The sequence below is a fragment of the Bombina bombina genome, chromosome 4 (assembly GCF_027579735.1).
Source record: "Bombina bombina isolate aBomBom1 chromosome 4, aBomBom1.pri, whole genome shotgun sequence".
In the NCBI taxonomy this organism is placed as follows: domain Eukaryota; kingdom Metazoa; phylum Chordata; class Amphibia; order Anura; family Bombinatoridae; genus Bombina; species Bombina bombina.
The window spans coordinates 626,485,757-626,557,845 of record NC_069502.1 but is presented as its reverse complement, the minus strand read 5'-3'; the positions used below and the strand labels follow the sequence as shown (position 1 = coordinate 626,557,845).

General features: G+C 39.6%; 2 protein-coding genes across 3 annotated transcripts in view; both read right to left on the bottom strand.

Annotated features, from left to right (window-relative positions):
* The window catches only part of LRP11 (LDL receptor related protein 11), a 130,505-nt gene extending 120,267 nt beyond the window's left edge, over positions 1–10,238 (bottom strand). The window contains exons 1-2 of one of the 2 annotated variants that reach the window (XM_053710655.1): positions 9,072–10,238; positions 3,987–4,144 (exon numbers count right to left, since the gene is read on the bottom strand). In XM_053710655.1, the coding sequence (XP_053566630.1) occupies positions 3,987–4,144; positions 9,072–9,825 (912 nt within the window). In that variant the 5' untranslated portion in view covers positions 9,826–10,238. The remainder of the gene's footprint in view (positions 1–3,986; positions 4,145–9,071) is intronic. The other variant, XM_053710654.1, reaches the window with a different exon arrangement.
* Positions 10,239–45,676: 35,438 nt separating this feature from the next.
* On the bottom strand, positions 45,677–68,128 carry DYNLT1 (dynein light chain Tctex-type 1). The gene is made up of 5 exons (XM_053709122.1): positions 68,012–68,128; positions 62,324–62,365; positions 59,502–59,625; positions 58,007–58,084; positions 45,677–46,152 (listed from the first exon to the last, which is right to left on the bottom strand). The coding sequence occupies exons 1-5, from the start codon at positions 68,036–68,038 to the stop codon at positions 46,082–46,084; spliced, it is 342 nt and encodes a 113-aa protein (XP_053565097.1). The 5' UTR covers positions 68,039–68,128; the 3' UTR covers positions 45,677–46,081.
* Positions 68,129–72,089: the final 3,961 nt, after the last annotated feature.

Sequence of the window (72,089 nt, the reverse complement as noted above, 5' to 3'; positions counted from 1 at the left end):
GCTCTGAAGTCACACTAACCTGACGCGCGTTAAATTCGATTGTGTTTACTTTCAATTCATAATACTTGTACTATTTCCGTTGCGTGCAAAGAGCCGCAAAATATACTATAGCACTCCCGGTCATTAGAATCTTTTTGTGCGTGTGGGTTAGTACATGTTGAAAGTAAAAGTTTTGCATGCTAGCGAAACTCAATGTGTGCAAGCTTCAGGATCTCAGATATTGTGACTGCGCTAACGCATTCGCCCCATAAACTTCAACGGAGAGCGAAGAAGGAAAAAACCTAACACAATGCTCGCATGCTAACCCGACAGGAGTTATAAATATTAATTTGTATAGAGGTAAAACAGAAGAGGGCGCCACAATAGTGCACAATCAGTGTTACTTGGTCTCAATACACGCAATACAAATTATACTTACAAAGTATAAAGCACTTGATAAGTGCCACAAATGCCTGCTGGACCTTTATTAGCTGTCCAGAAAGCTATCCTCTTGATGTTGTTGTGCAGTAACCCAATCAAAGTAGTGCTCTCATAGGATCTGTAGAAGACACCCATAGGACAAATACTCCAGGTTCTGTTAGATTCAGTAAGGAATTCTCCTCAATGCGCTGAGAAAAGGTTTTAAACAGCAGGTGTAAGCCAAACATTGTTAGCTATAGCAGATTCCAGAAAGTGATTATTATTTTTGGTACACGTCTTTTTGGGACTTTTCATGGACACTGGTACTCCCAAGTATAGTGAATTACATGATTTTTGTATATCTGTTTTGATTATATGTTATGTTATTGACTGTATATGAAAGCTTTAAGAGCACACTTTTACAATCAACACATTTAAACTTATATTTACTGCAGTTCACTGTTCCACTAACTAGAGAACAGGTGTATGTTTTGCAATATACACTTGTTGACATTAGCATATATCACAACAACACACATTGTCTATCATTTGTTTAGTAGACATATAATCACATGCAATAGGCGCATCTAACATCTACTAGTATTTTTATAAATATGAATTTGTTTTTCTCTCCTCCTATTCTTATAGATATATAGGTATAGATATATTTTATATTAATATTATCATATATATATATAGAAATATATATTTAATAATAAAAATTAAAAAAAAATTCTATGTGATGACAAGAAGTTTATGTAACCACCAATCAGCAGCTAGCTCCCAGTAGTGTATCACTGCTCCTGAGCCTGCCTATTAGGGCTGGGTGATATGGGCAAAAATGAAAATCGCGATTTTGGATCAAAAAATCCAAATTCCCAAGATTCCACTTTAAAAGAAAGACAACTGACATAAAGAATAAAGGGAGGGGTTCAGTGTTTAAAAGTCAACACTTCTTTTACTCAGGAAGTGCTCCGCAATCACTCCCCATAATCCCAGTCAATACTGGCTCCTGTAATGCCGTTGTGTGCGCTGTTGCGTAGAGGGGCTCCGTGTCTTGAGACGGTATGTGGTTCACAATCCACTGGCCCTCCTCTCGCCTGTTAGCTTCTCATGCGGTACACACGGACGCTTCCAATGACGTCAGCGTTGGGGGAGGAGGAGTAAAGTTAGGTGACCGGGTGGTGCTATGGAACTCTGCAGGAAGGTAAGGATCAACTGGCTAATAATACTGTAGAAAGCAACGATCCACTCCTTCAATGGGTAAAAAAAACACTTTATTCAAAACTTGTTTAAAAGCATAAACAGAAGCTCCAAGGATAGAACCCTCTATGTTCTATCCTTGGCGTTTCCGTTTATGCTTTTAAACAAGTTTTGAATAAAGTGTTTTTTTTTACCCATTGAATGAGTGGATCGTTGCTTTCTACAGGCAAATGACATAGCCTATTCTTTGCGGGGAGAGCTTGGGGCCAGCTCAGTGCCATTACTGAGACCATTGAGCGCTCCACAAGGTTCTGGTTCCGATGTCAGGGTTAGGCTTTCCCCTGTTAGCGCAGCAGATCAAGCAGAAGGTGGTCCAGGAGTCCAGACTTAGAAGCTTGAGTTCAGACAGCTATAGTGAGAGGGGAGAGAAGGTGCTTGCACAGGGAGAGACATACCCGGTTTACTCGGCAGCGGAGGGCTAGCCTATATGAAGCCCCCTTCTGTACGTCATAGGGGGCGGGGCTAAAAATAGCATACTCTCGCGGTTTTTCAATCGCGGCAATTAGTTGCGGTTTTAAACCGTATATGCGATTAATCGTGCAGCCCTACTACCTATGTATCCTTTTCAACAAAGGATACTGAGAAAACAAGGTAAATGTGATAACAGAAGATCATATAACAGTCTCTTGCTATTATTTTCCAGATGTGTCCAGCTAGCTCCCAGTAGCGTATTTCTGCTCTGGAGCTGATTTTAACTGTTTATTTTAACCCTTTTGTAGGAGTTATATACATGGGAAAGCACCAGACAATAACAACATTTTCTAACAAATTAGGACATTTTCTTTTTGCATGTTAATGTCTCTTTAAATGCATAACAATACATAAGCAGTGTGGATAGCTGAAGGGAGAGAAAAAAAGAGCTTGTTATGAAGTGGTGCTGCCCTAAGCATTGAGAATTTTACAACATTTGCATTTTATCAATGGGAATGAAAATGTGATTTCCCTGCCTGACCTAAATCCGCTTTGATAAAGTGTAATACACAAGATGACAGATTGTTCTTGGTGTTCAGCCAATCAGAAACAGTTCCACCCACCTCATATACTCTAGCAGACATCTGGTCAGACATTGCACCTGTTTTACAAACAAACAAAAAAGCCTTAGACTGAGGGGTAGACAGGTGGCTAATAAGTAGGCACCGGAGCAATTGCTAAAAGCTATTTTCCTGTAATATTTAAAAAGCAAGCAACCTTTCCATAGAATAGGGAATACAGGTACAAATCCCCAAATCCGGAATTCATAAATCCAAACTTATTCTGAAATCTGTATAATAAATATATATTTTATTTTTTTAAATGGATCAAAAATTACTATTTTCCCCTCCAGTAATTCACAATCTTCTCTCCCTGTGTCTTTGGTTTGGTTTTTAATGCTAGTCAATATTAATTTAACACAATAACTATTACCTTTCTGATACTGTACTATCTTTACAGAAGTATTAAAAATGATATACAACTACCTTTATGTTGTATGTATAAGCTGTATTATCACATGTAAATATTACCTAAATGACATAAGATTTTGTGGTTTACAGTTGTCCCATTTTAAAGATACAAATATACAAATATTACAAAACCTATACTATTCTGAAATCCAAACCTAATGCGGTCCAATGCAGTTTGGATAAAGGGTTTTTACTTGTACTATTTAACAGTGTATTCATTTTTAACATTTACCTTCCCTTTACGTAACACAAAAATAATAATACACATAAGAGAAGACATTGAAGAGTGTTATGATTGTGAAAATGGCATATGGTGATAATCTACACAAATAGATTTTATGTCAAGTTTTCCACAACACAGTCTTATCTACAAGTGATAATGTCCGTTTGGCTCACCTGACACCTCATTAATTATATCCTATACTGAAAATTGTATCTCCTTAGAGTAATGCTAGGGTATTTTCTCTAATGTAAAATTAAAAACAGTTTAGATTTACTATATAAAAAATACCGGTCTCACAGTAGGAACTCCATTCAACAAAAGTCAGTACACTTTTCATTACCGAGATTAAAATCTTTTATTTTTTTCAATACTTTGTATGCCCCCCTTTTGTTTTTGATGACAGACTCAATCCTCCATGGCCTCCTCATTTTGACTTTCATTTACCTTTAAATCGTTTTATTTTGTATACAGAGAGTCTACAATGCAACTATTAATTGCTGATATATGGTACATATATAAATAATAATTAAACACACCTTTAACTTCCTAAGCTCAAATATTATTATCTCAACAAATACGATATTTATTCCTTAACGCAATTTAAATATATTTAGAATGGTTTCCACATACATTTGTATTAATTACATTATTCCAAGTACCTCCATATCAACTAATGGATCCCCCCGGAGTAACGTCCACTTGTATTGTGTGATACCGTAATCATCTGTACTTTCTCGTCCATCAAGTATCACCCAGTCAATAGGTAGCTGAAGCACAACGTCTTGCCCTGCATTGCTATGAGGTGGCTTGTCATTTTCTAGAATGGAAATACTTTAGTCATTCATCACATATTGAAAAGGATCATCATTTTACTCATATTTAACCGACTGACCATCAGAGACTGTAGCAAAACCAATTAGATTACCAAAGAAAGTATTTTTTATTTTCTGCCAACATGACGTTCAAATATATTTATGTTCTTGTGGTTACTTTAAAGCAGACATTCTCAACCTTGGCCCTTCAGAGATTTTGGAACTACATTTCCCATGATGCTCAGCCAGCTGATATACTTGCTGAGCATCATCGGAAATGTAGTTCCAAAACCTCTTGAGGGCCAAGTTTGAGAATGTCTGCTTTTAAAGGGACCGAAAGTTCAAAATTGAAATGTGTGCATGGATGCAGTAATTACTGTTTCAGCTGCAAATGATACATACGACTACAGGATCAGGATTTGCTTGCTGAAAGAGATGATGGTGTTGTGTATTGCATCAGCAAAGACTTAACTTGTGCAATAGAAGCCTCTGCTCACTCTCTGAGAAGGTGTGATATTTGAATACTGGTGCACGGGCCCTCACAGCATATGTGCGTATGCCCCTGAAAAACAGTAATAACTTACTAGATGCATTTTTGCTGATGGAAGTATATTGCAAAAATGTTTATTTTCAAAATTAAAATGCACCCGTGCACATTTCAGTTTTGAACTTTCTTTCCCTTTAACAATGCAACATTTGAGTAAAGGTAAAAATTGAAATGTGTATGGGTTAAGGCATGGTGTCTCTAAGCAAGCATGGTGAATCAGTCACACATAGCATATGTGTGTATGCTGCTGAAACAGTAATAGCTTTTACTTGAAGCATATAAAGTATAGTATAGTAATAAAAACAACAACAAAACGTCTGCCTTTATGTGTCTAAATCTATTCTAAAATGCTGAACTCTTCTGCCTTACTTCCTGCTTGGACCTCACTGCTCATTTAGCACCTACTTTAAAGTGTCTGTAAGCACGGTCAAGCATATTTATGGGACACTGTACTATAAAATTTGTTTCCCATTATTGTGTTCCCTAATTACTTGTTATGCCTACTGCAGAGTATTAAATGTATGGGAAATTGTTGCTTCATGTTTATTTTTGTATTTGAAGTAGCTAGTTTTGTTCATTAAACCCATCACATATTGTTCTAAATTACATGACCAATACGATGGGCTGAATTTTCAGGTAAAGCATGTATAAGCATAGTTAGGTATAAAAATATTAATTATGGCTGGGTACAACCAGCTATTTCAGATATAAAAATATATTTCTCTCTCTTGCCCCCACTAGTGTTTCCTCTAAGGCCACATTTTGTGAGTGACCCAGCAGTGAAACCGTTAATAAGGGAGCAGTACCTTGCGGTCTGCATGGTGTAGTGCTTGCTTACTGCAGGGTGTGGTTCCCTAATTAAGTGTTTCACTGCTGGGCCGCTCACAAAATGTGGCCTTAGAGAGAACAATGCCCCCCACTGGGACCTTAATCAGTGTATTGGCTCCTGTTTACATAGCTTTTCTACAGAGAATATGTTTGTTATTCATATTTTAAGTGAAGATGTTAGTTTCTACAAGAAAAAACAGTTATTTCAAATAAAAATAAAGATAAAAGATGTTTGCAGGTAAAATTGACCATTGGGAACACATTAATGGACCACTAAATACAGTAGAATTGAATATTTGACAATAAAAAGACAATGCAATAGCTGTAACTTTGAATTTGAAATGAGCAGTAGAATATTTATAGGCAATTTTCTATAGTAATCCAATTTTCCCTCCCCTGTATCATGTGACAGCCATCAGCCAATCACAAAATGCATATACGTATCTACTATGTAATTTTACACATGCTCAGTAGGAGCTGAAGCCTCAGAAGGTGTGCACATGTTAAAGGGACAGTCTACACCATAATTTGTATTGATTTAAAAGATAGATAATCCCTTTATTAGCCATTCCCTAAATTTGCATTGCCAACACTGTTATTATAATGCACGTTTTACCTCTGTGATTATCTTGTATCTATGCCTCTGTAAACTGCTCCCTTACTTCAGCTCTTTTGACAGACTTGCATTTTAGCCAATCAGTGCTGGATCCTAGATAACTCCATATGCGTGAGCACAGTGTTATCTATATGACACACATGAACTAACACCCTCTAGTGGTGAAAAACTGTCAAAATGCATTCATATAAGAGGTGGACTTCAAGGTCTAAGAAATTAGCATATGAACCTCCTAGGTTTAGCATTCAACTAAGAATACCAAGAGAACAAAGCAAAATTGGTGATAAAAGTAAATTGAAAAGGTGTTTAAAATTACATGCCCTATCTGAATCATGAAAGTTTATTTTGGACTAGACTGTCCCTATAACGCTAATGTGGGAAAGTCATTAATGTTAACATTCCCTAGTTATTGTTAACATTAACTGAATCGCTTGTTAAAGGATTAAAAAAATATTATTTCTCACTTTAATACTTAATGTTCACATTAACGGGTATAGTATATGTCTGAAAAAATAAATAATAATAAAATATTTTATATTAATAAAATAAGATGCCCGCGCTAAGTCTGGCTTAGAGATACAGGCTAAAAAATACATGAAATATGTGTCTGATTCACTTAAAAGCAGAAGGATGTACGGTGACAGACAGTCGTTCCGTTTTAGCAGTTGTAATTCATGAAACGGATGAGGGGTTTTACAAATCTGGGGCAAAAATGGTTTTCTAAAGCAATTACAAAGCCAATCACAGTTCACTCTATGCAAAGAAAAATGTATTATGAGAATAGGGTATGTACTCATTAGGTAATCAAATTCAAACTTTAAGGATGTTTAGTTAATATACACATTTACTTATTAGTTTTCACTTTAGTTAAAATGCAGAACGCTTTTTATTAACTGAGAGATACAGGTAATGTTCATATTACCTAGGGAATCTGCAGATTAATAGAAATGTGCACATTAAACAGATAAAAAGAATGTGCACATTTTTAAATTCTTTTACATTTTTTTCACAACTAGAGGGTGTAAGTTCATGTATGCCATATAGATAACATTGTGCTCATGCACGTGGAGTTACCTAGAAGTCAGAACTGATTGGCTAAAATGCAAGTCTGTCAAAATAACTGAAATAAGGGGTCAGTCTGCAGAGGCTTAGATACAAGGCAATCACAGAGGTAAAAGGTTTAGTAATATAACTGTGTTGGTTATGCAAAACTGGGGAATGTGTAATAAAGGCATTATCTATCTTTTTAAACAATAACAATTCTGGTATAGACTGTCCCTTTAAACATTGTGAGATTGTAGTATAAATTGTTTAATTATGTGTAGTTAAAAAAAGTTGCAATACACTTTCATTGTTTATTTTCCTGTAATTTAACTATGAAAATTGTTGGTTTTCTAAATTCCACTGAGTCTCTATAAAGTATTAAAGGGACACTGAACCCAATTTTTTTCTTTCGTGATTCAGATAGAGCATGCAATTTTAAGAAATGTTCTAATTTACTATTATCAATTCTTATTTGTTCTCTTGCTATCTTTATTTGAAAAAGAATTCATCTAAGCTAAGGAGCCAGATAATTTTTGGTTCAGACCATGGACAGCACTTTTTTATTGGTGGGTGAATTTATCTACCAATCAGCAAGAACAACCCAGGTTGTTCACAAAAAATGGGCTGGCATCTAAACTTACATTCTTGCTTTTCAAATAAAGATACCAAGAGAATGAAGAAAAATTGATAATAGGAGTAAATTAGAAAGTTGCTTAAAATTGCGTGCTCTGAATCATGAAAGAAAAAAAAAATGTGGGTTCAGTGTCCCTTTAAGTTTTCCCCATATCTATCATTCCTACTTATGACAATTAGTGACAGATAAAAAACAGACAATACAAGAGTATGTCCAAACAAGGCTTTGTGAAACATGGGATTATCTAAAAAGGTTTCCAATCCACAGTCTTGTTTGCTCAGAGATAAATAGAAAACTACTTCAAATATGGCAGCGCCTGTGGCTTTATAGAAACTAAAGGACTTTATAGAAAATAAACATTGACACTTATATTTTCAATATTTAAAAAATAATATAAATGTAAAACACATAACTACATTTTATTCTAAGGCTAATAATTGCCTTGACTACATCATTATGTCTAGCGTATATTTACTGTTTAAAATGTTTTCCCCTTTAAAGGCGAAAACATTTTAGAGTCCAATGCCTCTATTTCCTCAAAAAAAATGTAGGCATTGTGCCTGGGACTGGGTGTAAGTAGGTACAGTGGTGTTACAGGAAATGTTTAGACTTTTCCATATAGAAATTGGGATATAAACAGAGAGAGGGATGACACATGACTGGCCACCTAATTTGAGAATTTTCTGCAAATTGCTTGAAGATTATGAAGTGTACATTTTGGTTTGTATTCCATGTAAACAGTGTATGCACTGTTAGGTGCTGCTTTGTAAAAGTTAGTAGTCCTTGTGAGATTCCTTCCTTAATAGTTCAAGAGAGAGTCCAACTTACATTATATGCATTATTTTATTAGGAATTACTGTGTCAGTTATGTGGTGTATGTATTGTAGTGTCTGTGGTGTATATATTGTAGTGTCTGTATGTAAGAGGAGACCCAACTTTAAAATGTATTTTAGTATAGTGACTAGTTTGCTTATCAATAATGGGCAAGTGCACAATAATGAGCATTAAAGGCAAGAGGCATGCAGCATATTTATAACATGGGGTGAAGTGCAGCAGGGTCTGGCAATTTGGGGGTTAATCACATTTAGGGTTAATTCGCAATATCTTTAAATGGCACAACTATCACCCATCTCCCTCCTTAATCTATTGTTATATTTAGATTGTAGTATTTATTTCTAAAGCAGAAACAACATTTTCTTACCAATAAACACAAATGAGCACAACTGGTCTTGTGCAAAGGAGCCCTGCAACAAAATCTCTTACCAACATCCCCTACCAGCAGGTTGCTTCCCCCAGTCCTAGCGATGGATGAATTGTACTTGGACAAGGTGTAGCTGCTATAGCCCCTGTGAACGGAGAACTGACACACGCTACTGCCCCGGTAAGTGCAGTCAAACAGATAACAGCTCATCCCTCTCCCAGATCTCTCCGCCACTGCTGCGGAGCAGTCGGGCTCAGAGCAGCACATCTCCAGGCACTGCTTCCTGCTGTATACCTCCGGCGGGGCCTTGAGGAAGACGGCACCAGCCTCCAGAGAGTCTTTCGTGCGAATGATGTAGTCCTCCATTAAGTTAAAGTCGCACTCATCCTCTCCAACATCCCCTGCAGGCTTCACCCCTACTCCTTGGAGTTGCTCTTGTATTGTATCTTCTTTTACTGTAGCAACTTGTGGCCTATTCTGCACAGCATCCCTTTGCTCCGCACTACCCTGCTTGTTCGCCCACTCCTGCTCAGCTGTCGCTTGCTCGGGGTGCTGATGCGGGGCTTGCTCCTCTTTCTCCTCTATGTCCTGTTGATGCCTTTGCTGTTGCAGCTGTTTGCGGAACTCCTCCAGCAGCTCCTCCACCCCAGATATTTGTGACCTTAAATCTGTCAGCTGAGGGGCTGGGGAACCAACCGAGACCCTCCTGCAACTCCCCATAGTACAGCACAGCAGCAGGGTGAATAGACTGAGGCATGAGATCAAAGGCCTAACTCCCCATACGGGGTTATGGTGAGCTGGAAATGGGTAGATCATATTGACCACAATGAACCAAACACTGCAGGCAAAATATTAGTATATGCTAATACTAGTTTATGGATATTCTAACCAGCATTTTAAGATTATTGTGCCCTGGAAACCATATGAAAGAAGAGGATCATAGGAGTAAAACAGATTAGAGAATGATATAGAGCCAGAGAGCAGAAATATCCAGTCCAAGGCCAGAGCATAGCTTGCACAATTTTGTCCACTCCCTCTCTTCATACAGAAGCTCCCTCTTCAGCCATCAACCTGCGTGATTCCTTCTTCAATTCCCAAGATATCAGCATTGTTTATTCATTTAGCTTTAGCAGGGTGGGGGCAGAGCGTTTTTAGCTGCTGCAGGTGTAGGTCAAAGCTCCTAACAAATCAGCACCATGTAGGAGTGACAGCCCCCTGCACACCCCTCCCTCTAAAGCATCAGCTGCCCCCCTCTAGCCTTCTTGCGGCACTGACATCACGAAATCCCTGTCATCTGTTTGGGAGGGGACAGATCATATCACGGTTGCTGGATTTATGATATTTACTAATCTATTCCGCCTCATCATGGCTCTTACTCAATGCTTTATAAGACAACATCATATATATTTACTTTATGAGCAGTTCTATGCAATCATACAGCAATTTATAAAATGGGTATTATTAATTGATGGTATATGGATATAGTATTGAAAATATTCCGCTCTTTTAAAAATTACTCTAAAGACATAAAGTGAACACATTCTATAGTGTCATGGCTGCATATTTTCTATTATTTGTTTAGTAACTTATATTCGTATCTATATAAAGTAACAAATAGTCTTATTGTAAAGTGTTTTGAATTTTCTTATCCCCAAAATTATTATTGATACCAGGAAAGGCTGGGGTTTTTTTGGATGTTTTTTTAATACATTTATTTATTTTCATATGACATCTTAACATTTTCATTGTTGTTGTTGTTGTTGTTTAGGACAGGAAACCCCAACAATGTATTTTGTATTTCAGAAAGAGCATACAATTTTAATCCACTTTCCAAATTACTTCTATTATCAAATTTGTTTCATTCTCTTGTTATTCTTTGCTGAAGGAACATTGCCAGCTAGCTGAACCCATCTAGTTAGCCAATCACAAGAGACAAATGTGTACAGCAGTTAGCTCCCACTAGTGTAGTATATGTGAGTATTCTTTTTCAACAAGGGATACCAAGAGAACAACGCACATTTGAAAATAGAATTGAATTTAAAGCGACACTCAAGTCAAAATAAACTTTTATTCAGATAGAGCATGCATTTTTAAAGCACTCTCCGATTTCCTTCCATTATAACATTTTGCCCAGTCTTTTTATATGCACACTTTCTGGGGAACAAGATCCTACAGAGCATGTGCACAAGCTCACAGGGTATACGTATACTAGTCTGTGATTGGATGATGTCTATCACATGATACAGGGGGCCGGAAAATGGGAGAAAAAATAAATTTGTCAGAAAAAAAATCTACTGAAATTCAGAGTAGGTGTTAAATAATTGACTTTTTATTATGCACTTGTTAATTATGCAATTCTACTGCACTGAGTAGTCATTTAAGTGTCTTAAAATGACATGCTCTATCTGAATCATGCCAATTTAAAGTGAAGGTAAAGTCAAACGCTTTAGTACAAACAATTACAGATATGAAGGAAAATAAATATAAGTTTCATTCATCAATTGTTTCAAAAACATATATTACCTGAGTTATCTAATTTTTTTGTCATCTAATCAGCTTTCCGAAAAACAACCCATAGACTTTTTTTTTTTCTAAAGAACGATCACGTGCTTGAGCCATCCAATTGATTGTTTGGCCGTTAGGCGGCCGTCAAATTTCGTCATCAACATATGGGTCTACATGCGCATGCGTTACATTTTCTCCTCCTCAATTTCCAAGCGCGCACGTACTCGTTTCACGCATGCGCAGTATAAACAGTATCAACTCACAAAAAAACACACAACTATTCTCTGTGTGGTCCAATATAGTATTGAATGAATCTCGCAACTCATTCAATACTATGTTGCAAAGTTGTTTCGCCTGCGCTAAGATCACTGTCCTTAAATTATACGCATGCGCGGTTAATCCATGCTCGATGTGCACGAGCTTACTAGACACGTATAGAGCGGGTGGGACCGCTCTATACGTCACAGTATCTTAAACCCGGAAATGGAGGATGGGAGGAGAATCTGCAGGGAACGGTAGGAAAAGTAAATGTATAAATAGAACAAAATAAACAAAAATTTATTAAAAACAAACCTAGCGACTGGATTTGGGTTAGTAAAAGGGACATAAAAACGATTGCTGGTTAACAAAACTTTACCTTCACTTTAATTTTGACTTTCCTTTCCCTTTAAAAACAAAGTTAATATTAAGCAAACAGATTGGGCAACATTGTGGTTAATTATCCCCTCTCCATTCTTACTACAAGCCCCAGACACAAACTGTAAAATAAATTATATTAGTCTCTTATTTTGGAATCGCTAGCTCGAACATGCATATCAGAAAAGGGTAGTACTGTATGACCCGTGGCTGTATCCCTCAGATTAGATCTTTTATCTCTAAATGTGAAAGATGAAGCTATAAATATATATATATATATCCGATAAAGAAATGTTCAATATGACAATATTGTTTTTATTTTTTAAGCAAACAAATGCCAAAATAGGCAGCAGTCTGCAACACACAATTATGTGTGTAAATCCAGATATTTGTGTGGTTATTCTAATAAACGAGGCACCAAAATAAGCTGGATGTTGCAGACCACAGACATTTTTAGCATTTGTATTACTAAAGAATGCTGAAATTAGAAATTTTGCACATCCCTAATAGTATGGATTTAGATACCAATCATCAGCTTAAAAGGACATTGTACACTAGATTTTTCTTTGCATAAATGTTTTGTAGATGATCCATTTATATAACTCATCTGGTAGTGTTTTTATAAAAAATGTATAGCTTTGCTTATTTTTTTTTAAAAAACATTGTGCTGATTTTCAAACTCCTAACCAAGCCCCACAGTGCCAGATGTATACATGCGTTTACAGACTCCTGCAGGCTCCTGTTTATGTTATCTGTCTTTTCATAGGCAGGGAAGGGGGAGGTGGGCCGTGTCTGCTCTTTTTGTTTACCCAGACCCTTTCAGTGGGTGTCCCAGACTACCTCATTAACAATGCTAAACTGGGGGCTTCTAAGTAAGTTTTTAAAAGGTTTTATGTCGGATTTTTAGATCAGTGTCTGTGCATATTCTTCTTTATAGTAGTGTCTATTACATGCAGTTATATGAAAATTGGTGTATACTGTCCTTTAAATAAAAAAAAATCTGACATTTTCCTCTTTTTGCGACATATGCACTACAATTTGCACAGATCTTAGTGTGTAGCACCTTCACAAGAAGAAATCCTGCTCCAAAAATAGCAGAATGGTGGTTGTTTCATAACAAAGGTTGAAAAGAATAAAGTCCCAACTAATCCTTTGGAAGAGGTTTGCCCCACTAAGGTTTTAACCGGACAATTTGCTTATACAAATACCCTCAGGAATACTTCAAAGTCTTTAAGGGGCCTCAATAATCAAATAGACAGAATTTATCTGAATAGTAGTATTGAATAAACCAGTGCCTGTCGGTGTGCTCAGCATATAACAAACAGTTCTTAAATTTTGAGAGTACACTCTATAACTCATATGTACAGCCTCTAGTTAGGTCTTCATTAGTACTGACGCTGACTTGAATAAGTAGACATACAGGTATCCCAAATATGCTCGATAATAATACAGGTTGTTCAAATAGAGTTTCTCACCCGCTGTAGGTATCCTGCTCTCCCAGGCTACTGCCTGTCCACCAGCGCGGAACGAGCGCACCTCTAGCCGGACTTCTCCTTCGATAGTGTGTCCTGTATCAAGTAACGTCCTGTTAGCCAATAGGAACAAGGTGGTGACGTATCCAACGTGTCACTTACGCCACTCCGCCAATGGTAATCCAGTTAGTTGACGTTTCCCACCTGTCATCCGTCGGCAGCCAATCAATGCGCGTTGAGGGAATCCAATGACCATCCAGGGGTCGGCCTCAACTTGCGATGTCCGTTACCAAACAAACAGGGAGCAATCAATGGTACTTGCCGTAATGAGTCGAATGCATGATATGAGGCTTCACTGTACACACGCAGGCATAGGTATTACAAGCGGCCCCTATATGAGAATTGAAGAGGGTAACCATTTACTTCCTCCTCACTGAGGGTAACTCCGGTGGGCTTGGCAGATGGTGCTGGCTTGTGGTAAAAAATACACAATCGGAAAAAAGCAGAAAAGCATGCCAGGCACCAAAAATAAATAAAAATCTTATTTTATTGGTATTCCATTAAAAATATAGTATTACAACAAGAGAAATGTGGGGGGACCCCCAGACAGAACAGACTAACGCGTTTCGGCTAGGAGAGCCGTACTCATAGTCCATAAAAACTACTAAGAATACACTGATTTAAATACCCAGTGTTCTATTACTATTGGTTGGCCAACTAATTGAAATTTAAAGGTACAGTGCCCCAAACATCTAAAGCACCTCAATGCATAGTTTACATAGTTTATATTTAGATACTTTGGTAATTTCATTAAATGGCCAAATGGGGGTGAGAGATATTTAATAACTTATATATACGATAAATGACATAATATTATCACAGGACCGGCACAACTGTAAATGTATATAAGGAGTACATGTAACAATGCATAATTCAAGGTTATAGCCAAGTTAGAAATAATTAGTCTAAAAAGAGAAAATATTAATATATAGTTCTTCAGTTCCATTATACACATTAGTAGGTACGGGGTATATTACCATGTTCAACTTGTAAAGGTGAAAAAGTGACAAAAAGTTGCAATGAGCCCATGACTAGAGGCGCTGATCAAGTACTCATACCCCTAGATGGTATAAAAATGATGATGATAGTAATGGTATAGACCATTTGGGTATATAGTGACCCTACACAGTTCTATAATATATCATTTAGAGGGGAGTAACACCAAGCAAGTCCAATAGAAAGTGTAAATGAGCCTATAACTAGAGGACAGGTTATCTATCTAAAATAAATGGCTACAATTAAGTACACATAAATTAACCTCTAAAAAACCTTAGGACCTATAGACTAGATCCCTAAAGTAAAAGTAGTTGACTTCAATATATATAGTGTGATGAGCCTATGACAAGAAGCCAGTATGAAAAGCTAGATATGGTTAATTAGTTGTACTAATTAGTAGGACTAATATCTATTGCCAAGGTCCCTATGTACTAGATTTATCTTAGTGTTTATGATGAGCCTATGACTAGAGGATAATTTGAGAACTTGATGAAATTAGTTAAATATATATAGTCAGGTAGAACTAATACCTATTTACTAGGTCCCTACAGGCTAGAATAATGTATGTTTACAGAGGGAAACCAAAATGCTATATCATTTGCTAGGCTATGAGTAAGTTTAGGGCCCATGGGTAAAATGTGGGACTGAATTAGTCCCTCACTTCCAATAATTAATGAAATCGTATTCTGAGTTTAGGCCCCAGGGTCTCTTAGTTTGGAGCCTAAATATCCAATACATCTCTTGCCTTGACAGGACGTCAAAGCGGTTGCCTCCTCTCTTCTGATGTTGTACCTTTTCAATAATCATCCATTTGAGGGAATGACAATCTTTGTCATGCTTTTGTACAAAGTGAGTTACCAATGTAGTACTGCTCTTACCTATTCTAATCGTGGACAAATGTTCGCGTATTCTGGAGCGGACGTCCCTAGTGGTCAAACCTACATATTGCAGATTGCACAATGTGCACCACAGAAGGTAGATGCAATACGTAGATCTGCAGTTGACACAAGAGGAAATATCGAAGGTTTCCCCAGTCACTGCTGAAGTGAAAGAGGTACCAACCTGTACGTGCTCACATGTCTTGCATTGTGAGTATCCGCACCTGTATGTTCCTCTATGGGTTAACCAGGAGGAAGCAGCTCCCATCTCCGGTCTAGAACTTTTTAATTGAGAAGGGGACACAAGGTTACCTATAGATTTATTCCTTCTATAGGAAAACCTACACCCTCTTTTAGCCGTTTCTGTGAGAGCATCATCAGCCACTAGTAATTTAAAGTGGTTGCGGATAATACCACAAATCTGTGTGTACTGGGCTGAGTAATCTGTCACGAAAGTTAATGTGTTATCTGTACTTTTTTTTGGAGTGGGTTTATCCCTTAAAAGGGTTTCCCGTGGCATATTATTTACTTCATTTCTGGCTCTTTTAATGATTTTTCTACTGTATCCTCTTTGTTGCAGGCGTTTTTCCAAATCATCTGCATGAGTGGCATAGGTTTGGGGTAAAGTACAGTTGCGTTTAATACGCACAAATTGGCCCTTTGCTACAGAGTACGGCATGTGTTTCGGATGGCAACTTCTTGCGTGTAATAGGCTATTCCCTGAGATAGGCTTCCTATACACTTGTGAGGAAACCTTGCCCAGAGAGCAACCCCTCAATTCAAGGTCCAGATAATGTACCTGGTCTTTGTGGAACTCAAATGTGAATTTTAGGTTCACTTCGTTGTGTCCCAAATATTCCACAAATTCACATGCTTGCTCCATGTTTCCCCTCCATATAAATAGAAGGTCATCTATGTAACGAATGTACAATCTAATTTTCGGTCTGAAGGGGTTACCAGCTTGAGGGGGAGTTCTACCTGCAGAGACGTGGGACCGCTATGGGAGCAAAGTTTGCTCCCACTTACGCCAACCTATTTATGGGTTGGTGGGAGCGGTGCCACGTCTATGCAGCTGGTAACCCCTTCAGACCGAAAATTAGATTGTACATTCGTTACATAGATGACCTTCTATTTATATGGAGGGGAAACATGGAGCAAGCATGTGAATTTGTGGAATACTTGGGACACAACGAAGTGAACCTAAAATTCACATTTGAGTTCCACAAAGACCAGGTACATTATCTGGACCTTGAATTGAGGGGTTGCTCTCTGGGCAAGGTTTCCTCACAAGTGTATAGGAAGCCTATCTCAGGGAATAGCCTATTACACGCAAGAAGTTGCCATCCGAAACACATGCCGTACTCTGTAGCAAAGGGCCAATTTGTGCGTATTAAACGCAACTGTACTTTACCCCAAACCTATGCCACTCATGCAGATGATTTGGAAAAACGCCTGCAACAAAGAGGATACAGTAGAAAAATCATTAAAAGAGCCAGAAATGAAGTAAATAATATGCCACGGGAAACCCTTTTAAGGGATAAACCCACTCCAAAAAAAAGTACAGATAACACATTAACTTCCGTGACAGATTACTCAGCCCAGTACACACAGATTTGTGGTATTATCCGCAACCACTTTAAATTACTAGTGGCTGATGATGCTCTCACAGAAACGGCTAAAAGAGGGTGTAGGTTTTCCTATAGAAGGAATAAATCTATAGGTAACCTTGTGTCCCCTTCTCAATTAAAAAGTTCTAGACCGGAGATGGGAGCTGCTTCCTCCTGGTTAACCCATAGAGGAACATACAGGTGCGGATACTCACAATGCAAGGCATGTGAGCACGTACAGGTTGGTACCTCTTTCACTTCAGCAGTGACTGGGGAAACCTTCGATATTTCCTCTTGTGTCAACTGCAGATCTACGTATTGCATCTACCTTCTGTGGTGCACATTGTGCAATCTGCAATATGTAGGTTTGACCACTAGGGACGTCCGCTCCAGAATACGCGAACATTTGTCCACGATTAGAATAGGTAAGAGCAGTACTACATTGGTAACTCACTTTGTACAAAAGCATGACAAAGATTGTCATTCCCTCAAATGGATGATTATTGAAAAGGTACAACATCAGAAGAGAGGAGGCAACCGCTTTGACGTCCTGTCAAGGCAAGAGATGTATTGGATATTTAGGCTCCAAACTAAGAGACCCTGGGGCCTAAACTCAGAATACGATTTCATTAATTATTGGAAGTGAGGGACTAATTCAGTCCCACATTTTACCCATGGGCCCTAAACTTACTCATAGCCTAGCAAATGATATAGCATTTTGGTTTCCCTCTGTAAACATACATTATTCTAGCCTGTAGGGACCTAGTAAATAGGTATTAGTTCTACCTGACTATATATATTTAACTAATTTCATCAAGTTCTCAAATTATCCTCTAGTCATAGGCTCATCATAAACACTAAGATAAATCTAGTACATAGGGACCTTGGCAATAGATATTAGTCCTACTAATTAGTACAACTAATTAACCATATCTAGCTTTTCATACTGGCTTCTTGTCATAGGCTCATCACACTATATATATTGAAGTCAACTACTTTTACTTTAGGGATCTAGTCTATAGGTCCTAAGGTTTTTTAGAGGTTAATTTATGTGTACTTAATTGTAGCCATTTATTTTAGATAGATAGCCTGTCCTCTAGTTATAGGCTCATTTACACTTTCTATTGGACTTGCTTGGTGTTACTCCCCTCTAAATGATATATTATAGAACTGTGTAGGGTCACTATATACCCAAATGGTCTATACCATTACTATCATCATCATTTTTATACCATCTAGGGGTATGAGTACTTGATCAGCGCCTCTAGTCATGGGCTCATTGCAACTTTTTGTCACTTTTTCACCTTTACAAGTTGAACATGGTAATATACCCCGTACCTACTAATGTGTATAATGGAACTGAAGAACTATATATTAATATTTTCTCTTTTTAGACTAATTATTTCTAACTTGGCTATAACCTTGAATTATGCATTGTTACATGTACTCCTTATATACATTTACAGTTGTGCCGGTCCTGTGATAATATTATGTCATTTATCGTATATATAAGTTATTAAATATCTCTCACCCCCATTTGGCCATTTAATGAAATTACCAAAGTATCTAAATATAAACTATGTAAACTATGCATTGAGGTTCTTTAGATGTTTGGGGCACTGTACCTTTAAATTTCAATTAGTTGGCCAACCAATAGTAATAGAACACTGGGTATTTAAATCAGTGTATTCTTAGTAGTTTTTATGGACTATGAGTACGGCTCTCCTAGCCGAAACGCGTTAGTCTGTTCTGTCTGGGGGTCCCCCCACATTTCTCTTGTTGTAATACTATATTTTTAATGGAATACCAATAAAATAAGATTTTTATTTATTTTTGGTGCCTGGCATGCTTTTCTGCTTTTTTCCGATCATAACAAAGGTTCACAAGGCAAATCCCTAACTCTGATCCCATGTGTCAAATTACAGGGAAATTATCTATATATAACTAGAATTCATACAGCAACACTACTGCCAACATCAGACCTCACAGAATGAAGTGTGGTTAGTACCTGTGTGGGTACAAATTGGGATCTATGTATCAGTTATTTAGCTAGATAAATTATAAAATCTGGCTCCATCCCTGAGTCAACTGTGAATATCAATAGGCTACTGCAGTTCATTTGTCTGAAAGGATTTGGATATAGTAAAGGGATAGTCTTGTCAAAATTAAACTTTCATGATTCAGATAGACCATGCAATATTAAGCAACTTTCTAATTTACTCCTATTATCAATTTTGCTTTGTTCGCTCTGTATCTTTATTTGAAAAAGCAATAATGTAAGCATAGGAGGCGGCCCGTTTATGGTTCAGTACCTGGGTAGCACTTTCTGATTGGTGTCTAAATGTAGCCACCAATCAGCAAGCACTACACCGGTGCTGAACCAAAAATGAGCCGACTCCTAAGCTTAAATTCAAATAAAGATACCAAGAGAATGGGAAAAAAAAAATTATAATAGGAGTACATTAGAAAGTTGCTTTAAATTGCATGCTCTATCTGAATCATGAAAGTTTAATTTTGACTAGACTATTCCTTTAATTATGATGATGGTGAAGCCAACTTTTAATACCTTTTTAGTATCCGAGCCTGCTAACTAGTTATTTTGAAAATAGTAAGACTTCAGTGGAGCAACCCAGCCTGGAGTGCTAGAATTTGTAGTAAAAGTAATTCTCTGGGGACCTGTGACATTTGCCTTGGCTCATATCTGCTAAGGAACAATTAGCAGAATTTGACAACTCTGGTTGGTTAATACTGATATCTGTAGCTGTTCATTTATTATTTTTGGTAACAACTTGATTTGGAGATGTGTCCTTTAATTGATACTAGACTGGTCCATTTCTCCATAAAGCCCCATTGGGAATTAGTGTCCTTACATCTCAAATATAGCATTAGTGGGGGCAAGCTCATGACAAGTAACAATTTATTCTCCTGAAGTTGGGTTTATTGTGTTTCAGAAGTCCCATAAATCTATGGCTATTTTTCATGCTTGGAATCCATTAGAACCCAGTATTTATTTTCAGTATTTCCCTGGCTGTGTGTGAAATCATGTAACATGTATGGCAGATGTCTGAGTTTCCTTTCTGCTTAAAGGGACACAATTCAGAAAGAGGGTACAGTTTTATATTTCCAATGTACTCCTACTATCAAATTTACTTTGTATTCATATTCTTTGTTAAAGAGAATACATAGGTAACCCCCATGAACATGCCTGGAGAACCATATGGCAGCAGTATTGCAAGAATACTTTTGAGCACTAGATGGCACCAGTGTTTTCACAATATATAACATTCTTAAAGGGGCAGTAAACCTAGAAAAACAGAATTTATGCTTACCTGATAAATTACTTTCTCTTGCAGTGTATCCAGTCCACGGATTAATCCTTTACTTGTGGGATATTCTCATTCCCTACAGGAAGTGGCAAAGAGAGCACACAGCAGAGCTGTCCATATAGCTCTCCCTCTAGCTCCACCCCGAAGTCATTCGACCAAAGGTTAGGAAGAAAAAGGAGAAACCATAGGGTGCAGTGGTGACTGTAGTTTAAACAAAACATTTTTACCTGACTTAAATGCCAGGGCGGGCCGTGGACTGGATACACCGCAAGAGAAAGTAATTTATCAGGTAAGCATAAATTCTGTTTTCTCTTGCAAGGTGTATCCAGTCCACGGATTTATCCTTTACTTGTGGGATACCAATACCAAAGCTTTAGGACACGGATGAAGGGAGGGAACAAGACAGGTACCTTAAATGGAAGGCACCACTGCTTGCAAAACCTTTCTCCCAAAAATAGCCTCCGAAGAAGCAAAAGTATCGAATTTGTAAAATTTGGCAAAAGTATGCAGTGAAGACCAAGTCGTTGCCTTACAAATCTGTTCAACAGAAGCCTCATTTTTGAAAGCCCATGTGGAAGCCACTGCTCTAGTAGAATGAGCAGTAATTCTTTCAGGAGGCTGCTGGCCAGCAGTCTCATAGGCCAAACGGATGATGCTTTTCAGCCAAAAGGAAAGAGAGGTAGGAGTCGCTTTCTGACCTCTCCTCTTACCAGAATAGATAACAAACAAGGAAGATGTTTGTCTGAAATCCTTAGTTGCTTGTAAATAGAACTTTAAAGCACAAACTACATCAAGATTGTGTAATAGACGTTCCTTCTTCGAAGATGGATTAGGACACAGAGAAGGAACAACTATTTCCTGGTTAATATTCTTGTTAGAAACAACTTAAGGAAGAAAACCAGACTTGGTACGCAAAACTACCTTATCTGCGTGGAACACCAGGTAAGGTGAATCACACTGTAAGGCAGATAATTCTGGAACTCTTCGAGCAGAAGAGATAGCTATCAAAAACAAAACTTTCCAAGATAACAACTTAATGTCTATGGAATGTAAAGGTCCAAACGGAACCCCTTGAAGAACTGAAAGAACTAGATTCAAACTCCATGGCGGAGCCACAGGTTTATAGACAGGCTTGATTCTGACTAAAGCCTGAGAAAACGCTTGAACGTCTGGTACCTCTGCCAGACGCTTGTGTAACAGGATAGACAAAGCAGATATTTGTCCTTTTAAGGAACTAGCTGACGATCTTTTCTCCAATACTTCTTGGAGAAAAGACAATATCCTGGGAATCCTAACCTTACTCCATGAGTAACCCTTGGATTCACACCAACAAAGATATTTCCGCCATATCTTATGGTAGATTTTCCTGGTGACAGGCTTTCTAGCCTGAATCAGAGTATCTATAACTGACTCAGAGAACCCACGCTTTGATAGAATTAAGCGTTCAATCTCCAAGCAGTCAGACGTAGAGAAACTAAATTTGGATGCTTGAACGGACCCTGTATCAGAAGATCCTGCCTCATTGGCAATGTCCATGGTGGGACAGATGACATGTCCACTATGTCTGCATACCAAGTCCTGCGTGGCCACGCAGGTGCTATCAGAATCACCAAAGCCTTCTCCTGCTTGATTCTGGCAACCAGACGCGGGAGGAGAGGAAACGGTGGAAAAACATAAGCCAGATTAAAGGACCAAGGCGCTGCTAGAGCATCTATCAATACCGCCTTGGGATCCCGGGACCTGGACCCGTAGAGAGGAAGTTTGGTGTTCTGACGGGACGCCATCAGATCCAACTCTGGGGTGCCCCATAGCTGAGTCAGCTGGGCAAATACCTCCGGATGGAGTTCCCACTCCCCTGGGTGAAAAGTCTGACGACTTAGAAAATCCTCCTCCCAGTTGTCTACTCCTGGGATGTAAATTGCTGAGAGATGGCAGGAGTGATCCTCCGCCCACCTGATTATTTTGGTTACTTCCGTCATCGCTAGGGAACTCTTTGTTCCCCCCTGATGATTGACGTAAGCTACAATCGTGATGTTGTCCGACTGAAATCTGATGAATTTGGCCGCAGCTAGTTGAGGCCATGCCTGAAGAGCGTTGAATATCGCCCTCAGTTCCAGAATGTTTATCGGGAGAAGAGTTTCTTCCCGAGACCATAAGCCCTGAGCTTTCAGGGAGTCCCAGACCGCACCCCAGCCTAACAGACTGGCGTCGGTCATTACAATGATCCACTCTGGCCTGCGGAAACATATTCCCTGAGACAGGTGATCCTGAGACAACCACCAGAGAAGAGAATCTCTGGTCTCCTGGTCCAACTGAATTTGAGGAGACAAATCTGCATAATCCCCATTCCACTGTTTGAGCATGCTAAGTTGCAGTGGTCTGAGGTGTATCCGAGCAAAAGGGACTATGTCCATTGCCGCTACCATTAGTCCGATTGTCTCCATGCACTGAGCCACAGATGGCCGAGGAAAGGAATAAAGAGCTCGGCAAGTAGTTAAGAATTTTAGCTTTCTGACCTCCGTCAGAAATATTTTAATTTCTATCGAGTCTATCAGGGTTCCTAGGAATGGAACTCTTGTGAGGGGGGAGAGAGAACTCTTTTTGATGTTCACCTTCCACCCGTGAGACCTCAGAAAGGCCAATACAATCTCCGTGTGAGACTTGGTTCTTTGGAAAGTCGACGCCTGAATTAAGATGTTGTCTAGGTAAGGCGCCACTGCTATGCCCCGCGGTCTTAGAACCGCCAGGAGGGACCCTAGCACCTTTGTGAAAATTCTGGGAGCAGTGGCCAACCCGAAAGGAAGAGCCACAAACTGAAAATGCTTGTCCAGAAAGGTGAACCTGAGAAACTGGTGATGATCTTTGTGGATAGGAATGTGCAGATATGCATCCTTTAGATCCACGGTAGTCATATATTGACCCTCCTGGATCATTGGTAAGATTGTCCGAATGGTCTCCATCTTGAATGATGGGACTCTGAGGAATTTGTTTAGAATTTTGAGATCCAGGATTGGTCTGAAAGTTCCTTCTTTTTTGGGAACCACAAACAGGTTTGAGTAAAACCCCAGTGCTTGTTCTGCAATTGGAACTGGGTGGATCACTCCCATTGTATGTAGATCTTCTACACAGCGTAAAAACGCCTCTTTCTTTGTCTGATCTGTAGACAGACGAGAAATGTGGAACCTTCCCCTTGGAGGAGAGTCCTTGAATTCTAGAAGGTATCCCTGAGCTACAATCTCTAATGCCCAAGGATCGTGTACATCTCTTGCCCAGGCCTGAGCGAAGAGAGAGAGTCTGCCCCCTACTAGATCCGGTCCCGGATCGGGGGCTACCCCTTCATGCTGTCTTGGTGGCAGCTGCAGGCTTTTTGGCCTGTTTACCCTTATTCCAGCCCTGGTAAGGTTTCCAGCTTGCCTTGGGCTGTGAAGCGTTACCCTCTTGCTTTTCAGCCGGAGAGGATGAAGCGGGGCCGTTCCTGAAATTGCGAAAGGAACGAAAATTAGCTTTGTTCTTTGTCTTAAAAGCTTTGTCCTGAGGGAGAGCATGGCCTTTTCCCCCGGTGATATCTGAAATAATCTCTTTCAATTCAGGCCCGAAGAGGGTCTTCCCTTTGAAAGGAATGTTCAAAAGCTTGGATTTAGACGACACATCGGCCGACCAGGACTTTAGCCATAGCTCCCTGCATGCCAAAATGGCGAAACCTGAATTTTTCGCCGCTAACTTAGCTATTTGGAAAGCGGCGTCAGTGATAAAAGAATTAGCTAGCTTTAGAGCCTTAATTGTATCCATAATTTCCTCATATGAGGTCTCCGTCTGGAGCGAGTCTTCCAGCACCTCAAACCAGAAAGCAGCTGCAGTAGTTACAGGAATAATGCAGGCAATAGGTTGGAGAAGAAAACCTTGTTGAACAAAAATTTTCTTAAGTAAACCCTCTAATTTTTTATCTATAGGGTCTTTAAAAGCACAACTGTCTTCAATTGGTATGGTTGTGCGTTTAGCTAGTGTAGAAACAGCCCCCTCCACCTTAGGGACCATCTGCCACGAGTCCCGCATGGGGTCAGATATGGGGAACATTTTCTTAAAAACAGGAGGGGGTACAAAAGGGACACCTGGCCTATCCCACTCCCTAGTAACGATATCCGCAATCCTCTTAGGGACCGGAAACGCATCCGTGTAAACAGGGACCTCTAGGTACTTGTCCATTTTACACAATTTCTCTGGGATCACCAAAGGGTCGCAGTCATCCAGAGTAGCTAATACCTCCCTAAGCAAAACACGGAGGTGTTCTAGTTTAAATTTAAAAGCCAATGTATCTGAATCTGTCTGAGGAGGAACCCTTCCTGAATCAGAGACTTCTCCCTCAGACATCAAATCCCTCGCTCCCACTTCAGAGCGTTGTGAGGGTATATCGGATACGGCTACCAAAGCGTCAGAATGCTCATAATCTGTTCTTAAAACGGAGCTATCACGCTTTGCAGGTAACACGGGCAGTTTAGATAAGAAGGCTGTAAGAGAATTATCCATGACTGCCGCTAAGTCTTGTAATGTAAAAGGGTTAGACGCACTAGAGGTACTAGGCGTCGCTTGCGCAGGCGTAACTGGTTGTGACACTTGAGGAGAGGCAGACGGGCTACCCTCGTTACCTTCAGTCTGAGAATCATCTTGGGCCACATTCTTAAGTGCAACAATATGATCTTTAAAGTGTATAGACATATCAGTACAAGTGGGACACATTCTGAGAGGGGGTTCCACCATGGCTTCTAAACACATTGAACAAGGATTTTCCTTAGTGTCAGACATGTTTAACAGACTAGTAGAGTACACAAACAGGCTTGGAAATCACTTTAATCAAATAAAAAACACAATTTGAAAAAACATTACTGTGCCTTTAAGAGATAAAAAGAGCACACAATTTTACAAAACAGTGAAAAATGCAGCAATCTTTCTGAAATTTTCACAGTATGTAGCTAAAGCCTTAATAAGATTGCACCACAAGTTTCAAAATGATTAACCCCTTAATGCCCAAACCGGAGCAGCCTAAAGCCAACACCTGGTTAAATTACTACAGCACCTTGCCACAGCCTTGCTGTGGCCCTACCTCCCCTTAGGGATCAGATTTGGGGGAATATAGCTTCTTTTAGGCCCTCAAACATCAGCAGGACCCTCCATGTGAAGCAGCATGAACTTCTCTGCAATTCTAAGTGCGCATCTGAGGCGCGAAATTAGGCCCCTCCCACTCTACTCAGGAGCTGTGAGGCCTAGTAAATCACTCCTAAGTGACTAAAAAACAGCCATGTGGGTAATAACCCCAGAAAGAACCCAAAAGGGCTTTCAAAGTGTCCTGCAAAACGATTTTTCCTTAGCCAAACAATCGATTGCCCTGAATAAGTGTCAACCAGTATATTAGCCCTATTATGTAAGCATTCAATTCCTTACTAAGTCTGTGAACATAGCTTACCCTCCCCTCATGGGGATATTGTCAGTCTCTTCTAGCATTATCTCAGTCTTGTCTAGAAATAAATGACTGAACATACCTTATTGCAGATCACCCTGCAAACTGTTCCCCCCAACTGAAGTTTTCTGGTACTCCTCAGTCCTGTGTGGGAACAGCAGTTGATTTTAGTTACAAAATGCTAAAATCATTTTCCTCTCAGCAGAAATCTTCATCACTTTTCTGCTAGAGAGTAAATAGTACAAACCGGTACCATTTAAAATAACAAACTTTTGATTGAAGATAATAAAACTACAATTCTAACACCACATTCACTTTACACTCCCGAGAGAGACCCTAGTGCTTAGAGCCGGCAAAGAGAATGACTGGGGGAGCTATATGGACAGCTCTGCTGTGTGCTCTCTTTGCCACTTCCTGTAGGGAATGAGAATATCCCACAAGTAAAGGATGAATCCGTAGACTGGATACACCTTGCAAGAGAAATAATGTTATATAATTCTGCACATAGTGCAGAATTCTAACACATTATATGAGCGCTAGCTTTATACAACATTATATTGCAGCCATAATTTATTATAAACTACAGTTTTTCAGACCGCCGCTCCTTGCTCTTCTGAGCGGGTCTGTTTTTTTCTGTCTACTCACAGGCGGCCCCGATCGCATGATTAAACTCAATGTAGCTTGCTCCCGCTACCAGACCAGAGCGAGCTACATTGAGTTTAATGGCACGATCGGGCCGGCTGTGAGTAGACAGCTGCCCAGATGCTCTTAGAAGAAAAAAAAACAGACCCGCTCAGTAGAACAAGTCTGAAAAACTGTAATTTATATTAAATTATGGCTGCAATATTATGTTGTATAAAGCTAGCACTAATATGATATATAATTCTGCACTATGTGCAGAATTATATAGCATTTTCTAGGTTTACTGCCCCTTTAACCTAGGGTGACCATATTGCCGCTTTAAAAAGGTACGCATTTGAAAAATACATATGTCACCCTGACATGTATTTTTCATATGCGTCCCTTTTTAAAGCAGCAATATGGTCACCCTACTTTAAACTTTTAATAACCAGCAACATACCCTCTATGTCGCTGGTCTTTCTGTGGGGATTGTTTTCTCAATAGTACAGTCACGTCGCCAGTGGCGAGACCGCACTATTTTAGGAAGCCTGCAGGAGGGAGGGTCTAACAGAGTACATGGTATATTGTGGTCGTTAAGGGGTTAAAATCTTTCTTGCCATCTAGTGCTCCAGATCTGTGTACACTCCTATGCCTACCTATATGCTCTTCTAAGGATACCAATAATACAAAGTACATTTCATAATAGAAGAAAATTGGAAAGCTTTTTTTTTTTTTTTATTGTCCACTCTGATCATGAAACAAAATTTAGTTTAATGTTCTTTTAAACACAATTACATTTCTGTCAGACTACAAGCAAGCATTCATTGCTGCAATACTGTATGTTGTTATAAAGCATAAGGTTTAAAGGGACAGTCTACACCAGAATTTTTATTGTTTTAAAAGATAGATAACAGAATTTATGCTTACCTGATAAATTACTTTCTCCAACGGTGTGTCCGGTCCACGGCGTCATCCTTACTTGTGGGAAATATCTCTTCCCCAACAGGAAATGGCAGAGTCCCAGCAAAAGCTGGCCATATAGTCCCTCCTAGGCTCCACCCACCCCAGTCATTCGACCGACGGACAGGAGGAAAAAACAGGAGAAACTATAGGGTGCCGTGGTGACTGTAGTTAGAGAAAATAATTCATCAAACCTGATTAAAAAACCAGGGCGGGCCGTGGACCGGACACACCGTTGGAGAAAGTAATTTATCAGGTAAGCATAAATTCTGTTTTCTCCAACATTGGTGTGTCCGGTCCACGGCGTCATCCTTACTTGTGGGAACCAATACCAAAGCTTTAGGACACGGATGAAGGGAGGGAGCAAATCAGGTTACCTAAACAGAAGGCACCATGCTTGCAAAACCTTTCTCCCAAAAATAGCCTCCGAAGAAGCAAAAGTATCAAATTTGTAAAATTTGGCAAAAGTGTGCAGTGAAGACCAAGTCGCTGCCTTACATATCTGATCAACAGAAGCCTCGTTCTTGAAGGCCCATGTGGAAGCCACAGCCCTAGTAGAGTGAGCTGTGATTCTTTCAGGAGGCTGCCGTCCGCCAGTCTCGTAAGCCAATCGGATGATGCTTTTAAGCCAAAAGGAAAGAGAGGTAGAAGACGCTTTTTGACCTCTCCTTTTACCAGAATAGACGACAAACAGAGAAGATGTTTGTCTGAACTCTTTTGTAGCTTCTAAATAGAATTTTAGAGCACGGACTACGTCTAAATTGTGTAACAAAAGTTCCTTCTTTGAAACTGGATTCGGACACAAAGAAGGTACAACTATCTCCTGGTTAATATTTCTGTTGGAAACAACCTTTGGAAGAAAACCAGGTTTAGTACGCAAAACAACCTTATCTGAATGGAACACCAGATAGGGCGGAGAACACTGCAAAGCAGATAACTCAGAAACTCTTCTAGCAGAAGAAATAGCAACCAAAAACAAAACTTTCCAAGATAACAACTTAATATCTATGGAATGTAAAGGTTCAAACGGAACCCCTTGGAGAACTGAAAGAACTAGATTTAAACTCCAGGGAGGAGTCAAAGGTCTGTAAACAGGCTTGATCCTAACCAGAGCCTGAACAAATGCTTGAACATCTGGCACAGCTGCCAGTCGTTTGTGTAGTAAGACAGATAACGCAGAAATCTGTCCCTTTAGAGAACTCGCTGATAATCCTTTATCCAAACCCTCTTAGATTCACACCAGCAGATATATCTTTTCCATATTTTATGGTAAATTTTTCTAGTTACTGGTTTTCTGGCTTGAACTAGAGTATCTATCACAGAATCTGAAAACCCACGCTTTGATAGAATCAAGTGTTCAATTTCCAAGCCGTCAGCTGGAGGGAGACCAGATTTGGATGTTCGAATGGACCCTGTACAAGAAGATCCTGTCTCAAAGGTAGCTTCCATGGTGGAACTGATGACATATTCACCAGGTCTGCATACCAAGTCCTGCGTGGCCACGCAGGAGCTATCAAGATCACCGAGGCCCTCTCCTGCTTGATCCTGGCTACCAGCCTGGGAATGAGAGGAAACGGTGGAAACACATAGGCTAGGTTGAAGGTCCAAGGCGCTACTAGTGCATCCACTAGAGTCGCCTTGGGATCCCTGGATCTGGACCCGTAGCAAGGAACCTTGAAGTTCTGACGAGACGCCATCAGATCCATATCTGGAATGCCCCATAATTGAGTCAACTGGGCAAAGATCTCCGGGTGGAGTTCCCACTCCCCCGGATGGAATGTTTGACGACTCAGATAATCCGCCTCCCAGTTTTCCACACCTGGGATGTGGATCGCAGATATGTGGCAGGAGTGATCCTCCGCCCATTTTATTATTTTGGTCACTTCCTTCATCGCCAGGGAACTCCTTGTTCCCCCCTGATGATTGATATAAGCAACGGTCGTCATGTTGTCTGATTGGAATCTTATGAATCTGGCCTTTGCTAGTTGAGGCCAAGCCCTGAGAGCATTGAATATCGCTCTCAGTTCCAGAATGTTTATCGGGAGAAGAGACTCTTCCCGAGACCATAGTCCCTGAGCTTTCAGGGATTCCCAGACCGCGCCCCAATCCATTAGACTGGCGTCGGTCGTGACGATGACCCACTCTGGTCTGCGGAAGCTCATTCCCTGGGACAGGTGGTCCAGGGTTAGCCACCAACGAAGTGAGTCTCTGGTCTTCTGATCTACTTGAATCACTGGAGACAAGTCTGTATAATCCCCATTCCACTGTTTCAGCATGCACAGTTGTAATGGTCTTAGATGAATTCGCGCAAAAGGAACTATGTCCATTGCTGCAACCATCAGCCCTACTACTTCCATGCACTGAGCTACGGAAGGACGAGGAATAGAATGAAGAACTTGACAAGCGTTTAGAAGTTTTGACTTTCTGACTTCTGTCAGGAAAATCCTCATTTCTAAAGAATCTATTATTGTTCCCAAGAAGGGAACTCTTGTCGATGGAGACAGGGAACTTTTTTCTATGTTCACCTTCCATCCGTGAGATCTGAGAAAGGCCAGAACGATGTCCGTGTGAGCCTTTGCCTTTGAAAGAGACGACGCTTGTATTAGAATGTCGTCCAAGTACGGTACTACTGCAATGCCCCTTGGTCTTAGAACCACTAGAAGGGATCCGAGTACCTTTGTGAAAATCCTTGGAGCAGTGGCTAACCCGAATGGGAGGGCCACAAACTGGTAATGTTTGTCCAGAAAGGCGAACCTTAGGAACTGATTATGTTCCTTGTGGATAGGAATATGTAGATACGCATCCTTTAGATCCACGGTAGTCATAAATTGACCTTCCTGGATTGTGGGTAGAATCGTTCGAATGGTTTCCATTTTGAACGATGGTACTCTGAGAAATTTGTTTAGGATCTTTAAATCCAGAATTGGTCTGAAAGTTCCCTCTTTTTTGGGAACTACAAACAGATTTGAGTAAAATCCCATTCCTTGTTCCGCCGTTGGAACTGGGTGTATCACTCCCATCTTTAACAGGTCTTCTACACAATGTAAGAATGCCTGTCTCTTTATTTGGTTTGAGGATAAGTGAGACATGTGGAACCTTCCCCTTGGGGGTAGTTCCTTGAATTCCAGAAGATAACCCTGAGAAACTATTTCTAGTGTCCAGGGATCCTGAACATCTCTTGCCCAAGCCTGAGCAAAGAGAGAGAGTCTGCCCCCTACTAGATCCGGTCCCGGATCGGGGACTACTCCTTCATGCTGTTTTGTTAGCCGCAGCAGGCTTCTTGGCCTGCTTACCCTTGTTCCAGCCTTGCATCGGTTTCCAGGCTGGTTTGGTTTGAGAAGCATTACCCTCTTGTTTAGAGGATGCAGAGTTAGAGGCCGGTCTGTTCCTGAAATTGCGAAAGGAACGAAAATTAGACTTATTCTTGGCTTTGAAAGGCCTATCTTGTGGGAGGGCGTGGCCCTTTCCCCCAGAGATGTCTGAAATAATCTCTTTCAATTCTGGCCCAAAGAGAGTCTTACCCTTGAAGGGGATATTAAGCAATTTTGTCTTGGAAGATACATCCGCTGACCAAGACTTTAGCCAAAGCGCTCTGCGCGCCACAATTGCAAACCCTGAATTTTTCGCCGCTAATCTAGCTAATTGCAAAGCGGCATCTAAAATAAAAGAATTAGCCAACTTGAGTGCGTGAACTCTGTCCATAACCTCCTCATACGGAGTCTCTCTACTGAGCGACTTTTCTAGTTCCTCGAACCAGAACCACGCTGCTGTAGTGACAGGAACAATGCACGAAATGGGTTGCAGGAGGTAACCTTGCTGTACAAAAATCTTTTTAAGCAAACCCTCCAATTTTTTATCCATAGGATCTTTGAAAGCACAATTATCCTCGATAGGGATAGTAGTGCGCTTGTTTAGAGTAGAAACTGCCCCCTCGACCTTAGGAACTGTCTGCCATAAGTCCTTTCTGGGGTCGACCATAGGAAATAATTTCTTAAATATAGGAGGGGGGACAAAAGGTATGCCGGGCTTCTCCCACTCCTTATTCACTATGTCCTCCACCCGCTTGGGTATAGGGAAAGCGTCAGGGTGCACCGGAACCTCTAGGAACTTGTCCATCTTGCATAATTTTTCTGGAATGACCAGGTTGTCACAATCATCCAGAGTAGATAACACCTCCTTAAGTAGTGCGCGGAGATTCTCTAATTTAAATTTAAATGTCACAACATCAGGTTCAGCCTGTTGAGAAATTTTTCCTGAATCTGAAATTACCCCATCTGACAAAACCTCCCTCATGGCCCCTTCAGATTGGTGTGAGGGTATGACAGTGCAATTATCATCAGCGCCCTCTTGCTCTTCAGTGTTTAAAACAGAGCAATCGCGCTTTCTCTGATATGCAGGCATTTTGGATAAAATATTTGCTATGGAGTTATCCATTACTGCCGTCAATTGTTGCATAGTAATAAGCATTGGCGCGCTAGAAGTACTAGGGGCCTCCTGCGTGGGCAAAACTGGCATAGACACAGAAGGAGATGATGTAGAACTATGTCTACTCCCTTCATCTGATGAAACATCTTGGGCAATTTTACTATCTGTGGCAGTACTGTCCTTACTTTGTTTGGACGCTATGGCACAATTATCACACAATTTTGAAGGGGGAAACACATTGACTTTCATACATATAGAACATAGCTTATCTGAAGGTACAGACATGTTAAACAGGCTTAAACTTGTCAATAAACACAAAAACCGTTTTAGAACAAAAACGTTACTGTCTCTTTAAATTTTAAACAGTGCACACTTTATTACTAAATATGTGAAAAAGTATGAAGGAATTGTTCAAAATTTACCAAATTGTCACCAGTGTCTTAAAGCATTAAATGTATTGCACACCAAATTTCAGAGCTTTAACCCTTAAAATAAAAAAAACGGAGCCGGTTACAGTTTTAACCCCTCTACAGTCCCAGCTACAGCCTTTGCTGCGACTTTACCAGACCCAGGAGGGAATACGATACCAAATGAAGCCTTCTAGGAACTTTTCCAACTACTTTCAGATCCTCACACATGCATCTGCATGTCTTGCTCTCAAAAGTAACTGCGCAGTAATGGCGCGAAAATGAGGCTCAGCCTACAACTGGGAAGGCCCTTCCTGACTGGAAAGGTGTCTAACACAGTGCCTGACGTTAAAAATAGTTCCCCAAGCTTATAAGTGTGAAATACAAGCATAAACATGTATAAAATGCCCAAATAAAGCAATCAATTTGCCCATAAAAGTGTCTACCAGTTTTATAGCCCATATTAAGCCCTTTATTCTGTTTGAGACTAAGAAAATGGCTTACCGGTCCCCATGAGGGGAAATGACAGCCTTCCAGCATTACACAGTCTTGTTAGAAATATGGCTAGTCATACCTTAAGCAGAAAAGTCTGCTAACTGTTTCCCCCAACTGAAGTTACTTCATCTCAACAGTCCTATGTGGAAACAGCAAACGATTTTAGTTACTGTCTGCTAAAATCATCTTCCTCTCACAAACAGAACTCTTCATCTTTTTCTGTTTCAGAGTAAATAGTACATACCAGCACTATTTTAAAATAACAAACTCTTGATAGTAGAATAAAAAACTACAACTAAACACCACATACTCTTAACCATCCCCGTGGAGATGTTGCCTGTGCAACGGCAAAGAGAATGACTGGGGTGGGCGGAGCCTAGGAGGGACTATATGGCCAGCTTTTGCTGGGACTCTTTGCCATTTCCTGTTGGGGAAGAGATATTTCCCACAAGTAAGGATGACGCCGTGGACCGGACACACCAATGTTGGAGAAAATCCATTTATTACCCATTCCCCAGTTTCGCATAAACCAACAGTTATATTAATATACTTTTTACCTCTGTGATTACCTTGTATCTAAGCATCTTCTGACAGCCCCTTGATCACAGCTTTTTATTTATTAGCTTGCATTTTAGCCAATTAGTGCTGTGCTGACTCTTAAACAACTCTATGGGTGTAAGCACAATGTTATCTATATGATCCACATGAACTAGCAGCCTCCTGCTGTGAAAAGCAAATAAAAAAAGCATGTGATAAGAGGCTGGCTGAAGTGGCTTAGAAACATAGAAATGTAGAGGTAATGCTATAAAGTATATTAATATAACAATGTTGGTTGTGCAAAGCTGGGGAATCAGTAGTAAAGGCCGTTATCTATCTTTTAAAAAAATAATTCTAGTGTTGACAGTCCCTGTAAAGTAAGTTTCACATGCGGTCCATTACAAAAATGTATAGAAATTAGCACCTTTTATACTTCCAATTCAAAATAATTTGCCCACCACATTTACACTAACCTTTAGCTCTGTATATTCTGTCAACCTCAGTAACAGTTTTTTCTTTGCAGGAATACTACGACATGAACCAGACAGTCTCTTCTAATTACCCCTCCATTTCTCTTCTCAATTTGGTCTTAAAGGGACATGAAACCCCAAAATTTTAATTCATAAATTAGATAGCGCATACAATTTAAAACAACTTTCCAATTTACTTCTATTAAATCATTTGCTTCTCTTGGTATCCCTAAAGGAGCAGCATAATGACATTTAATGCATAATACAGAATTATTTTTTTTGGTAGAAGATGCCCTATGTTTAAGCAGCAGATTCTTGTGAACAGATCTCATACAACTCCGGAACACAGGGCTTGACAGATATAGCAAGCCAATGACAAAAAAACATAAGTTCATAGTCACTAATCAACACAACTCCCAGTAGTGCACTGCTGATTCAGAGCCTACCTAAGTATGCTTTTCAACAAAATATACCAGAAGAATTAAGTACATTTGATAAAAACATAATTTATGCTTGCCTGATAAATTTATTTCTCTTGTGGTGTATCCAGTCCACGGATCATCCATTACTTGTGGGATATTCTCATTCCCAACAGGAAGTTGCAAGAGGACACCCACAGCAGAGCTGTCTATATAGCTCCTCCCCTCACTACCATATCCAGTCATTCGACCAAAAACAAGCAGAGAAAGGAGAAACCATAGGGTGCAGTGGTGATTGTAGTTTAAAATAAAAAAAAATACCTGCCTTAAAATGACAGGGCGGGCCGTGGACTGGATACACCACAAGAGAAATAAATTTATCAGGTAAGCATAAATTATGTTTTCTCTTGTAAGGTGTATCCAGTCCACGGATCATCCATTACTTTTGGGATACCAATACCAAAGCTAAAGTACACGAGGCAGGTACTTAAACGGAAGGTACCACTGCCTGTAAAACCTTTCTCCCAAAAATAGCAAAAGAATCAAATTTGTAGAATTTTGAAAAAGTATGAAGCGAAGACCAAGTCGCCGCCTTGCAAATCTGTTCAACAGAAGCCTCATTTTTAAAGGCCCATGTGGAAGCCATAGCTCTAGTAGAATGAGCTGTAATCCTTTCTGAAGGCTGCTGGCCAGCAGTCTCATAGGCTAAGCGGATTATGCTTCGTAGCCAAAAGAAAGAGAGGTTGCCGAAGCCTTTTGACCTCTCCTCTGTCCAAAGTAGACAACAAACAAAGCAGATGTTTGACGAAAATCTTTAGTAGCTTGTAAGTAAAACTTTAAAGCATGAACCACGTCCAGATTGTGTAATAGACGCTCCTTCTTTGAAGAAGGATTAGGACACAAAGACGGAACAACAATCTCTTGATTGATATTCTTATTAGATACCATCTTAAGTAAAAACCCAGGTTTGGTACGCAGAACTACCTTATCTGCATGGAAGATCAGATAAGGAGAATCACATTGTAAGGCAGATAACTCGGAAACTCTACGAGCCGAGGTAATAGCTACCAAAAAAAGAACTTTCCAAGATAAAAGTTTGATATCTATGGAATGAAGAGGTTCAAACGGAACCCCCTGAAGAACTTTAAGAACCAAATTTAAGCTCCAAGGTGGAGCAACAGGTTTAAACACAGGCTTGATTCAAACTAAAGCCTGACAAAATGCCTGAACGTGTGGGGCATCCGCCAGACGCTTGTGCAAAAGAATAGATATCGCAGAAATCTGTCCCTTTAAGGAACTAGCTGACAATTCTTTCTCCAATCCTTCTTGGAGAAAAGATAATATCCTGGGAATCCTGACCTTACTCCACGAGTAGCCCTTAGATTCACACCAATAAAGATATTTACGCCATATTTTATGATAGATTTTCCTGGTGACAGGCTTCCGTGCCTGAATCAAGGTATCAATAACTGACTCGGAGAAACCACGCTTTGATAAAATCAAGCGTTCAATCTCCAGGCAGCCAGCCTCAGAGAAATTAGATTTGGATGGTTGAAAGGACCTTGAAGTAGAAGGTCCTGTCTCAGCGGCAGCGTCCATGGTGGTAAGGATGACATGTGCACCAGATCTGCATACCAAGTCCTGCATTGCCACTCAGGCGCTATCAAGATCACTGATGCTCTCTCCTGCTTGACTTTGGCAATCAGACGAGGGAGCAGAGGAAACGGTGGAAACACATAAGCCAGGTTGAAGGACCAAGGTGCTGCTAGAGCATCTATCAGCGTTGCCTTGGGGTCCCTGGACCCGTAACAAGGAAGCTTGGCGTTCTGGCGAGACGCCATGAGATCCAGTTCTGGTTAGCCCCAACGAAGAACCAATTGTGCAAACACCTCCGGATGGAGTTCCCACTCCCCCGGATGAAAAGTCTGACGACTTAGAAAATCCGCCTCCCAGTTCTCTACACCTGGGATATGGATAGCTGATAGGTGGCAAGAGTGATTCTCTGCCCAGCGAATTATCTTTGAGACTTCTAACATCGCTAGGGAACTCCTTTTTCCCCGTTGATGGTTGATGTAAGCCACAGTCGTGATGTTGTCCGACTGAAATCTGATGAACCTCATCGTCGCTAGATGAGGCCAAGCCTGAAGAGCATTGAATATCGCTCTTAGTTCCAGAATGTTTATTGGAAGGAGTGACTCCTCCTGAGTCCACAATCCCTGAGCCTTCAGGGAGTTCCAGACTGCACCCCAACCTAGAAGGCTGGCATCTGTCGTTACAATTGTCCAATCTGGCCTGTGAAAGGTCATACCTTTGGACAGATGGACCCGAGATAGCCACCAGAGAAGAGAATCCCTGGTCTCTTGGTCCAGATTCAGTAAAGGGGACAATTCCACTGACTGAGCATGCATAGTTGCAGCAGTCTGAGAAGTAGGCGTGCAAACGGCACTATGTCCATTGCCGCTACCATTAAGCCTATTACTTCCATGCACAGAGCCACCGAAGGGCGAGGAATGGAATAAAGAACACGGCAGGAATTTAGAAGTTTTGATAACCTGGACTCCGTCAGGTAAATTTTCATTTCTACAGAATCTATCAGAGTCCCTAGGAAGGAAACTCTTGTGAGGGGGGATAGAGAACTCTTTTTCTCGTTCACCTTCCACCCATGCGACCTCAGAAATGCCAACACTATGTCCGTATGAGACTTGGCAATTTGGAAGTTTGACGCCTGAATCAGGATGTCGTCTAAATAAGGGGCCACTGCTATGCCCCGTGGCCTTAGGACCACCATGTATTGACCCTCCTGGATCATAGGTAGGATGGTACGAATAGTCTCCATCTTGAATGATGGAACTCTGAGGAATTTGTTTAAGATCTTTAGATCCAAAATTGGTCTGAAGGTTCCCTCTTTTTTGGGAACCACAAACAGATTTGAGTAAAATCCCTGTCCCTGTTCCTCCTTTGGGACTGGATGGATCACTCCCATAACTAGGAGGTCTTGTACACAGTGTAAGAATGCCTCTCTCTTTATCTGGTTTGCAGATAATTGTGAAAGGTGAAATCTCCCTTTTGGGGGGAAGCCTTGAAGTCCAGAAGATATCCCTGGGATATAATTTCCAACGCCCAGGGATACTGGACATCTCTTGCCCACCCCTGGGCGAAGAGCGAAAGTCTGCCCCCTACTAGATCCGTTACCGGATAGGGGGCCGTTCCTTCATGCTGTCTTAGAGGCAGCAGCAGGTTTTTTGGCCTGCTTACCCTTGTTCCAGGTCTGGTTAGGTCTCCAGACCGTCTTGGACTGAGCAAAAGTTCCCTCTTGTTTTGCATTAGAGGAAGTTGATGCCACACTTGCCTTGAAGTTTCGAAAGGCACGAAAATTAGACTGTTTGGCCCTTGGGTTGGACCTATCCTGAGGAAGGGCATGACCCTTTCCTCCAGTGATGTCAGCAATAATCTCCTTCAAACCAGGCCCAAATAGGGTCTGCCCCTTGAAGGGAATGTTAAGCAGCTTCGATTTTGAAGTAACGTCAGCTGACCATGATTTAAGCCATAGCGCTCTGCGCGCCTGGATAGCAAAACCAGAATTCTTAGCCGTTAGTTTAGTCAAATGAACAATGGCATCAGAAACAAAAGAATTGGCTAGCTTAAGTGCTCTAAGCTTGTCAAGTATTTCATCCAATGGAGTCGCTACCTGTAAAGCCTCTTCCAGAGACTCAAACCAGAACGCCGCAGCAGCAGTGACAGGCGCAATGCATGCAAGGGGCTGTAGGATAAAACCTTGTTGAATAAACATTTTCTTAAGGTAACCCTCTAACTTTTTATCCATTGGATCTAAGAAAGCACAACTGTCCTCGACAGGGATAGTAGTACGCTTTGCTAGAGTAGAAACTGCTCCCTCCATCTTAGGAACTGTCTGCCATAAGTCCCGTGTGGTGGCGTCTATTGGAAACATTTTTCTAAAAACAGGAGGGGGAGAGAACGGCACACCTGGTCTATCCCATTCCTTAGTAATAATTTCTGTAAACCTTTTAGGTATTGGAAAAACATCAGTACACACCGGCACTGCATAGTATTTATCCAGTCTACACAATTTCTCTGGCACTGCAATTGTATCACAGTCATTCAGAGCAGCTAAAACCTCCCTGAGTAACACGCGGAGGTGTTCAAGCTTAAATTTAAATGTAGAAATATCAGAATCAGGTTGCATCATCTTCCCTGAGTCAGAAATATCACCCACAGAAAGAAGCTCTCCTTCTTCAGCTTCTGCATATTGTGAGGCAGTATCAGACATAGTTCTTAAAGCATCAGCATGCTCTGTATTTCGTCTAACTCCAGAGCTATCTCGCTTTCCTCTAAATACAGGTAGTCTGGCTAATACCGCTGACAGTGTATTATCCATGACTGCCGCCATGTCTTGTAAAGTAAACGCTATGGGCGTCCTGGATGTACTTGGCGCCATTTGAGCGTGAGTCCCTTGAGCGGGAGTCAAAGGATCTGACACGTGGGGAGAGTTAGTCGGCATAACTTCCCCCTCGACAGATTCCTCTGGTGATAATTTTTTTAAAGACAGAATATGATCTTTATTGCTTAAAGTGAAATCAGTACATTTGGTACACATTCTAAGAGGGGGTTCCACCATGGCTTTTAAACATAATGAACAAGGAGTTTCCTCTATGTCAGACATGTTTATACAGACTAGCAAGCTTGGAAAACACTTTAAATCAAGTTAACAAGCAAATATAAAAAACGGTACTGTGCCTTTAAGAGAAACAAATTTTGTCAGAATTTGAAAAACAGTGAAAAAAGGCAGTAAATCAAACGAAATTTTTACAGTGTGTATAATAAGCTAACAGAGCATTGCACCCACTTGCAAATGGATGATTAACCCCTTAGTTCAAAAACCGGATCAAAAAAACGATAGACTTTTTTTAACAGTCACCAAACTGCCACAGCCTTGCTGTGGGCTTAGCCTAAAAGCCCTTTAGAGATGTCCTGTAGCATTCAGGGAACTCCTGGATGTCTCAGTCTGTAATAGTTAATGCACAAAAAAGCACTAAACTAGGCCCCTCCCACTCATAGTAACACAGTGGAAAGCCTCAGGGAACTGTTTCTAGGCAAATTTAAGCCAGCCATGTGGAAAAAAAACTAGGCCCCAATAAAGTTTTATCACCAAAGTATATATAAAAACGTTTAAACATGCCAGCAAACGTTTTATATTGTAAATATAAAAGAGTTTTACCTCAGAAAGTAAGCATGATACCAGTCGCTATTAAATCACTGTATTCAGGCTTACCTTACATAAATTTGGTATCAACAGCATTTTCTAGCCTTCATTTCATCTTCTAGAAAAATATTAACTGCACATACCTCATAGCAGGATAACCTGCACGCCATTCCCCCGCTGAAGTTATCTCTCTCTTCAGACATGTGTGAGAACAGCAATGGATCTTAGTTACAACCTGCTAAGATCATAGAAATCCCAGGCAGATTCTTCTTTTTTCCTGCCTGGAACAAAATAGCACAACTCCGGTACTATTTAAAAATAATAAACTCTTGATTGAAGCAAAACAGCTACATTTCACCACTTATCTCTTATTACCTCCATGCTTGTTGAGAGTTGCAAGAGAATGACTGGGTATGGTAGTGAGGGGAGGAGCTATATAGACAGCTCTGCTGTGGGTGTCCTCTTGTAACTTACTGTTGGGAATGAGAATATCCCACAAGTAATGGATGATCCGTGGACTGGATACACCTTACAAGAGAAAGTACATTTAAAAGTCTCTTAAAATTGAGTACATATCGATTTTCATATTCCTTATAAGCGCCGTTGTAATGATAAAATGACATGCTCTGATTCGTTAGCTCATGTAATTTTGTCATTAGTAATGCTACAATGCTATGTGGGTTATTTAACGCATAGTTAATCTACTGCAAGGGAGTTGCAAAGCAATTCTGGTCCCCAGATAAAACTGCCTCTATCAATAAGCAGAGATAGTCACACAGCTGGGTTGTGCGGCTAGTGCTGCGGATTGGATCAGCGGCAGTTGCTAAGCGATACTTTAGCAATGTATTTAATTAGACTGACTTGCAGCATTGCATGTGATGTAATTTTATCACTACAATTACCCTTTAAGTTCAGTAAAATGCCTTTGGCCATCAGCACCATGCACAAGGAATTGTAGGCAAAGGACAGAAAGAGAGTGTTAAGATCAGTGGAGGTGACAAGTTGGTGTGGTTGTGTACTTTATAAAAGGGATGAGATGGGAAGACTTCCAGGTGGCGGTCATCTTAACGGTTGCTCTGAGCTTCTGAGAATTTCTCTAATCTCTAAATCTGTATTTTCTGCAAGATATCAGAAATTCCTCTAAAGAGAGAGAGCCTCATCTGAAGACCACCTGACCCAGGAAATAGGGTGCTGGGTTGTGTTGTGGTTTCTTTGCCTTCCGCACCCAAACTTTTCTAAACTGGGACCCTTCCCTAAATTTAAACCTAACACTGTCTCCATAATTTGGCGAGTAAAGTGTGCGCATATTTATTATGAGCAAGCCTAGTAATGTGTTTAGTACATATAGAACATGGGTGGCGCATATAGCCATAGCGTAACAAAATGGAGCCCATCAATGCTGTACTTTTGGAAATTTTGACCTCCATGCTTGAGGATCACTACACACTCCTTGTGGAGCATCTAACAGCAAAATGGGATGGCAAATGTGAGAACAAAGAGCAGGGGAGGTCTGTGTCAGCTCTTGTGCAAATACAGGACACAGCAGAGGGATTCAGTAGGAGCCCTGCACATCTGACTAGTTTTCTACAATACCGCACATGTAGAATTCAGAGGAGCAGCTTAAAGAGGCCGCTAGAATGGAGGAGGCCATAGGCAGACCCCTGACTCAGGAGACCGCAGAGTGTGTGGGATCTACAGAGCATAACGAAGCACCCGATGAGGGCAGGGTGGCCTCTATATAGGTCCTCAGCTAGCACCTTTTATTTCTCAAATGCCTTTCATGCTACAGCTTCCAGGAGACAGCTTGCTTCAGCCTGCCAAATAGTAGTAATCCCCAGATAAGGATGCTACATGTTCTGCTTCTCAGGCAGAAGAAAGCACAATATCTCCATGTGCCGAAAATTGGAGTTCGATGAGAGCACAAAAAGATATTAAAGGGACAGTCTAGGCCAAAATAAACTTTCATGATTCAGATAGAGCATGTAATTTTAAACAATTTTCTAATTTACTTTTATCACCAATTTTGCTTTGTTCTCTTGGTATTCTTAGTTGAAAGCTTAACCTAGGAGGTTCATATGCTAATTTCTTAGACCTTGAAGCCCACCTCTTTTCATATTGCATTTTAACAGTTTTTCACCACTAGAGGGTGTTAGTTCACGTATTTCATATAGATAACACTGTGCTCGTGCACGTGAAGTTAACTGGGAGCAGGCACTGATTGGCTAAACTGCAAGTCTGTCAAAAGACCTGAAAAAAGGGGCTTAGAAACAAGATAATCACAGAGGTTAAAAGCATATTAATATAACTGTGTTGGTTATGCAAAACTGGGGAATGGGTAATAAAGGGATTATCTATCTTTTAACACAATAAAAATTCTGGTGTAGACCGTCCCTTTAAATGTTGTAAGTACTAATTTATGCAGCCGTTTGATTGCTTATTATCTTCATAGTTGCTTTTGAGACATTATTGTGGACATATCCCACTTCACAAAACAGAGGCACTTTGTGGACTTTAAAATCCTTAAAGGGACACTGTACCCAAAAAATTTGTTTTGTGATTCAGATAGAGCATGTAATTTTAAGCAACTTTCTAATTTACTCCTATTATCAAATTTTCTTCATTCTCTTGGTATCTAATTGAAAAGCAAGAATGTAAGTTTAGATGCCGGCCCATTTTTTGTGAACAACCTGGGTTGTTCTTGCCGATTGGTGGATTGATTTAACCGACCAATAAACAAGTGCTGAACCAAAAAAATAATTTCGATGCAAATAAAAAGATAGCAAGAGAACGAAGAAAAATTCATAATAGGAGTAAATTAGAAAGATGCTTAAAATTGCATGCTCTGAGTCACGAAAGAAAAAATTTGGGTTCAGTGTCCCTTTAACGATGGCTATTGAGCCTGAGGTCTAAGAATTGAGTCTGCATTTTTTTTATGTTTCTGTGCAAAATATGTACATTTGCAGCTTTGCTTTGTACGTTTATTGCTGATTGAGGCCTGCTATGGTTATTTATGTGCCATTTCATTAATGTGATAAATTGTTTATTTTAAAATTGAGTTTATTATGGTGTTTAATAAACATTTTGGTAAGCACTACCAGGTCCTGAACCAAAAATGGGCTGGCTCCTAAACTTACATTCCAGCTTTTTAAAATAAAGTTACCAAGAAAACAAATAAATAGAAGTAAAATTAGAAAGTTGTGTAAAATTGCCTGCTCTATCTTAATCATGAAAGTTTAGTTTTGACTATACTATACCTTTAAGTGCTATTTTCTAGATGACTACCTAAATTTTAAATGCTTATTTCTACTGTGTATTTACTCATGTTTATATTAAAAAGGGACATGAAACGAAACATTTTTCATTCATGATCAAGATAGAGAATAGTTTTTTAAAAAAAAAAAATCCACAACAAACTACCACTCAATTTACTTCTATTATCTTATTTGCTTTATTCTGTTGGTATCCTTTGTTAAAGAAGCAATGCACTACTGGGAGCTAGTTAACACACAAGGTGAGCCAATAGCATGAAGCAAATGTGCAGCCACAAATCAGCAGCTCATGAGCCTACCTAGGTATCCTCTTCAACAAAGAATTGCAAGAAAACAAATTAGGTAATAGAAGTAAATTGGATAGTTGTTTAAAAATCACATGCTCTATCTGAATCATGAAAGAAAACATTCAGGTTGTATGCCCCTTTACGCAGCTGAGTGTTTACTTTATATCTGTTATAGGGCCATAGCTATACATGAGCAAGTAACCTCAAATAAAATTGCTCAACTGGGTCATTTATACTAGCATTGAGATTTTTTCCCTAATGTCCCTGTTTGATATAGTAGGTTACCTGCACAGGTGATTAGAAGTTTGAGACCCTTAAAGTTACTTCTATCTATAACAAATTTCAGCTACTCCTTTTATTATCCTAGTTAGAAAACAAATTACATTTCATATAAAGCAGCTATTTTTGTGACCCCTTATTGGACTATGTGGGTATTAGTATATTCTGCTGGTTGGTTATTTGTTTACATAGCTAAGACAAAGACATATTAGCTGACCTCCTCTACGTGCCCACTAGCATATGAGTAATCTTCTTGAATCTTTATATACCTGAACCCATAGTGGTATCTCTTCATAAGTACATTCTGTTTTGATAATTGGTACATACTTGAAAGAAAACAAACAGATTTTATACTAGATTATGATCTTTAAGTAAAGTGTGGTAGACTATAAAATATTTGCTTTATTGATATACATACTATATATCTCAGCTAATACTATTTTGCTCTCAGTAACACTATACTCCTCCTTAGCACAGTAATCTTCTAGTCTGTTGAGGTCCAAGAGTGGCCTCAGTTTGGTGGACATTTATATCTTCAAAATATAAGTAAAACAAGGTCATAGGTTTTCTGCAAAACAAACAGATATGTTTGCATATTATGACAATTATTCTGTTTCACTTGTTAACAGCGTACTCGTCAGATATTTTGTACACAATTGTTGACAGCCATCTCCATTTTAACTTGGTGTGCATTTTAGAGAGGTTATTTATGTGTCTTGGACCTCAAAAAAAAAAAAAAATTGGGGTGAGATGTGACTCCCTCACCATATGAAAAGGACAATTCTCTTGGATACTGGGTACTATTTTTAAGTCACAATGGTGCCCAGAACAACCAGAATATTCAATAAACATTATCCATGACTATCTGTAGCCTATTATTTCCATACTTCCATAGAATACTTAAGTTACAACTGCTTCACTACTTTCTTAAAAAGGGACATTAAACACTTTGAGATGGTAATATAAAATGATAAATCATATTTTTTTTAAAAGCAAACAAAAACAAAACAAAAAACACTGCAATATATTTATTTTGTCCCCTTTTCCTGTAATTCCATTGTGAACTTTTCAGTTCCTGTTAGAAATGGAAGTGCAGATCACGGTTATATTTGACACAGCTATTGGCTGCACACTCTAGTGACCTATTTATAACGGTCTCTAATTGGCCACAGCAGAGAAGGTAAACTGAGTGACAACATGGCAGCTCCCAGTGTTTTATAGTCACTAAAACTTTACACTTATTTTGTCAATATTTAAACAGAAATGAAACAAAAAAAAAAAAATATAACACACACACACACAACTACATGTTATTCTCAGACTAATCTTTTGAATGCTTCATTCTAGCTAGCAATTATTTAGTGTCCCTTTAAAGATTCAGAATACAAAATCCTTTTAAAACACCAATGATTATTGACCTTAAAAATACAAAAGCACCAATCCATTACAGTTCTGCTCAAACACTGACAAAACTAAACTTTCTGTGTTCAGTAAGACAGGATGCATACTAAAGGTATAGAGTGCATAGCTGGTGGAAATGAAATGTTCTTCTATACTAGAATAGTGCATACTCAAGCTAAATCATGTTTGTACTAAAGAACATTTTTATTATGGCGAGGCTTAAAGGGATATTAAACACAAAATATATGCTAGATAGAATAATGCATTTAAAGAAAAGATTAGTCTGAGAATAACATATAGAAACATTTTTGAAGGTTTCATTAGTTGTTTAAATATTGACAATATAAGTGTAATGTTTCCGTGTCTATAAAAAACACTGGGAGCTGCCATGTTGTAACTTAGGTTACCTTCTCTGCTGTGGCCAATTAGGGACAGTTATAAATAGGTCACTAGAGTGTGCAGCCAATGGCTGTGTGGAATATAAGTGTTTTGCACTTCCATTTTTATCAGGAACTGAAAAGTTCAATTTCAGAATTAAATTACAGGAAAAGGGGGACATAAATAGTGTGTGTGTGTGATAGATATAGATACACACATACTATACATATACACAGGTTATCGTTTTGCATTACCATCTCAAAGTGTTTAATTTCCTTTTAACAAAAATTAAATAAAAATAAGCCATGGTACCAGACTAAAGTCTGCCTGGCCACATTCATAAGCGTCAAACTAGCATTGTATAAAGCTCCCAGGCCCAATTAAAACTGCAGTACTGGAGCCCAAATCAGCAAGCTGTGAGAAAACCGCATTCTAGGTAAATCCCATGTGAGATTATGGCATGCATTGACCAAATGCATCCACGGAAAATATATTTGTGCATGAGAATTTTTTTATTTTTTTTTAAATGTCTACATTTTTTGAACGCTTAAGAATCTCAGACAATATTCAGTGTCATTTCACAGTTTATTTTGCTCAATTCATTAAGAGTAGTAACAAAAGCAAATTAAATATATTTGCTTTCCCCCCATGAACATCACTGTGCCATAAGAATAAATGAAGAAAATATAAAATGTGACGTAATAATTTAATTAGTACTAGGTAAAGAAATACATGTTATAATTAGTGTATTAAAAAGTATATTCAAGAAAGATTATCAAGTGGCACTTTTTGGTTGTAGCACCTTAGAAAAATGTAAGTGAAGACATCAGCTTTAGATATGTGTCAGTCATTGCACTGTTGAACAACCACCAGCCTGTTACTTTAATAAAATGTAAAAACTTGGCATTAAAGAGAAAAAAACAAAAAACAAAGCAGAGAAAACAAACACACAAAGTTCTGATATGAAAAGGCTATATTGCAAGTCCAAAGGCAGTGACAATACAGTACATGGTCTTGTTCTCCCATCTTACAGTACAGCTTCCTATAACGAAACAAAAATATAAAATACAATTAATAATCATACATTGAGACCCAATTTAATCTTTAAATATTATCAAATGTACAGCAACTATCCTACATCTTACTAACTATATTATAAGATAATAAACACATGTAATACCAATTATATCGGCTATATCCAGTCCTCAAATGCTTTTACATTTTTAGATTCCTCTTTACCAGCAATTAAGCCTATTCACTACACCTAGCCACTAAAATCTTGTGGAATCCAATAAACTTAAAAATGTTAGTCATTTTAAATTGCCAATAATCAGATCAGGTTATGTATGGCATGCTTGTTAAAAGAAACACTAAAAATGTAATACCCATAAAAGGTTCAATTAGAAAAGGGACCTGAAACACAATTTTTTTCTTTCATCATTCAGAAGGAGCATACAATTTTACATAACTTTCCAATTTACTTCTATTATCTAATTTGCTTCATTCTCTTCTCCTTTATTTAAAAGCATATCTAGATAGGCTCAGTAGCTGCACATAGATACCATGTGCATTGCAATTTGTTCAATAAAAGGACACTTAAACATTCCAATTTACTTCTATTATCTAATGTGCTTCATTCTTTAAGTTATATCTTCTATCTGAATCATGAAAGAAACATTTTGGGTTTCATGTCCCTTTAAAAAAGGGACACAAAAAAAAGGTAAAATTATAATTTTCATGATTCATACAGTATGTGCAATTTAAAAACAAACAAAATAAATACATGTATTACTACATATTTATTTTATCCAAACTGCTTGGGACAGGAGAAGGTTTGAATTTTGGAAAATCTGCATCTTTAAAATGTGACAGTTTGGAGAGGGGATAGAACCAAGTGTAAACAAACATCTCATGTCACAATACAGCTTATTCAACATAAAAGGTAGTTTTATATAAATTTGTCACTCTTTTGTATACATACTAGTACCATCAGAAAGATAATACAGTGCTGTAAGCAGAACAGAAATATTTGCAGTTTTAAATAGACAGACCATTTGCATTTTAGAACACACAAAAAAAAAAACAAAGACACATGTAGAGAAGATTGTTTTCCCTGCCTGAAAGTCACAAACAAAAAAAACAAAAAAACATAATTTATGCTTACCTGATAAATGCTTTTCTCTTTCTTGGCAGTGAGAGTCCACAAATTAGTTCATTACCTATGGGAAATGCTTCACCTGGCCACCAGGAGCAGGCAGACACCCCAAGCAAAGCATTTAATATCCCTCCCACTAGTTCAAGCCGAGAATAAGGAAAAGTAGTGCCGCCACTACATAATTTCAGGGCGGGTTTGTGGACTCTCACTGCCAAGAAAGAAAATAATTTATCAGGTAAGCATTAAATTATGTTTTCTTTCTAATAGCATTAAGAGTCCACAAATTAATTCCTTACCTATGGAATCAATACCCAAGCTGTGAGGACACAAAATGAATAGGGAGGGAAAGGTAGGGAAGGCAGTCCTAAGAACTAGGCACCACCGCTTAAAGAACCTCTCTCCCAAAAGCCTCTGCTGAGGCAAAAACATAAAATATATAACATTTTGTTAACGTATGCAACCAGGACCAAGTAGCAGCCTTACAAATCTGTTCTTCCTGGGCCTTCAAGAATGAGGCTTCAGTTGAAGACAATGCACGGGTAGAATGTGCTGTAATTTGCGAAGAAGGCTGCTGGTCCGCCTGAATATATGCCAAATGTATAAAGCTTCTGAGCCAGAAGCAATGAGTAACGTCAGAGGCTTTACCAGAGTGCAGGACAAATAAAGAAGATGAGTGATGACATTCCTTGGTAGCATAAAGATAGAATTTTAAGGCTCTAGCTACATCCAAATTATGCAAAAGCCTCTCCTTAGAGGAAGGAGGATTGGGACAAAGACATGACCACAATTTCTCAGATATCCTTCCAACTTTCTGTCCATAGGGTCCTTTAAGGACCACTAGAAGGCGCGAAACATGTCAGACGTTTTTTCCATTACCTGCACCTATTTCTGATGAGAAATAAAAGTTTCTTTTAAACTTATGCTGCTGGACTTTACATTGTTTTGGATTCGCTTTTTGCGGTAGGTTTGCTGCTTTCTATACAGCATTGCACAATCTCTTCTTACCCTGAACTTATGGCATCTGACGTCACTAAAGAGCCGGACAGGAGCGCCCTATGGTGAGTTCGGAGCGGCCGCTTCTGCGATTTTCCTTTAAGGATGCACTGTCCTCAAGGGGAATAGTAGTGCGTTTAGCCAGAGTGGAAATGGCCCCATCCACTTTAGGGACAGCATTCCACCCCTCCAATTGGCTATCCAGAACCATAAACATTTTCTCAAAGCTTGGAGACAGAGAGAAGGTAATGTCAGGTTTCTCCCACTCCTTGGAGATAAGTTCTGCCACCAATAAAAAGGTACTGGAAACACCTCAGGGCTCTTTAACTTAGGTTTAAATACCATATCCAGTTTGTGTACCTGCTTTACTTCAGACAGTTTAGACTCTGGCATGCCCAGAGTAGATATTACCTCTAATTTTAGATTCAAAATTGAACACTTAAGGTTTTTACTCAATGTCCTCAGAGTCCTGTACGGACTCCACAGGGGAATAAGTAGATGAGAGTTCCCCTTCGGATATAGCCGAGGAATAGTCATCAGAAAGCCAGGAATTACAAGCTGCTGCAGCTCCAATAGAACTGCTCGTCCTGGAATCAGGAAATATGGTTAACTTTCCTCTTGCCTACACTTGGCATAGCACTTAGGGCAGCCGAGACTGTCGACTGTAACTGAGTTGCAAAGTCATGCAGAAAAACACTAGTCCCTGAAGAATTGTGAGACTGGGACACAGGGGATAGTTTGAGAAGGGGCAGAGCCCGCCGACTGGTGATTTAACACCGGCATATCAGGGCAAACTGGCATCTAAGATGTGGTGGGTGTTACAGAAGCATTAGTTATTTTGTTGTGAAGAGCTTATTTCCCAGCAGCAATGCCTGAACCAGCAAGCCAGCGCCTAAGAAGGGCTCCAAGAAAACCGTAACAAGTATCATTTCATAAAGAGTTAACTCTTTTTTTTTCAGCTTTTAGAAACTATTGTCTAATCACCTCTGGAGCCAGACTGCTAATTGATAAGATGAACTTGTAAACTTGTTATCTTAAGTACTGTAATCCTATTGTGGCCTGTCAAAGGAAAGTGCTCTCTATCTAAATGTGTGATGGGGGATTTTGTGCTTCCCCCCCCTCTCCCCCTGGGAGTGCCCTGTGTGCATGCAACCTTAATAAAAAGCAGGCTGGGCATCCCAGTCCTGAGTTCTTCTTTGACCCTCAATCGCAGCGTTGACTCGTTTTTGTGGGCAGAAGGGTATCCTAGCTGTACTGCAGCTAAGGGAGATTATTCTATATTTGCGAGACTCATATAGAATACTATGGAAAGCAGCTTCTCCCCTCTTTAGCAATAGGGATCCAGGCTACTAAGCGGTCCATCTCTCAGCGAGACTAAGGGTAACCGTAACATTTGGCGGCAGCGGTGGGATTTTCCTGGATTTCCTAGGAGAGGTACAGAACGGATGGAGAGCGCTTACGAAAAATTGAAGCGTACAACCCTGAAGGATTTACTTGAAAGCAGAGGGGGGTACGCCAGCAACCGGCCGAGGAGAGAGCTGATCACAGAATTGACCGAACTGGATCAGAGCTTCACAATGGCGGAAACACCGACCACGATTAGTGACGAAAAAACCAGGATTGTTCGGGAAAGGCTCTCATTATACGGGCCGAACCCCTCCATGGAATTGGTACAGCAGTTGATGGCGGAGGCGGACGAGGATATACGAGAGACTCGAGCCCACGAACTCAACCTAGCGAACGCACACCGCAATGCTGAAGCCCCGCAGGTAATCATCCCTGTCGAAAATGCTGGGAGGCCCAAGATACCCTATGCGGCATTTCGACCCTTCCTAGAGAGCGAGACAGGGATTGATGAATATTTGGTGGACTTCGAAAGGCAATGTGCCCTGCACCAGATTCCCAACAGAGAGTGGCCCACGATATTGTCTGGGAAACTATCCGGGCGAGCCCTGGAAGCCTTTCGTACTCTGGGTGCTGAGGAAGTGACACAGTATGAGCTAGTTAAGGAGACACTGTTGCGACGGTACGCTGTAACTCCGGACACGTATCGCCGACAGTTTCGGGGCACGGAAAAGAAGCCTAATGATACCCATATGGAATGGGCGCACCGAATGCGGAGAGCGGAAAATCACTGGCTGAGCGGAAGTAAAGCGGTGACTGGGGAGGAAATTTTACAATTGTTTCTCTTAGAACATTTTTATAATGGCATGGAACAGCAAGGGAAGGAATGGCTGCGAGACAGGCGGCCTTCTACCTTAGAAGAAGCAGCCAAATTGGCCGATGAACATTATGACTCCCGTCTTCACGAACCCATGAACTACCGAGCTCCAGCACGGGTCGAACCCAGAGAGGTTTACCGTGCACCCCCTCATGCTGAATTCCGAGCCCCGGTGCCCACAGGGCCCGTCCGACACTCAGGACCACCCAATAACAGCTCTGAGCGTCCCAGACCGACTTGCCACCGATGCAAGCAACCAGGGCATTTCATGGCTAGCTGCCCCCTTAATACGCACCAGACACCCAGGAATTACAATTACCCCTCTGGGTCCTATCGTCCGGCCCGGGCCCTCTGTGTTAACCAAGAGGCCCCTATGGAGGGATATGTGGGGCCGCTTCACGAGGCAGACCCTGTATATGCTGCCTCAGATAACCGCCAGCACCATCGGCAGAGGGTATGGCTCGAGGTGCGATCTACCGAGGGATTGCGAGACACAGGGGCTACTATCACGCTGGTACAGAGTCATTTGGTGCCAGAGCACAAGCGATCCGGACAGACTGTGGCCGTTAGAGTGGCGGGGGGGGATGTGTACAAAATTCCAACAGCTAAAGTGCATCTTGATTGGGGAGCGGGAAAGGGGGCTGTGAACGTGGGCCTAATGGATAATTTACCTGCCGAAGTACTACTGGGCAACGATTTGGGCCCCATGACTTCTGCCTATGCTCCAGTATGCAACAACGAGGCGGACCCAGTGACTACACGGGCCCAAGCCCGGACGGAGCGAGAGCTCTCACCAGTGCGGGAGACACAGGTAAGACCTACCCCGACCTTGCCTGACAGGTTAGGCCCCATACCCTGGGACACCCCAGATGCTTTCGAGGCAGAGTCTAAGACTGACCCGACCTTACAAAAGTACCGGGAACGAGCAGAGACCGGAGGGGGCGGGGCAGATAACGAAACATTCTTATGGGAAAAAGGGAAACTATACCGCTGGACAGAGAAAAGGGGACAGCGCAGGCGACAGCTGGTAGTGCCCCACAAATACCGTCAAGAAATCCTCAAAATAGGCCACGACATCCCCTTAGCAGGCCACCTAGCCGTTACCCGTACCCTACACCGCATTACTCACACGTTCTTTTGGCCAGGGGTGCACGCTGACGTTAGAACTTACTGTAACACCTGCGATGTGTGTCAACGAGTAGGAAGGCGAGGCGATCACCCTAAAGCCCAGCTAGTAAATATGCCCATTGTAGAGGAACCCTTCAGCCGGGTTGCTATTGACCTAGTGGGACCACTGGCTACCCCTAGTCCCTCCGGTAAGCGATACATTCTTACCGTAGTGGACTACGCTACCAGGTACCCAGAGGCTGTCGCCCTATCCAACATACAAGCGGATACGGTAGCGAATGCACTAGTACAGGTGTTCTCCCGGGTAGGATTTCCAAAAGAAATCCTATCCGACCGAGGCACCCAATTTACGGCTGAATTGACCCAACAACTCTGGCAGGTTTGCAAAATTAAGTCCCTCCTGAGCTCCCCATACCACCCCCAGACGAACGGGCTGTGTGAGAGGTTCAATGGGACCCTCAAGCAAATGCTCAAGACGTTCACTCAGGAATACCGAGACTGGGAACGCTTCCTGCCGCACCTCCTATTTGCTTATCGGGAGGTGCCCCAGGAAACGACAGGGTTCTCTCCCTTCGAGTTGCTCTACGGAAGAAAGGTACGGGGACCCCTAAACCTGATCCGGGAGCACTGGGAGGGAGAGATGGAGGCTGACGGTGTCCCAATTGTGCCATACGTGCTGGAACTCAGGGACCGAATGGAGCAATTAGCCAAATCCGTGCGGGCTAATCTCCAGTTGGCCCAGAGAAGACAGAAAGTATGGTACGATCGGGGGGCCCGAAAGAGAATCTTCACCATAGGACAAAAGGTGTTAGTACTTAAGCCGGTGAAGACAGACAAATTGCAGGCGTCCTGGCAGGGTCCCTACCAGATCGTAGAGAAAAGGGGAGACACCACTTATGTGATAGCTAGCTGCCACGACAACAATCTTAGAAAGACATTCCATGTAAACATGCTCAAGGAATATTTTGAGCGACCAGAGAACGTGACGGCCGTATGTTGTTCCCCTCAGGAAGACCCCGACAGTTTACCCATTCCAGACCTATTAGAAAAGAGCCTCCCCACAGGTATAGTGGCGCAGGTTCAGATAGGGGACCGACTTAGCCCCACTGAAAGGGAGCAGCTCAACCAACTCCTCCAGTCCAAACACCTCACCTTCTCCCCGAAGCCAGGGTACACTACTTTAACCACCCACCAGGTAGATACTCCGGGACAAGCTCCCTTGCGCCAGGCTCCGTACCGAATCCCCGAAGCAGTTAGGACAGGAATGAAGAAGGAGATCGATGAGATGCTCCAGCTCAGGGTAATTGAGCCCTCCGATAGTCCCTGGGCCTCCCCAGTTGTCTTGGTGCCCAAGAAAGATGGGACCACCCGGTTCTGCGTAGACTATCGGAGGCTCAATGAAAAGACCGTGACGGACGCTTACCCTATGCCCAGGGTAGACGAGCTACTCGATCGTATAGCCAGGGGAAATTACCTGACCACTATTGACCTCTGCAAAGGTTACTGGCAGATTCCCCTGGCACCGGAGGCTATCCCCAAGTCGGCATTCGTCACTCCATTCGGCTTATATCAGTTTAGGGTAATGCCGTTTGGGATGAAGAATGCCCCAGCTACATTCCAGCGCTTGGTGGATAGGCTCCTGGATGGCTTCCAGAGTTTTGCTTGCGCCTACCTGGACGACATAGCGATCCACAGTGAGTCCTGGGAGGACCACTTAGCTCATGTGGGAATGGTTCTGGATCAGATCCGGGCTGCTGGCCTGACTCTGAAGCCAGAAAAATGCCACTTTGGGATGGCCGAGGTACAGTACCTGGGTCACCGGGTGGGGTGTGGAAAGCAGCGACCAGAGCCGGCCAAAATAGAAGCTGTCGCCAATTGGCCCACCCCCATCACTAAGACTCAGGTCCTAGCCTTCCTGGGCACGGCAGGGTACTATAGACGGTTCGTACCAGACTACAGCACACTTGCCAAACCCCTGACTGACTTGACCAAGAAGAACTTACCTCGACAGGTCCTGTGGTCTCCCCACTGTGAAACGGCTTTCCAGGCTCTCAAAAATGCTCTAATTAACGCTCCTGTCTTGGCAGCCCCAGCCCTTAACAAACGTTTTATCGTCCATACAGATGCTTCCATGTTCGGGCTGGGAGCCGTCCTCAGCCAAGTAGGCGAAGATGGAGGGGAGCATCCAGTTGCCTACATCAGCCGGAAGCTCCTGCCCCGCGAAGTCAGCTATGCAGCGGTCGAAAAGGAGTGTTTGGCTTTGGTGTGGGCATTAAAGAAATTGACTCCCTATTTATATGGTCAGGAGTTCACTCTGGTCACCGACCATAACCCGTTGGTGTGGCTGAACCGGGTCTCTGGAGATAACGGCAGGCTATTACGTTGGAGCTTATCGTTGCAACCCTTCAATTTCACCATTACTTACAGACCTGGGAAACAGAATGGCAACGCCGACGGGTTGTCCAGACAAACCGACCTCAGCCCTGCATAACCAGCGGTCTGGACAGCCTTAGTCTGCCCCGAAAAGGGGTCAGACCGTGTCTGCCAGAGTGTTCCACAGAAAGGGAGCACTGTTACAGAAGCATTAGTTATTTTGTTGTGAAGAGCTTATTTCCCAGCAGCAATGCCTGAACCAGCAAGCCAGCGCCTAAGAAGGGCTCCAAGAAAACCGTAACAAGTATCATTTCATAAAGAGTTAACTCTTTTTTTTTCAGCTTTTAGAAACTATTGTCTAATCACCTCTGGAGCCAGACTGCTAATTGATAAGATGAACTTGTAAACTTGTTATCTTAAGTACTGTAATCCTATTGTGGCCTGTCAAAGGAAAGTGCTCTCTATCTAAATGTGTGATGGGGGATTTTGTGCTTCCCCCCCCTCTCCCCCTGGGAGTGCCCTGTGTGCATGTAACCTTAATAAAAAGCAGGCTGGGCATCCCAGTCCTGAGTTCTTCTTTGACCCTCAATCGCAGCGTTGACTCGTTTTTGTGGGCAGAAGGGTATCCTAGCTGTACTGCAGCTAAGGGAGATTATTCTATATTTGCGAGACTCATATAGAATACTATGGAAAGCAGCTTCTCCCCTCTTTAGCAATAGGGATCCAGGCTACTAAGCGGTCCATCTCTCAGCGAGACTAAGGGTAACCGTAACAGTGGGGATTACAGATATAATCTGGAGGTGGTGGGATGACAAAGCTCATTCTGGGGGACCTGGTACCCTGACACCTGAAGGCATGCAATTACATAGTTGAGTAGGAGGGCACACTATGCGTATCCCTGCAAAGCATACATTTATTGCTATCTAATATTTGTACCCATTCCCTTCTCACTCATTTCTTAGGTTGAGTCCTCCATAGTATCTAGGCAGTAAATATAGTACAAATAAACACCCTAAACTAGATTTAATCTCAAAACAAATTTTTCGCCTGGGTTGCCTTACCACCTGCAAAGCACCAGTTAGGTGTGGTTCCGGGACAGTCCGTACATAGGGTGTATCAAGATCAGAGAGAGAAATAGTGCAAAAAGCTGCTCACAGCATAAGCGCAACTGTCCTCCGCCATGCCCCTCTAGCCAGGAAACTTGTAAATGGCTCTCTGCACTATCATAATAAGATAAGGTCTAATACCGCTGGCACTAGTTGTGAAGTAGGTAATAATGGACAATAAGTCCGGTGCTACCCCCCATAAATTGAAATTAATTACACAAATTATTGGAAAGAACCAAAAGGAAAGTGGGGGTTTAATTTAAGCACGCTTCCCTAAAGAGTGGGTGATGAAGATTATAAAAATCTATTTACTTTATTAATAATCATTAGATAAAATAAGGAGAGAATAAAAATTCTCAAGACACCATTTTAAATATAGCTAAAAACAAGTGTGTACAATCAACCCCCTGTTTCCTGGCCGATATCTGCAGCCGTCGGCATCAGGGGTGAGAGACACAGATAGGAGGTATACAATTTAACACACATGTTCCGGCTGTCCAAGCAGCCTTTCTCAATGTTTCAAAAGTCAGCAAACCGAAGCCCGGGTGCCACCCTGTTATATACACTATGTGGTTATAGCCCCAGCCAATCGGAGGGTACCGTCGGAACAACTCCCTCCCATCCACCAATTAAACAGCAATATTCCTTGCACCAATCGGTGCGCACATTAGCCTGTCCATCCCCTCTTGATCAAATATGTCCGTGATAACTAGGGGTGTGTAGTAGTTAGTATTGCCGACAAGATTGGCTGATGATGTATAGATGGGGGTGGGGTCCTCTCGTTTGTTATTCTTTTGAGACATCATAGAACTCATCATATACCCGTTTATGTATAGTCATATAATGTAAGCCGTGACACAACTTGTTAGTACTCTTATTCCATTTGTACCACAGAACATAATATAAACTTAATTATGTATTGCATCCTTCGGTGCGTCTATCAGCCTATTCATCCCCTCTTATTGACCAAGTCACACAAGTCTAAGAACTAGGGGCATAAATTAGCTTGAAATGCTGTCATGATTGGCTGGTAACGTCCAATTAGGGGTAAGGGCCTCTCGTTTGCTATTGTTCTAAAACGTCATAAGACTTGTCATATACCCATTTTAGTAAAGCCATTGTCAGCACTTGCACCATATCTGCAACAAGGTATCAAAGAACACGACCACTTATTTATAACTCTATATGTAGTGCATATATCGACCAAACAAAATTTTAGCACTTGCAAATTGATTTATATTAAACAGAGTTCTCTGCACCATCACCCATAAAAACTCCAAACACCATTATCAGAATAGGTGTATAACCTCACTGGGGTATAACACCTTAGCGGTGTGGCACCGGGAGAACATGTCCTTTTAGGCACTATGCTCTGTGCCGCTGTTAGTAATATCTGCCCATCAATAAGAGTAACATCACTGCGGTTTAATCCTCACTCTCCCAATCTCTTAAATAACCTCAGGTATTGTATATCCGAGTTCCAGACAATAATAAAAAAAGATCTCACTGAGATCTTATTCATAGCATTCCCAGCCTCATAACAGTTAAAAGTATAGCCCTGACTGCATACCCTCCGTAAACAGGAAAGGGCTGAACAAAAGAAAGATGTTAATAGGTCCTACCCCCTATAAAAGAGGACAGCAAGTAATTATGGTGGGGAAAGCGAGACCGGACTTACACTGATTTTTTCCTTCTGCTTTCAGGTTCCAGTTTGAATGAGTTTGTCTCTTCTAAATTTGGGTAACTAACACTGTACTAGCACCTCTCTCTGCCAACCTCCATAAAACAGGGTAAAGAACTACTAAGAGGGTAGGGGAAGTGGGAGGGATACTCTATGCTTTGCATGGGGTGTCTTTGCCTCCTCCTGGTGGCCAGGTGAACTATTTTCCATAGGTAATGTATGAATTTGTGGACTCTCAATGCCAAGAAAGAAAATAATTTATCAGGTAGGTATAAATTATCTTTTTTCCCTGTCTGTAAGTCACTGCCATTAGAAAGATATACACACACACACACACATATATAATCAAAATCTGGTTCAATCTCTTAATATCCTAAATTAAAGAGTAAACCTAGGTAGGCCTATAGAAGATCAGAAGAGTGCACATGGCTTTAGCAGTCTATGGCAGCAGTGTTTTTAACAAGGTTTGCAACAATGTCACTGCTGCCAGAGTGCTCAAGACACATGTACTCTTCTGAGCTCCTATCAGCCTACCTAGGCTTACACTTTAACGATAGTAAGAAAACCAAAACATATTTGATAGAAGTCAACAAGAAAGTCCCCCTCAATAGCATGGTTTGAATCATGAAAATTACATTTGGACTTTATTGTTCTTTTAAGGAAAATAAAAAAAAAACCATTGCCATTTATGTTTATTGTCTGCTATGTCTTTTTTTGCCAAATACGCATACATAACTTACTGACCCCACAACGTTCTGCAAAATGATTAACTAAATCACAAGCTAATGTATATATGTTCCTAATTGCCAACTACAAATGATAGTAGGTATAGGAATTCCACCAGGATTTACAGTCAGAGTAATCTATAAAGGCTTCCAAACAAAAACCTGTAAACAATTTCTTTTGGATTCGGATCTTTTGCAATACAGTGCTTAATTGCCAAAACATGCTTTAGCATATTATGTCTATTCACATATGTATGCCCCTTTAATGCTGGTTTGGGCGCAACTGTTAATTGAACAAGGGGCCTAGGTATTTTGGAATACATGGGCTTTACTTTTTTGAGAAGTGCTGATGTTGCATGCAACATACTCCAAATGAACCAGTTAATTTCAGAAATATCACACAAAGAACATATCCATCAAAATACATTCTGCTTTCTTTCCTACAGGAGAAAATAAAAAACATAATTCACCTAGAAGAAGGGTGAAGATTTGTCCCCAGACAATTTATGCTTACCATCAGTGGAGTTATCCCAGAAACATGAGCTTGCTGTATGAAGCCCTGCGCCATTCTTTTGCATAATTACACATGTCACTGAAAATTGAAACAAACCAGATACAATTATTTTGACTAATTAATAGGTTAACAAATAATATATATAAAAAAAAAAAAAAAAAAAAAAAAAAAAAAAAGGCGATATAAAGTTTTGACAATGTCTAAATGCTAAATGTAACCACCATTCAACAAGCGCTACCCATGGTGCTGAAGCAAAAATGGGCCCGGTCCTAAGCTTACATTCCTGCTTTTCAAATAAAGATAAAAACTTTAAAGTCTAACAACTTGATGGAAGCAAAGCTATTGAACACAATTAGATGCAGAAATGGGGAATATATCCTATTACTGAGCACATATACAGTAAGGGAGGGTGAAATCTTATACATATATTTATAAAAAAATTAGAGATTTTATCTTTGTGCAGTGTTGCAATAAGGCCACCAAAATTCACACTGGACAATAGTGTGAGCATTTACCTAATTTGCATATCTGCTGCCAACATTTAGGGGGTGGTATCCCCAGCCTTGGCAATACAATTTTATTTATTTTTTGCAATATATCACAGCCTCTATTTGTTCTTCCCAAAAAAGTGTCCATACATTAAAGGGACACTGAACGCAAATTTGTTTCTTTCATGATTCAGATAGAGCACACACTTTTAAGCAACTTTCTAATTTACTTCTATTATCAATTTTTCTCTGTTCACTTGCTATCTTTATTTGAAAAAGAAGGCATCTAAGCTAAGGAGCCAGCACATTTTTGGTTCAGACCATGTACAGCACTTGTTAATTGGTGCTGTCCAATCAGCAAGGACAACCCAGGTTGTTCACCAAAAATGGGCCGGCATCTAAAATTACATTCTTGCATTTTGAATAAACATAGCAAGAGAACAGAGAAAATTTGATAATAGGAGTAAATTAGAAAGGTACTTAAAATTGCATAGTCTATCTGAATCATGAAAGAAAAAAATTGGGTTCAGTGTCCCTTTAATTAGACAAAAATCTCTCCCTACATGTGACATTGCTTTTTATTTAACACAAGGATTACTATTCTTGTTCTAAAACAGCCTTTTTGAGGCCAATGTAGTGATGCAGAATGTAATGTGCAAAAACACATTTCTTTTAACTTGATCATCTCCACCATCTTAGGTAATGGCAGTTTTTGTTTAACATTATAATAATTTTTTATATATATTTTTTCTGCAGAGTAGTGATCCTCATCCCTCCCACCTCCCTAACCCCCCCCCCCAAAATAGCTCTCTAACCCTCCCTCACTAATGGCAGCCATCTTTGGTACTGGCAGAGAGAAAAGCAGATAGAGATAGATATTTTTTTTCCCCTCTGTAGTGTAGCTCCCCATCAATCCCTTAAATTTTATTTTCTGTAGGTAGAGCCCCTGCATAGCCAGTATTTGCCAAGACCTGCATTATCATAACCCAAATAAACAAAATGCTTACCAATGTACTTGAATGGCTTGGACAATTTTGTAAGCTGACTCAAAGTCTGTTCCACAACATTGTTGGTCCACTGGTTTACTTTGTTGTGCTGGTAAGCATTACCACCAATTGCACTTTCTATAGACTTTAAAACAATAAGAAATGTGATAAAAAAAAAAAAAAAATCACCACAAGTTTAATATTGATAGAAAAAGGTCAAAATTGAAATGTGCTTGGATGCATTTCAGTTTTAAATAGAAGCATTTTTTGCAATATACTTCAATTAGCAAAAATGCTTCTAGAAAGTTTTCATCGGTATATGAAGATATGCTGTGAGAGCCTATGCACCAGTATAAAATTCCAGGAGAGCTAATGTGTATTGTGCCTGTGAAGACTGTGTGTGTTGTATAAGACTCTGTGAGGGTGTAGTGTTTGAATGCTGGTGCACAGGCCCTCATAACATAAAGTACCTATGCTGCTGAAAAACAGTAATAACTTACTAGAATCAGCGTGGATAAAAAAAAAAAAAAAAAATAGTATATATATATATATATATATATATATATATATATATATATATATATATATATATATATATATATATATATATATATATATATATATATATATATATTTTTTTTTTTATTTATTTAGGATTTTTTTTACCAAAAAAAATAAATAATAAAAGCTATATATAAATAGTTTTTATTTAAAGGTACATTATAATCCAAAGGTTACTAATCCTGAAATAAGTATTAGTTTTTAAAATTCTGTAGCATGAGGCTGTATATTCATGGAAGTAATCTTTATTTTTTTTGGTAAATTAACCCCTTCCCACAGTTAGGACGGCATGGAATGTCCTAGCAGTTCTGCTGTACTGAAGCAGCTACGGCTTCCTAACTGGGATTGCAGACTGGAGGGCGTGCCCCAGACCTGATCCCATCATTGAAATCACGCAATCGCATTTTTAAATTTTTTTACTTATTTGTTTATATTGGAACTTTGTTCCAACGAAGCAAATAAATACCAGCATGAAGGGGTTAATTCCATGAATCTATTCACAATGTCATGCTCTCGCAGAATATTTTTGGCATTTTTTCTGTATAGAAGATATCACATATTCTTGGCTTTATAGTTCTAAAAACTGAATTTGTGCCTGCAGAAATAACCTGCCTCTTCTTCAAAGCAAAAATGTTAAACATACAAAGTTGAGAAGACCTTAAAGGGACAGTCAACAAAATTTTTTTTATTGTTTAAAAAGATAGATAAATGCCTTTACTACCAAATTCCACAGTTTTTAACCAACATTGTTATATTAATATACTTCATAACATTCATTTCAAACCTCTAAATTTGTGCCTGTTTCTAAGCCACTACAATAGATAAATAAAGTCATGTGATCAGGGGGCTGTCAAAAAGAGGCTTAGATACAAAGTAATCACAGTGGTAAAGAAAAAAAAAAAAAAAAAAAAAAAAAAAAAAAAAAGTTATATTAATATAACTGTTGGTTATGCAAAAATCGGGGAATGGTTAATAAAAAGGGATTATATCTTTTTAAACAATAACAATTTTTGAGTTGACTGTATTTAAGAAAAGGGGCTAAAAGCCATATTTTCTCTTTCATGATTCCAATTAACTTCTTTCATTACATTTGCTTCCTTCTCACAATATCCTTTGTTGTCTGAGAGCAACGCTCTACTGGGAGCTAGGTGAACAAAATGGGTAAGCCAATGACTAGCAACTAGATCACATTAGTGTGTTGCTCCTGAGCCTACCTATGTATGCTTTTCAACAATGGATACCAAAAGAACAAAGAATACTAGATAAAAGAATTACATTGGAAAGTTGTTTAAAAAGGGACAAAATTAAATGCATAGATTAATTACATCTTTGAATAGAAACACATTTGCAATAAACATGTATTGGCGCACCGTAGGCCCTGTGAGCAAGCGACGTGTTTAAAATATGGTGCACGGAGCATACTTAAATACATTTTTGAAACATCTATAGCTTTTACTATAAGCATTTTTGCTAATACATAAAAATGGCAATACTTCTACTCAAAACTGAAATCCACTCATGTACATTCCAGTTTGTCTGGAATGTCCCTTTAATATTGCATGTTCTATCTGAATCATGAAAGTTTAATTTTGATGTTACTGTCCCCTGCAAATCTATGTACACATAACTAACTCTTAATATGCTTCAATAAGCACAATCAATAGAAAATTGTTTAAAGTAGAATAGATCTGCACAAGGACATAGGTGTGAGGAGGGAGGGGCAAGCAGTAAAAATGAAATATATTATTTAAATTAAATAAAGCCATTTAAAATGATATTATTAAGGTAATCATTTATCTTCTAATAAAGTAAAACTGAATAATTTATCAAATATGAACCTATTAAACTAAAGGTAGATCATTTAAAATAATGAAATTGAGCGGTGAACCATCAATTTATTTCTAATGATATAGAACAATCTGTATTTTAAGATATAACTGGAAAAATAATCTGCAAGTTATTCTAAAAATTAAAACTTTATGTAGAAAACCATGACTTAAATCAAGTCTTACTGCTAGGGATTAAAATCAGGATTCAAATCCACCCTGACTAGAATTATTTCATTTTGACCTGTCTATCTTTAAGAGAACAACAATTGAAGTCATTTCCAGAAACACTATTTTTTGGTCGCAAACAATATGAATTGGTAGGTTTCTTCATTACTTTTGCAGAGTTCAATGCAATAAGATTAGCCTGCAATAAAAAAAAAATCTTCAACTTTGACAAACAATCCTTTAAGTAACTAGTTCTGCAAAACATTAAGTAAAATATGTAACTCTTACCTCTTTAATTATCCCACTAACTTCATCTACAACAAATGAGGTCTGAAAAAGAAAAAAAAAATGCAAAATACAAAAATGAATATAGCATCAATATACTAAAGAGAACAGAATCTTGCACAGACAACATCTAGCATTCTTAAAAGAGATTGAAGAAACACTTTAAATAAGACTGCAAACTGAGATAACTGCAATAAAATCAAATCCCGGTTTATATCGAGCAGCAAGTGGTTTGCTTGCCTGTCTGGAATAATGTGCACCTAAATATTTAAAAACGGTTATATTAATTATATATTGGAAGGAAATGTTTTCTTTTGAAGAAAAGAAACACTCTCTGCGGGAAATGTTGCCAGCCAAGTGGCATTATTTAGTACCTGGGCAGGGAAGGCATAATAATGTGTAATATTATAACCTTTGTTCTTAACTAAGCTATCAAAAGCACTAATGAATTGCATAATGCAATAAATGACAGTCTACGATTTTTTTGTTTAAAAATATATTTTAAAAAAAAAATCTTTACTGCACATTCCCTAGTTTTGCATAGCCAACACTGTTAAAGTAATATACTTTATAACCTATTAATTTGCCTGTCTCTTAGCCCCTACAGGATGCCCCTTATATCAGTGCTTTTTAATTCTTGCACAACAGCCAGACAGTACTGGTTCATGTGTGCCATTGTGCTCACTCCCATAGAGAATGATAATGGCTACACAAGAACCAACACCGATTGGCTAAAATGCAAGCTTGTAAAAAGCATTGACATAAGGGGCAGTCTGCAGGGGCTTAGATACAGGTAATTCTAGAGGTAAAAAGTATATTAATATAACAGTGTTGGTTAAGCAAAACAGGGAAATAGGTAATAAAGGGATTATCTATATTTTTAAACAAACATTTTCAAGTAGACTGCCCCTTTAATAATAATTTCTGCAACAAACATTAAAAGAAATGTAATATTAGCTAACGTTAGCAGAATATTGGCTTACATTTAGCTGTGTTGTCAGTAAAAACTAGCCAGGCGGTGTGGTGTGCCTGGTTCCAGGTTCCATCATGGTAGCTCCCATTACTATATTGGAACTAAACTTTTACACACTTATATTATCAATATTTATACAACTAATATCATTTAAAAAATGTATACCTACATACTGCTCTCAGGCTAAGTTTTGCTTGGAATATATTATGTTTAGCATTTCTTGCCACAAGTCATTTAAAGCATACAGTTTTAAAGAGACTTTTTTACTTACTTTTATTATCAAATGAACTTTACTTAGTATAATTTTGAAAAGCAAACCTAGGTAGGCTCTGTAGCAACAATGCACTACTGGACTCTAGCTGGTGATTGTTTGCGAGTCATTGGCGCACAAGATTTGCTTAACTAAATCCTAGTGGTAAGTTGCTGCTCTGTAGCGGAAATTAACTATGTTGTAGCCCCTTTCTCAGGGAAAAAAAAAAAAAGTTACAGGCTGGCAATAGTGCAATAATAAAGATATCTAACACAGAGCATTCTCTTATAGCTCATTTATATCCATTCAACTGAATTTTAAGTACATAAGAGTGGACAAATATTGGGGGAAAACAATATGCTATGTGCAAGGTACAGTGGATAATTATAAAGTAAGGGCAGGTGTGGACTTTTTGTAGTGTGAATATATGAAAATGACAGACAGGCAATAGGTCAGAAACAGTAAAGTGAAGGCTTTGAGATCCTGGTGGCTGCTTGGTGCAAATCAACGATGCCAAGGATGGTGTGTTACTTTGGGATAAAGGGAGGGAGGGGAAGGCCGCTAACTTCTGCAGTAAAAAGTGGCATACAAAAATGTAGTGTAGATGGCTATGTCTGTGGTCTACCACTCTGCATCACTGAAAGGATTATAGGGACATGAAACCCCAAACTTTTATTTTGTGATTCAGATAGAGAACACAATTTTAAAAAAAAGTTTCCAATTTACTTCTATTGTTATATTTTGTTTGTTCTTATGTTATTCTTTGTTGAAGAGATATCTAGATAGGTAGCATGCACATATCTGGAGCACTACATGACAGGAAATAGTGCTGCCATCTAGTGCGCTTGCCACTGTATAACTTTGGTGTAAAACTGCTGCCATATAGTACTGCAGACACGTGCACACTCCTGAACTTACCTTACTACTTTTCAACAATGGATAACAAGAAAACAAAGAACATTTGATCAAAGAAGTACATTTAAAAGTTGTTCAAAAATTGCATGTTTTACCTGAATGAAAGAAAAAAAATTGGGGTTTATATCCCTTTAACAAAAACCTTAGGTCCATGAGCTGCGTAAGAAGACTGTCCTTTCCCCTTTAAAATTGTAGTTTTTATCAACTATGTTGCATCTAACATATACTTAAAATGTGTTAAAGGGACATAATACTCATATGCTAAATCACTTGAAACTGATGCAGTATAACTGTAAAAAGCTGACAGGAAAATATCACCTGAGCATCTCTATGTAAAAAAGGAAGATATTTTATCTCACAATCTCCTCAGCTCACCAGAGTAAGTTCTGTGTAAAAAGTTATACTCAGCTGCTCCCAGCTGCAGGTAAAAAAAAAAAAAAAAATGAAGAAATGAACAGCAGCCAATCAGCATCAGCAGTGGCGAGGTCATGAACTCTTTTACTGTGATCTCATGAGATTTGACTTAACTCTCATAAGATTTCATTTTAAACTTCCTTACACTGAATAGGGAAATAACATGAGTGCACGAGACTCATCCCTTCGGCAGTACCGGGACAGACATACCGATATGCTGCTTAGAAATCCTTTACAATGGGAGGTGGCAACTGAGGAACTTTTGAGGTAAAATCTCTTTCTTTTTTACATAGAGATGTTCAGGTGATATTTTCTAGTCAGCTTTTTACAGCTATACTGCATCACTTTCAAGTGTTTAAACATTTGGGTATTACGGCCCTTTAAGTTTAAAATACATACATTTATAAACAGATGTTCCCAAGGTTATTAAGATCTACTTGTGAAGACTTGCTCCTGCACACTAAAAGCTTTAGAAATGTACGTTAAAAGGGATATGAAACTTTTATGGTTCAAACACAGCATATCATTTTAAAAATAAGTTTCCAATTCACTTCTATTATCAAATCTGCTACATTCCCATGTGGGCATCGGGAGCACTAAGTGGGCATCTGAAGCACTATATGGCAGGATATAGAATTTGCTCTTGCAAATGGATAATATTCTTGCAAAACTGCTGCCATATAGTTCTCCAGAAATGGGCCGACTCCTAAGCATACATTCCTGCTATTCAACAAAAGATACCAAAAGAACAAGGATATAGAGATATATATAGATATATAGATATATCGTAAATAAGAAAGTTGTTCAAAAATTGCATGCTCTATATGAATCATGAAAGAAACCATTTGGGTTTCATATCCCTTAAAAGGGAAAAGGAAACCCAAAATATCTCTCATGATTAAGAAACAGCATACGTTTTGTAAACAAATTTACAGAGTTCCTCTCTGTGAAAGGCCCATGTTAAGCAAAAAGAGGCTGCTTCTTGGGTGGTAACTAAGCCATAGAACAAGCTATTATGCTATCGTTCGTTCCCAGGTTGAGCGCTTCTCTCTTTATTTATGCAACTTTTCTACTTACTTTATCAATTTTGCTTCATTTTCTTGACTGAAGAGCAATGCACAACTGCAAATTGGACCCAACTAATGAAACAATAAAGGTCTTTTAAATAGGTTTGGAGGCTGGAGTCTTCATAAATGATGAATACTAGTGAGGACTTGGCAAGTCTGCGACTACGTGCCCCTGCTTGAGGTGTGCCGTTTTCTACTCTTGAATTATTTAGGTATGCCAAGAGAACAAAGCAAATTAGATTAAAAGAACTAAATTGGAAAGTTGTTTAACATTATATGCTTTGATTTACAAAAGAAACATTTCATGTTTCATGTCCCTTTAAGAAGCTTTAAAATGACAGTAAAGCAAGGCGTAAAAAAAAAAAGGTGCTAAACTCACCTTCTCTGTGCCGCGGCAGCTCGCTAAGAGTCAGCGGCTCCAGACACCAACAGCACTTTTCTTTAATGAGATGACGTTTCCACCTGTGCACCAATAGCCTTGCTTGTCATCTGACATCCTAGCAGAGCTATTGGTTTAGAGATAGAAATGTCACCTCTTTGGTAAAGAATGTTGTGCCATGGGCTGCCGATGCCGCTGACTTTCGAGCTGCCGTGGCACAAAAAGGGTACGTTTAGCACCCGTTTTTTTTTTTGTTTGTTTTAATAACTGATGACTGAAACTACAGTTTATTTTTAGTGATGGTAAACCCTAGCGTTTTTTTTTTAACTTTCGGATTTACCATCACTTTAACTAAATTTTGAAACTAAGATATGTAAATTGCTGCTCTTTCAGACACAGAGTTTTAACTTGAAAGGGTCTTGTTTCCTTTTTGTGTTTAAAAATGGCCCTAAACTAAAAAAAAATTAAAAAAAAAATTGCACTTTTCTGACCAGATTACATGGAAATAATAATAATATTATTATTATTATTATTATTATGTGTAGTTACTTTAAACTAAAAAAAAATAAGCATTTTGTTTGAAACACGCTTTTACAGTGTTACAAATTTATGTATAACTAGTTCATGCTGCATTGATAAATCCTAATCACCTCACATAGCAACCAAAAAGATTCATAAGCAACTAGCAACAAAACGAGGAAACCACAAAACAGAACATGACAAAAACTAAGAAATAAATTTCACCAGAATGCAATGCAAGCATCAGTAAGCAATGAAGTTCCCTATCTTTTTTATGCAAAAACAAAAAACCACCTCAAATGCCATTTCTATTTCTTAGGCAAAAGTTGGCCCCTTAAAATGAAAGCTAAACAGTATTTTAGATGGGAACCAGACTCACAGGTTTGCCAATACAAAGCAAGTAGTTTAGCATCTAAATTCATACAAGGACTAATTTCATCCTAAGCATACAGTGTTTTACTACTGCTCCCAAAAGTTTTCCATACAAGATAATGCTCTAGTAACCACTTCAGACAATACAAAGCTGGTTCTCCCTAACAAATATATACAGCAAGAAAACAAATAGATCCATTCATGTGATCAAAGAAATCATCAAAAGCTGGTGATGCTTCCACACGTGGAATTCTGTCATTTTCTCAGACCACATCCCATACAACAAAGAGAGAATACAACCTAGTGTTTGAGACAGTTTATTTGTCTAAAAACCACACAGACAGATTTGTTTCTCAGGCGATTGTTTTTAACTGCGACCCACCAAAGCAAAAAAAGGGGGCAACACAATCTAATGCAACACATGAATAAAAAGCTGTCTTATCCACCATAGACCAAAATTTGAAAATACAACAGATGGAAAGTATAATACACACATAACTCATTCACATTACAATATTTCTCTGTGACCCTCTGCACCAAGCTTCCGAAATTATACACAGTGTTCAGGACAACGGTATGTGGAGTCAGCACACAACTACTGCAGCCCACAGACACAAGTCAAGCTGCTGGCTGCGGCAAGGGGATCAATTTAATACTGCGGCAGTCACATGACCATACACCGCGTGTCAATTACACTATACCGGACCCCTTGTACATAACTCATTGAAGCCCTCTTGTGCAGGTTGCGGCTGAAAATACCAGCAAACTGAACTCCAACATGAACAACCAAGCTATCCCTTACCTCCTCAGAGCCCTGGAAGTCATCCATCTTATACCTTCCCCCTTTGTACAGCCTCAACCGAGTGGCTTCTGGCTGCGCGCGCACTGCTCAGCTCACACCAGCTCAACTACCGGTTGCCAGAGACGCGAAAGGCAACCACTCCCTTTTTTTGTGCATCCTAACACACCCCTTCCCGGCGTTTGCGCATGCGCATATTAGACCCTGACCCGCCTTTGACTGCGCTTGTGTTATTTCAACAACTGTTTTGTTTTATTTGTAGGAACGTAAACCTTTAATCTATGAAATAATGTTACTGTATAACACGAAATATAATTCATAAAGTGTCAGGTATTAAAATCCTCTGTGCAGATCTATTACGAAGAAATTCAGATTAACACATCCAAATTAAACTTTAAAATATTTTCTAGGATATTTTCAGAAAGCAAATGCTTCTGGTGTCGTGTAGAATTTACATCATATGATGATTGTTTTTATTATTATTATTTTTTGGAGGTAACTACTTCAATGACTTAGTTGAAAATAACACTTATGGCATTAACTCTGGATACTAAATTCAGGTTTTCACAGTTTACAGCAATCTTTAAAAGGGCAGCCATTAAACACTAAATACATTTTAGATATAATAATGCATTCAAAGAAAAGATTAGTTTAGTCTGAGAATAACATATAGATTTTAAAATTTTCATCAGCTGTTTAAATATTGACAAAATATGTGTAAAAAAGTTTTAGTGTCTAGAAAACAATGGGAGCTGCCATATTGTAACTTAGGTTACCTTCTCTGCTGTGGCCAATTAGGGACAGTTATAAATAGGTCTCTAGAGTGTGCAGCCAATGGCTGTGTGGAATATAACAGTGCCCTGCACTTCCATTTCTAACAGGAACTAAAAAGCTCACAATTTCAGAGTGGGATTACTGGGAAGGGGAACAAAATAAATAATGAAAATATATTGCAGAGTTTTTTTATATATATGTTTTATCATTTTACATTACCATCTCAGAGTGTTTGATGTCCCTTTAACTGTTACGAGTTGTGTGAGCAAAAACTAATATATGTTTCTATTGTAACAACAAATGTTATGACAAACGGGTTTTGAATGAACACCTGCCAAAAGTTGTCAAAATGTATGTGATGCTCTATATTGATGATTTATATTGCAGATTCTTTGTTGAACCCCAGAAATTGTTCTAGTCGTAACAGCTTATCATAGCAATGTGATCTATAGTCTGATAAAGGGCTGTCGTTAAATTTAAAGGGACAGTCTAGTCCAAAATAAATGTTCATGATTCAGATAGGGCATGTAATTTTAAACAATTTTCCAATTTACTTTTATCACAAATTTTGCTTTGTTCTCTTTGTATTCTTAGTTGAAAGCTAAACCTATGCTAATTTCTAAGACCTTAAAGGCCGCCTCTTCTCTTAGGAAATTTTTAACAGTTTTTCACCACTAGAGGGTGTTAATTCATGTGTGTCATATAGATAACACTATGCTCACGCACGTGAAGTTCCAGGGAGCCATCACCGATTGGCTAAAATGCATGTCTGTCAAAAGATCTGAAATAAGGGGGTAGTTTGCAGAGGCTTAGATACAAGATAATTCCAGAGATAAAAACTACATTTATATAACTGTGTTGGTTATGCAAAACTGGGGAATGGGTAATAAAGGGATTATCTATCTTTTAAAACAATAAAAATTCTGGTGTAGACTGTCCCTTTAAAAATGTCCATAATCACTTATTCTGTAGTAGCCACATCTTTAGCATGTATCTCAGTAAATCCAAAAAGTTGACAGGGATCAACGAGTAGTAGTAAATGGATAATACTCAGATTGGACAAAGGTAATTGTCGCCCAGGGCCCTGCTCTTTTAATATTTTTATTAATGACTTGATGAAAGGATTAAATAGCAACATCTCTATTTTTGCAGATGATACAAAGTTGTGTAAGGTGATAAGGTCAGTGCAGGATGTAATTGTTCTGTAAGGGGATTTACAAAAAATGGAAGAATGTACTGGTAAATGGAAAATGAGATTTAATACTGCTAAATGTAAGGTTCTACATTTTAGACATAAAATATGCAGGCAAAATATTATTTAAATGGAACTAGATTGAGCAAATCAGACGAGGTAAGGGATTTGGGCATGCTTATAGATAAGAACCTAAGAATGGATGTGCAATGCAGGACAGCGGCTTCTGAGGCTAATAAAATAATAGCTTGTATTAAAGGGACATTTAACACTTTGATATGGTAATTTAAAATGATAAATCATATATATATATATATATATATATATATATATATATATACAGGGAGTGCAGAATTATTAGGCAAATGAGTATTTTGACCACATCATCCTCTTTATGCATGTCGTCTTACTCCAAGCTGTATAGGCTCGAAAGCCTACTACCAATTAAGCATATTAGGTGATGTGCATCTCTGTAATGAGAAGGGGTGTGGTCTAATGACATCAACACCCTATATCAGGTGTGCATAATTATTAGGCAACTTCCTTTCCTTTGGCAAAATGGGTCAAAAGAAGGACTTGACAGGCTCAGAAAAGTCAAAAATAGTGAGATATCTTGCAGAGGGATGCAGCACTCTTAAAATTGCAAAGCTTCTGAAGCGTTATCATCGAACAATCAAGCGTTTCATTCAAAATAGTCAACAGGGTCGCAAGAAGCGTGTGGAAAAACCAAGGCGCAAAATAACTGCCCATGAACTGAGAAAAGTCAAGCGTGCAGCTGCCAAGATGCCACTTGCCACCAGTTTGGCCATATTTCAGAGCTGCAACATCACTGGAGTGCCCAAAAGCACAAGGTGTGCAATACTCAGAGACATGGCCAAGGTAAGAAAGGCTGAAAGACGACCACCACTGAACAAGACACACAAGCTGAAACGTCAAGACTGGGCCAAGAAATATCTCAAGACTGATTTTTCTAAGGTTTTATGGACTGTTGAAATGAGAGTGAGTCTTGATGGGCCAGATGGATGGGCCCGTGGCTGGATTGGTAAAGGGCAGAGAGCTCCAGTCCGACTCAGACGCCAGCAAGGTGGAGGTGGAGTACTGGTTTGGGCTGGTTTCATCAAAGATGAGCTTGTGGGGCCTTTTCGGGTTGAGGATGGAGTCAAGCTCAACTCCCAGTCCTACTGCCAGTTTCTGGAAGACACCTTCTTCAAGCAGTGGTACAGGAAGAAGTCTGCATCCTTCAAGAAAAACATGATTTTCATGCAGGACAATGCTCCATCACACGCGTCCAAGTACTCCACAGCGTGGCTGGCAAGAAAGGGTATAAAAGAAGAAAATCTAATGACATGGCCTCCTTGTTCACCTGATCTGAACCCGATTGAGAACCTGTGGTCCATCATCAAATGTGAGATTTACAAGGAGGGAAAACAGTACACCTCTCTGAACAGTGTCTGGGAGGCTGTGGTTGCTGCTGCACGCAATGTTGATGGTGAACAGATCAAAACACTGACAGAATCCATGGATGGCAGGCTTTTGAGTGTCCTTGCAAAGAAAGGTGGCTATATTGGTCACTGATTTGTTTTTGTTTTGTTTTTGAATGTCAGAAATGTATATTTGTGAATGTTGAGATGTTATATTGGTTTCACTGGTAAAAATAAATAATTGAAATGGGTATATATTTGTTTTTTGTTAAGTTGCCTAATAATTATGCACAGTAATAGTCACCTGCACACAGATATCCCCCTAAAATAGCTATAACTAAAAACTACTTCCAAAACTATTCAGCTTTGATATTAATGAGTTTTTTGGGTTCATTGAGAACATGGTTGTTGTTCAATAATAAATTAATCCTCAAAAATACAACTTGCCTAATAATTCTGCACTCCCTGTATATATATATATATATATATATATATATATATATATAAAAGCAAAAGTTCAAAAAGTATATGCACTCTCACCACCGTCCTGCAATTGCCAGGGTGCTTTTAAGGAGTATATAAATGGAAGAGGAAATGAAGCACTCACTGGACTTCGAATATCTGTGTTCGAAATTTTTATTCGTCTAATGAATAAAAATTTCTAACACAGATATTCGAAGTCCAGTGAGTGCTT

Excerpts from the sequence above, each read along its gene's own strand:
- DYNLT1 (XM_053709122.1), bottom strand. The coding sequence starts at position 68,038 with ATGGATGACTTCCAGGGCTCTGAGGAG. Across the intron at positions 62,366-68,011 it reads ACTTCCAGGGCTCTGAGGAG|ACCTCATTTGTTGTAGATGA; the intron begins GTAAGGGATAGC and ends TTTCTTTTTCAG. Across the intron at positions 59,626-62,323 it reads TTAGTGGGATAATTAAAGAG|TCTATAGAAAGTGCAATTGG; the intron begins GTAAGAGTTACA and ends ATTGTTTTAAAG.